General features: G+C 42.8%; 1 protein-coding gene across 1 annotated transcript; it reads left to right on the top strand.

Moving 5' to 3' along the window:
• Positions 1 to 24980: 24980 nt before the first annotated feature.
• MED30 (mediator complex subunit 30) lies at positions 24981 to 68397 on the top strand. The gene is made up of 4 exons (XM_078686857.1): positions 24981 to 25233; positions 34961 to 35119; positions 56324 to 56434; positions 68082 to 68397. Exons 1-4 carry the CDS (start codon positions 25054 to 25056, stop codon positions 68175 to 68177), a joined length of 546 nt encoding a protein of 181 aa, XP_078542983.1. The 5' UTR covers positions 24981 to 25053; the 3' UTR covers positions 68178 to 68397.
• Positions 68398 to 72089: the final 3692 nt, after the last annotated feature.

Genomic DNA, 72089 nt, shown 5'->3' with positions numbered 1-72089 from the left:
TTGTTCCCACGACCTTGCCCAACTCATTCATTCTGAAAATAGAGCTCCATACATGTTTCCGTAAATTTTTTCCATAAAATACGATTAAAGTTTTTTTTCAACAAGGTACCCACATCTCCTGTCTCTTCATACACGGGCTTGAGGGGTCAATCAACTTTTACTCCTCCAGCTCACTTCATGCCCCACAAGATAATTGCATACGAACAAGTTGTTCACAGAGATGTAATGAATTTGGCTACTCAGAAGAAATACGAAAATTACAATATTTCTAAAGCAGAACGTATGGCACTTGCATCTCTGAAGGGCAATAGAGATATTGTCATCAAACCAGTGGATAAGGGCGGCGCGATTGTTATTCAGAATATCACTGATTATAAAAGGGAAATTGACACTCCGCTTACAGATGGGGATAGCTATACTAAGCTGACTGTGGACCCCACACATTAGATCTGTAAACTCATTAAGGCCACAACAGACAAAGTGAGGGATATCTCACTGAATCTGAACATGCCTTTTTATATCAAAGACATCCTTTTATGCCCCCTATAAACACCCTTCCGAAGATCCATAAAAATTTTACACATATCCTTCGGGATGCCCCATTGTCTCGGGATGTGGGTCCATATTGGAACCCTTTTGCAAATATGTTGATTATTTTTTTAAACCTTGTGCGGAAGCTACCAAAACTTCTTTACGAGATACAATGGTGACAATTTATTTGGTTGACAAAGCTGCCTTTAATGCCATACAACAACTACTGGTCACCAGGGATATCACATCTTTATATACATGTATCTCCCAGAGACCAGCTTTGGAAGCCATAAGGACAGTCCTTAGCAATAGATCTCAAGCTGTTCAAGTTCCTACAGAATTTCTTTTGAAATTGTTGGAAATTGCCATGATGAAAAACCTTTTCATTGTCCAAGGAGATTTCTACCTGCAAACCAAAGGTGTTGCCATGGGAGCTAGCTTTGTGCCTAATTTATCAATACTATACATAGATCATTATGAAAACAGCTTCATTTTCACCAATGATAATGCATACTTTGACAATATATCCCATTGGAAACCTTACATTGACGATGCCCTTTTCATCTGGACTGGGAGTTATACTGACCTCCAAGCCTTCCATAATTGGCAGAATGAAAGGTCACAAGAAATTAAGTTCATGATTCAATATAGTCACTTTAGCATTGATTTCCTGGATATTACTATCAGAGCAGAGGAAGGGCAACTGCACGCCAGCTTTTCAGAAAAAGCAGTGAAAGGAACACAATTTTGTGCTATACAAGCCATTACCTGAGAAATATCAGAGATAACTTGCCTTATGGGCTATTCCTGAGGATACACAGGAATTGTTCACACAAAACAGATTATTTGAAGGATTCTGGGGTTTTACAACAGAGATTAGCTGAAAGAGAGTATTCCAAGAGTTTGCTTGAGAAGGGCCGGAAGAGGGCATGGGTTAATCTCAGGGAATCATTACTAGAACCCAAACTCCATACGGGTGAGTTCCTGAACAGAATGATTTGTGTCCCCACATATTGTACACATAGCAATTACATAAGACGCACTATTAACAAGCATTGGAATTTGATATCAGACAACATCGAAATGTGTGAGCTACTGTTGCTTTCTTTCAGGAGGGGAAAGAACGTTAGAGACCATGTCATTTTTTCCTTGTTATGGGCTCTTCTGTAGCCCTCAATACGATCAATGTAGAATCTACCCCAAATCATTGGGCATTTCCAATGCGGACATTGTAAAGCATGTTACCTGACTTCAGAGATAAAAAAAAATCAGTTCAAGGGGATGCGATCTTGAACTCAAGAATCACACAAATTGAAATAGCACAGATGTGATCTATGCCATCCTTTGCCTTTGTGGTTTAGTTTATATTGGCCAGACCCGTCAGAAAGTAAAAACATGCATATTACAACATTGCAGTCGGGTAAGAAGCAAGATACAAGGTGCACCCCTAGTGGAACCCTTCCACACCCTAAACCAGCCAGTGAAGTTTTTCAAATGGTTTGTCATTGAAAAGGTAACCCTTGGCCCTAGAGGCGGCAACTTCTGGGATAAGGTCAATCAAGGGCTCAATGAACATGAGGAAAACACTAGACAGTTGTCGCTTTTGAACACAGGATAATACTCAGCCTTTTATGAAGCACATGAGTTCGGCCCTTACACTGACTGATGCGGCTATACATTAGTCAGTATCATTATGTACCCACAGTCCCTCTGGATACAAGATGATTTGGTTTCTGCCATGGGGTGAGGTTGCCCGATTGATGTTGCAACACTTGTCAATTTACATGATAATTCCATTTGCAACGATTAATATATTCATGCATTCTCATGTCTTCTGACTGTGTATAATATTTTTAACTGCATGGAGTTTCAATTATAATTTGAACATTTATTCACAAACATTTTAGTGATTTTGTCATCCATCCCGGTATGACCGTAAATGTTCCTCTTTTCAGTTGATCATTGTCCTTGAATTATATACTATACGGTTTCTCGCAATCAAATGGTCTGTACCACAATAAATGTTTACAGATCTCAAATGTGGTTTGTAATGCCATTATCATGCTTTGTGAAAACATCCTCTGTTTAGTCAATTGGACTATGGCATGACTCAAATCCACTGACCGCATTCAGTGAATGTGCTCCTGCATGCACGTTGACCACTGACACGTCTATTTCTAGTCCCAGTCCTCAGAAGCTGCATAGAGACGCAACACGTTTTCAGAAGAACATACAGCAAAGCAAGAGGTAACTTATGCTCGCGCCGTAATGCTCTTTCTGTAATTGCACACAAAGGACATTTTCTTATATTGGTTGTTCCTTTTTATGCATTAGGTGAATTCAATGGAAGAATTCTGATTAATTCGGAGATTTGAGGTAAATAGACTGTTGGAAAGTCAACATCCCTGTTGGGTTTGAAATTCCATGAGCACTGCCACCCATTGGGGTAAAATTCTATTAGTACTGCCGCTCACTGGGCTGAGTACTTAGGATTACACTTGTTTTCCCTCTTGATTTTTATTCTGACTTTTTAGCCACATAGTAACTGGACGTTACGGTATTTAATTTTAGCACGAAGTCCATTAGGACCCTACCAGGACCAATGAAAAGGACCCTGTCTGTCATCTATTTAGGAGCTGACCAGGCCCACGTTGAATGCCCCCCTGATAATTAAATGGTGGCTGCATTATAAGGTGAGATTGTCCACCTTTAACTATTGTACCCACACTATTGACACCGTTAAGCAATACATATTTGATTAACCACTAACTATTTTTGTAGATTGCTCCCCTGTCCTGATGAACACCGTGTCCTGAGGGACAATTGTCCCTTTCGCTATCCTGGGGACAAAAAATCAACCCTCCCTTTTACATCAACCTGTACTGATATACTGATCCATGTTTGAAAGATATTTAAAAGATTTACTGCATCTGTAATTGGTGGATTGCTTACATGTATATAATCATTTCAGACAGGTTGTACATGAAACTAATTGTAAATATTGTACATATTGTCACCTCAATTTTCTACCTTTCCTTATCTATCCACGAGCATTCTATTTAACTTTTACCTTTATTCACTTTTGAGCAACTGCATTATATTGATACTTGTACATATCATGTAATCAATACTGGAATTAGTTTAAATCTACTATTGAATTCATGTATTCAATGGGATAATTAATTTAGATTAATAAAGTTGGTGAATTACTTCATTTTAGTGTGTGTGTCACTTCTTGGGTATTTTATGTTCAATCTATTGTCTTACAAGAATAATTCCCATTGGGACCAGTTTGTAATTAGTTATACCCAGGTCCTACAGTTTACTGGGTTCCCTCATTGTTGTGTAATTAATTTTAGAAAGTTGGCATTTTCCTGTTTAACTCAAATGTGCAAAGGCTTAGTGTCCAGGGTTAAATAACTGTGAATGTCTCTCTTGTGGTGTGGTGTGTATTCTTTCCAGGCACAGGGACAAAAGGTCACTGGGTGTAGAGGGAGTGGGTCTTCTTGACGGGATGTCTGGTGAGGCATTGTGCCCTGCTCTAATTCCACTTCAAAAGACCCTGCCCCCAGCACACAAAAAGGAAATTGCCACCAGGTCTGCCCTTGTTTTGTCCCCTAGACAGTCTGAAGCGAAACCAAGGGGAACAACTGACCAGACCCAGTTTGGGAGGAGGCCAGGGATTGCTTCCGCACAAATGCTGGCACTGAGTATAAATGTGGCACCTTTAGAACCTCTCACCAGAACTCTCCTGGATATGTGCAAGATTCAGAGGAAGGACTGCCCTGCTGCCTGATGAAGGATAACTGGACCTGCTTACCTTGAACCCAGTATGTCCAGAAGTAACTCAAAGGCTCAGTTGGTTGACCTTCTGGTTGAGCTACAGTGACAGAACAGGCGTCCAGAGCCCTCCAAGCAACTGCACAGCTGGATAGCATCACCTGGACCTGCCTAAGACCTGCTGCTGGCCTCTGCTGGAGTGAGTCCTGATCCCCAAGGTGTGCCCACAGGTCCTGGACCCTTGGCTGACATAGGAGTGCACTCCTCCTGCCTAAAGTCTACACCATTTGCACTCCTGAAATAACCCCAGAGGTTTTGGGTCACTTCACCACCGCAAGTGGACTCCTCGTATCAGTAATGATTACTCCATCGACCGCTAGCTTGAAGTTCCAACGGTGAGCTACTCTTCTTGCCCATAGCAACTGCCTGCATGCCCCACCAACTTGAAGTTCCAGCAATGACTACTACTTGTGGCAACTACAAACTCCTCGTGGCTAATGCAAACCTCCAGCTGAGGTTCCTCATATGGACACAGAATCAAAGAAGGTAAACTCTTCACTGGGATAAACCTGCACTTTGTGGTGCTATTTTATTATTTTATTTTTCAACTCATTTTTATTACATTTTCAAGAAAAGAACAAATAATAATCACACAGTAATAATCTGAAATTTAGATTGCAAAAATTAGAATCCGATAGTTAGATTGCTGACAAATCATATGAAATACAAAGTAAGTGGAAAGCAGCAAACAAAAATAGAGAACAACAAGAAAAGAAAACAAGTTACTCAAGTGCCTTGCCACATTAAACACAGTGAAGCTGTAGATCTCCAGACATAGTCATCACCTCGATAGTAATCAGACTACTATACAGTCAAGGTATATCAAGCAAGTACAGATTTCATAGTTGCAGTAGAGGAAAATACAATACATTACAGTCCAGTCCAGATTAGATGGTTGCGTTTAGGGGGCAATACAATACAGTACAGGTGTGTCATTACGAATGTAGCCTTCTACAAGTAAAACCTTGTGAGGAATTGAGTCTAGTCTCACGGATGGTCATATGAGGAAGAAGGAGCATCCAGGGCCTTCCATAGTTTCCGGTGTGATTTATGCCAGGGAGAGGCGTGGAGTGCGATGTTGTCTGCTCCTCTAAGGAAGGATAACCACTCGTGCCACATCATAAATGAGACTTCTTTGGAGTTTTTTTCACTTTTTAGGAACAATTTTACAGGCTAACGAAGCATAAGATGTCCATCCAGACTGGTTTGTATTCAGCCTGAGGGATTAGCCAGTTAGATCCCTGTTTTACTAATATATGCAATTTGATAGTTCCTAAAGTTCGGAAGGCCCAGACCACCTTTTCTTTCTTTGGGTAATTGGAGTTTTTTCATAGATATTCTGGGTTTCTTACTTTGCCAACGGAACGTATTAAAAAGCTTATAGATCCTGTTCAAGAAGTTGTTTGAAAACGTCATCGGTAGCATGCTGGCTAGATAATTGCCAAGAGGAGTAATCCTCATTTTCAATGTTTCAGCTCTTCCCAACCAAGAGAAAAATGTAGGCGACCAGCTAGCTAACAGCGAGGAGATTTTCTTAAGGAGAGCATTTTCATTGGTCTGAAGGGTGGTGATCAGATCTCTTGTGAAGTCTAGGCCTAGGTATTTAATGCATTTAGGTTGCCACAATAGGCCCGAGTTATCAATAAGTTCCTTCCCTCAAGGTTATTTAGGAGTTTCACCTCCGTCTTGTCTTTATTCAACGTATATTCAGATACTGCAGCAAAGTCATCGATTGAGGACATAAGTGCAGGAATAGCTGCTTCCGCATGTTCGGAGACAACGAACACGTCATCAGCATGTGCTATTGTTGAAACGTATCCTTTTGATCTGTTGATGCTATAGGAAAGGTTCAAATGTAAGGAGGAATAGAGAGGGTGAAAGGCGACAGCCCTGCCTAGTTCCGTATTCTTATTTAAAAGAAGATGAGAGGCAAGCCGATGGGTTAAAGTATAGTGCCGTACCATCCGCTTAAAGTTCTCACCAGATTACATTTATCAAGTGTTGCTTCCAAGTATGCCCAATCAACTTTGTCGAAAGCCTTTTCGGCATCCTAAGTGATAACAACTGTTGGCGAGTCGATAAGCGCTGTTGGTAAGTCGTTAAGCGTATTATTTTTTTACCAAAACTCATTCACCCTTACCAGGTTGGTTTTTTTAAGAACAGACTATCCAGCGACAATACTCGTATCCTAGATCATGTCTTAGAGAAAGCCAAACTTACCGACTCGCCAACAGTCGCTATCACTTTGTCGTGCTATTTTTACCTAAAACTTTATAACTCTGGTTCTACTAATTAGACCGTTGTCATTTTTGTGTCGTTTTATTTATTACATTTTACTTTTCTTGTGCTGTGTATTAAATTTGTTGGTGTTTGAGTGCTACAATATAACTTTCCACGTTACCTCTAGGGTACGCCAGACTGATTTTGTGCCATGATACCAGATAGTTAACCACAGGTTTATTTGTTGACTTTTGTGGTTTACCCTGACATGGATTGTGTTTATTTTTTGAGTGCAGGTTCCACACCTCTCAACTAATAATCCAGTTTCGTACAAAAATATAGACTTATGTACCTGTCAATATGTGTTTTTCGATATGTTTTTTTCCTTTTATTTTTTTATTTTATTGTATTATTTGATTTGTAATGCGCAGCAGCTACCCAAAAAGGGTTTCCCGGCGCAGAAGCAGATGCGAGACAGAGAAGAAGAAGCTAGCAAAGTATTTGTTATAAAGCCATGTCTTCTCGGATTTGCAAAAATGGACATAGTCAGTGTCGTTACGAAGAACTGTAGGCAGAGTGAGGGGCCCAGATAAGAGAAGGACCTTCCGCCCATTCGAGATAGTTTGATTTTGGGAATTGGGAATTTCCTCTGAGTGGAGGAGCGGAGGTTATGAGAGGGAAAGTAAGGACGGACCAAAGATTGAAGATAACGGGGGGCATTTACTGGTTTGGTTTGGTGCATATAGCTCAGGGCTTTGAACCTGACTCGGTTCTTCACTATGAGACAGTGCAAGTTCCGTAAGTGACCTGAGATAGATGTTGCTCTCGGGACTCGGCATAGAAGCCCAGCTGCAGATTTATGCACCATTTGTAGCCTATGGGTTACGTCCTTATTTGAGCCTAAATGAAGCACATTTCCGTAGTCCAGCCTCGACGTAATCAAGGCGTTGACCAGTTTTCTGGGTGGATTCAGGTAACATCCAGCATATTTTTTTAACCATTTTAGTATGGTAAAGCATGTTACTGCTACTTTGACTGCTCGGAGTGCAGATTTAGTGAATCGTCAATAGTGAAACCCAGATTGCGAGCTTGGCGAGAGGGTGTGGGAAGAGTGCCTATTTCGCAAGGCCAATGTTGAGGGCCCCAGAGTTCCTTGTTTTTCCCGAAGACAAGGACCTTGGTTTTCTCACCGTTTAATTTGAGGTCGTTTTGTTGCATCCATGATGCTATTTTGCTCAGACCCAGCTGAAGGGGAGAAGAATTTCCAGTGTTCTTCATGGAGAGAGAGAAAATAATTTGAGTCGTCTGCATAGAAGAATAAGGACAGCCCTGACTCCTCTGCCACGTCAGCTAAGGGTCTTAAATACAAATTAAAAAGGAAAAGTGGGGGTGATAAATCAAAGAGTCAAAATTGCAAATTTGTAAAAAAAAAAACAGGTGGATCCTTGTATTTTGATAAAGACTTTGTTTGCTACAGATGTGGTAGTAAATCACATTTGGGATATTTCAAAGATTGTCCAGCTTTAAATCAAACTTGCTTCAAATGTGGCAGAAGGGGTAATTTTTCTCGTATGTGTAGAGCAAGTAATCTAAGGAAGCAAGCTTAAGTGCGGTGTGCAAAGATGATGATGATACTGGAAGAGTAAGTGGTGAAGGTTATCTCTTAATGATTAGTGAGGAAGAGTCAGATCAGGTAGATGATAATTGTGTAGACATCAAACAAGTTGGGAAGAGAAAACCTCCATTTTGTAACCTCTAAGTTAACGGCCAAAGTGTCAACATTATGGCGGATGCTGGTTCTCCTGTTACTCTATTAGGTGAGAGTGAATTCGCCAAATTCCATGATGTTGTGCTAGAATCCACTGACATTAAGTTGTTTGCTTATGGTGGGAAAAGAGTGGAGGTTGTTGGCAAGTTTAGGGCTGATTTAAAGTTTAGTGACAATTGCATCAACACTGATGTATTTGTAGTAAAAAATGTATCGAATTTGTTGCGTTGGGACGAGCAGGGTGATCTCAACATAATTTGGATCCCAGCCATCCTGAGTTAGTGATAACTAAGGATCGATTAATTAATCCAAGTTGAAATGCTGTTGCAGGGGAGCAGGATGTTGAAGGCTCAAAATGGATTAATGAATTCAAGGAGGTATTTTGTGACCGTTTGGGAAAGCTGTGATGTTTTAAACATCGCATAGTATTAAAAAGCATTGGTATTTCTGTGGTTCACAAATCTAGGAAGGTACTTTTGTGTCTCAGACAGGAATTGAAAGAGGAGCTTGATAAACTGTGTGTGATGTCGATTATTGAACCCATCAAAGGTTCTGAATGGTTATCCCCAATTGTTTTGGCGCACAAGGCAGACAAATCTCTGCGTTTATGTGTGGACCTCCGCGATCTCAATCACAACATTTGGGGTCGCCAACCTTTGCCAAATATCAATGAAATGTTAGCCACTTTAGACCATGCTGTTGTATTTACATCTCAAGACATATCAGCAGCATATCACCAAGTGGAGCTGGACCACGATTCTAAACATTTAACCACTTTCGTGACACCACAAGGTGCTTTCCGCTATGTCCGTATGCCCTTCGGTTTGGCATCTGCATCTTCTGTGTTTCAAAGGGTCATGGACATTTTGTTTAAAGGCATGAAAGGGGTAATGTGTTCCCAAGACGACATCATGACATATAGTAAAGATAACGAAGAGCATGATGCAAGGGTGAGAATGGTTTTGGAAATTTTGATGAAAAGTGGCATGATGTTGATGAAAGATAAGTGCAAATTTGCTCAGTCTGGTGTTGACTATTTAGGGTGTCGTGTGTCAGGCGAAGTGGCCAAACCCAAATTGAAGGTTTTGAAGGTCATTGAGGATGCACTATCACCCAGAGATAAGGATCAACTTAGGTCCTTTTTAGGACTAGTTGAATTTTATGCCAAATATGTACTTTTAGTTGGTAGCAAGACTGTGGTGTTACGTAACCTTCTCAAAAAGAATGCAAGATATGAATGGACAAGTGAGTGTGAAAGTGTTTTTAATTAAATTAAAAGAAGTATAGTTTCTGCACATCCCTTGAAGTCCTTCAACACAGAGGATTTAAGTATTCTGATGACAGATGCCAGCAGTTTGGGTTTGGCAGCAGTATTGCTACAGAAGCGCTCGAATGTGAGTGAGGAGATCATAGCATTTGCGTCCCAGACTCTACGTGGGCCTGAAGCCACCTATTCAACCATTGAGAGGGAGGCGCCGGCCATAAGTTGGGGAACTGCATATTTTAAAACTTATTTGTGGGGGAGAGAATTTCTTCTACGAACGGACCACAAAACCTTTGTGGATTTACTTTGTACTTGTGGTGGGTTGGAAGAGCCACTCCCCGCATTGCCAAGTGGCATGCAAGAGTTTCAGTACAAGTTAGAACATGTGACAGGCAAAAGGAACTTTACGGCTGAATGTTTGTCTAGGTTACCTATATAGGACGATTGTGGCAGGGACAATTGTGGAGATGAAGATTTGGTTATGAAATGTATGATGAGTTCCCTGGACACAGCTTTGGAAGGGGCGTTGTGTGAAAAGGAGTGGATGGATGTGTTGGACAAAGATGATGGTTTGGCCAGTGTTAAAAGGTATATGTTTCAGGGGTCCCCCAAAGTTAAGGACTTACATGAAAGTGTTGTTGTTTTTGAGAGAGTAAGTAATGAATTATCTTTGGTCAATGGTATTTTGCCTGGAGGGGTTTACTGGTTGCCCCGGTAGGTCCGCGAAGGAAAATGTTACACCTTGCACATAATGGCCAAGGTGGTATTTGGACGCTTAAACATAGAATCAGGGAAGATTTCTAGTGGCCGGGAGTTGACAGAATGGCGAAACATGTTGTCAAAGATTGTAATGCTAGTGTCATTAGTGACAAGTCTCAGGTAACTGAACTGTCTCCCATTGTTTCTGTGGAGCCACTCTCCATGCCTTGGAACAAACTGGCCTTGGATATTTCTGGACCATTTGCAGTGTTAGGGAGCACACCCAAATTTGCTTTAGTACTCATTAATTATTTGTCTAGGTGGCCTGAAATAAAGATTATTAAATGTATTTCCACTTCTGTTGTGTTGGACTTCCTTAGCGATGTTTTTGCCAGAGAAGGGTATCCCGTGGAACTGGTAACTGACAACGGTACCCAGTTAGTGTCTGTGGAAATAAGTGCATTTCTGCAAAAGAATGGTATTTGCCACATTACGATGTCACTTTACCACCCCAGAAGTAATGGTTTGGTGGAGAGGTTCAATCTTGTGGTAAAAGATCAGTTGCAGTTAGCCTTGGTGAATAACTCAAATTGGAAGACGGTCTTGAAAGACATGTTGTGGTCATACAGAACAACCCCAAATAGTGTAACTGGGGTGTCCTATTTCACCCTTATGAGAGGAAGAGTAGCTAGAACTAATCACCATCAGAAGATGGTGAACAGTGATGTTTTGGGAAAAGTGTTGGTTGTGGGAAAGGCATTGTCTGTTAAAGCGGGTGTGAAAGCTACTGGGAGGACCGGGTCGGGCAAGGTCAGTGATTGGGTTTGCATCAAGAAGCCTGGTTTTGTGAGGAAGGTTTGCTCCAAATTTTAATTGATTGCGGTGGCGGGAGGAAAAGTCTGGATTAAGAGTATGGCTCCTGTGATTCCTGTTAATAAAATCTCTGTGGTGCGTGACAGTTTGGGTGGTTGCCTTGATGCTATGTTCAAGGATGGTGATTTTTAGCTGGATGGTGGTTTTGACAATGATGCCACTGCAGCTAGAGAAAATTGCAGTGGTACCTTGGCTGAAGGTTCCGTCAAGAACAGGAAACCTCCTACACGTTATAGTGATTATGTCAAGCATTGATTTTGTTGTGCAATTTTGGTCTTAACCTTGGCATCCGGCCAATCTTTTGAGGTCCTTGATTGCAATGTTTCTTGTTTCATTATGGTCCTTGTTCGTTGTTATATTCTTTTCCATTGTCCTTCAATGTTTCTTTTATTGATAAGAGGGGATATGTGTGGGGTATAGAATGGAATGGGAATGTTGGGGACAGGGGATTCTGTGGGCAGCAGTTGCTGCCTGAGGTGGATGGCTGACGGTCAATAAAGATATGTCCTAACTGCACATCAGACTCCGGACATCTTTTCACCCACTTTTCTTTAAGGTAGCCATCAATCTTTCCATTCTTGCATTTGCTTGTGGCCAGAGTGGAGTAATTTGTCTGTGTCTCACACCCATGTAGTCAAGAAATTTGGTAAATGTGTTCCATTGAAAGGCAGACCTTTATCTGTTTTTAAAACTTTGGGTATACCCAAGCTGAACAAAATGTCATCAAGAACAGGTAATATCATGGATGACACTGATTTTACAACTGGGAACCTTGAATATTCATCAATAAGTACAAATACTGTAGCAAATCTAGGGGGCTCATAGAAAACACACACTAGTTCGGACCATACAGCATCTTGCAGCTTAGATATGTGCGGCTCTTCAACAGTTCTTTCTCTTGTGGTACACTGACAGAAATGGCAAGATTGTATGACTTCTCCTTTTTGTGCCAAGCTTTGGAATCCACACTTTTTCTCTTGAAAGAGTTTTTGTCACTGATATCCTTCTGTGACTTTCATGTGCAAGATTAATGGCACACATTTGTAAATTGCTTGAAATTACTATTCTGTTTCCTCTTATAAGAATGCCAGAAGTGGCTATTGTTAGCTCTGCTTGAATATTTTGAATGCAAGCACATCTCGTTTGCATATTCTTGGTTGAAATTTCATTAATGCATTGACATGATTCCATCTATTTAAGCCTATTATTCTTTTCACTTCTGCTTGAGTATTATCTTTATTGGATTCATGAATCAATTCTTGTTCAGTGATTACTTCAGGAACTGTCGACTTAATTATGAAATGTATATGATCTTCTGTATCATCTATTTTGTTTTTGTCTGCATCTATTGGGTGTCTGGACAAATAGTCAGCTAGATTGTACTCTTTTCCAGGCTAATGAATTATTTTAAAATCATAGTCCATCAACCTAATACCCCACTTTTCAATCCAAAGAGGTTTTTCCACTTTCGGATTTCCAAAAATGGTTGTCAGTGCTTGGTGGTCTGCTACTATCATAAATGGTTTTCCAAACAAGAAATCGTGATAATGCTCACATGCCCAGACCACCGCCAAACTTTCCTTTTCCGGTGGAGAGTAATTTTTCTCTACATCCGTTAAAGTTTGGCTGGCATGTGACACCACGAATCTTGGGGTGTCTTTCCCAAACTTATGCTGGAGAAGGATAGCACCTAGTCCCACCGGACTTGCATCCACCACGATCTGTGTGCATACATTTGGGTCAAAGTACTTTAAATTGATGCTGTCACTATGTCACCTTTTATCTTCTGAAATGCACTCTTACATTCCTTACTCCTGAAGAAATTCATCTCCTTCTTCGTTAGCTCTCTAAAGGGTGCATTGAAAGTAGCATAATCCTTGATATAACGGGAACAATAGCTAGCCATTACCAAGAAGGAGCGTAACTCCGTTATATCCTTTGGATAAGACATTACTGTTCGTGACAATACCATTTTTGGATCGGTCTCATTCCCTTGCTTGATGATATATGGCCATAAAATGTTAGTTCTGGTTTAGCACTTTCACACTTTTCAGAGTTTAATGTTAATCCAGCTTTCATAAGTTCTTGGCATACTGCTCTTAACGCTTGGTTATGTTCATCTTCTGTGTTCTCAAGAAATAAGAATATCATCACTATAATTCATTGAATTCTTTACTGGTCGAATGAAATTTTTTATGATCGCTTGAAAAATCTCTGCGGCGAGCATATTCCAAAATTAAGCCTTTTTTAGCAGAATTGCTCCATATGCGTTGAAAAAGTTGTAATATATCTTGATTTTTCATCAATTTCCAATTGATGATACCCCTGCAGAGGTCTAGCTTTGAGAAAACTGTTGCCCCATTCAAAATACTAGTCATATCGTTCAAATGGGGCCCAGGATGCCTCTCTCTCATTTGCAGTATTCGGTATCCTCACATCAACACAAATCCGAATCTGGTTTGTGTCCTTCTTCGGCACCACGACAATTGGAGACACCCAAGGTGTTTGACCCGTGGCAGACTCAATTATGTCTTGCTTAAGCAAAGAATCAATTTCCTCTTCAACTTTACCCTGCATATGAATTGGAACTCTCCTGTGCATTTGTGCAACAGGTCCCACTTTATCATTTATGTGCAACAAAATAGTTTTTCCCTTTAATTTTCCAAGACCTTTTGATAAAACGGGAAACTCTTTTATTATATGCTGTTCCAATGTCACATGAAATGTCATGGCCAATACTCCCATTAATTAAGCTGTGACATTACTTAGCAAGCAAGGCCCAGCAGTTTCTCCTTTTAATACATGTATTTCTTCTTTGAGAGACACCTTTACATAAGATGAGCTTTCTTCGAACTTCCCTAAGCAAGGAGTACAGGACGTTTTGCTCCCCATTGGAAAACCTTGACAACACTTGATGAGACAAGGGGAGGTTTATCCACCATTTTGTCATATTCAGTTGTACACATATTACATGTTGATCCACTGTCTAACACAAATGGGACTTTCTGAGATCCTATTAATATGGCACAGAAGCAGTTTTTTTCAATTTCTTCCTTTTCTAATAAATTAATCTTTTCATCTTCACCTCCTTCTCACATTAAATATAATCGTTCTTGTTCAAATTCATCAGTGAAAGAATCATCAACACTTTCCATCTATCTGATATACTTTGCATTTCCTTGTACTTAACATTTAAGTCTTTCCTTTGTCCCTTCTTTTGAATCTGCATACAGTGGAAAAACGGTTTATTCTTCCACATTCCTTGCACTGTTGTCTCATGGCTGGACATACATTTATATGTGGAAATGATTGTCCACATCTATAATATGATCTTTTCTCCTTTTTAAAGCTCGTTGACTTTTCTATTCTACTACCAGTTTTTTCATTCTTTTTGTTACCTTTTCCTTAATTTTAGCTATCTTTCTTAGTCATTTGGCCAACTTGTCTAACCTTTTAACTCTACCTTGCTCCATGTTATTTGCATGTTTTTTTGCTTGAGTATCAGTACGTGCCATGCGTAGAATTGTTTTCAAGTCATAGGTTTTCTCCAGAAGTTTTCCTGAACTCTACTGAATTACGTCCTTGAATGATCCCTAACCTGACAGCTTCCTCATTGTTAAACTTGTCGAAATCACAAAACATGACTAATTTTTTTTACTTAGTCACAAATTCATCAATGGTCTGATTATCTTGTAGACATGTCATGCTAAAAGTATACCTTTCAAAATCTGAGTTTCTTAGCAGGTCAAATCTTTTATTCAAACATGATGCCTTCATATGTATTTTTATATGCATCAGAAAACGTAACAATAATGTCTTCCACTTTGTCACCCACTAAGTCAAGCAGTAGATCCTTTCCTTGTTCATCAGCATACTTTTTGCATGTGGCCTTTAAAAAATGTTCAAATCTTCTTGTCCACTTTTCCCACCTTTGAGCAATTGTTTTCTCATCTGTAATATCAAATGGTATGGGTCTTCTATAAATCATGCTGGACACATGTTCCTCTTCTTGAAGATCCATGTGTGTGTGTGTGTGTGTGTGTGTGCTGACAGACTTGTTGAGCTTCCACCTTCTTCCAGTAATATATCATCCATTTTGTATTGTTTAGCCTTTTTTTTCTTTTTGTTCTCTAGGCTTTAAATTGATTTTGCCTGAGCTTAATATGGAATCCTATGTTATTCAACTGTAATGTCCCGAACGTTGCCTGATTCCAAGATGACCGCCGTTTTGAGATAAATCAGGTGAGCTCACGCGAGGTTTGCCGTGCGTATGCGTTAGTTTCATATGAAACGAGCTGCTCAGCGGTAGGCGTTTTTCTATATTTTTAGCAAAAATAGTTTAATGAGAAGTTGCGCAGGACACAGCAGTCGCACTAATTTGACTATGCTGGTATTTAATTTGATCATGCCAGTTTTAGGTAATTCTTTTGAGAAATTTCAAGCACACGCAGCAAGCGCTTGTACCGGGATCAGCAGACCAGGCTGAGGCGGTCGTAGGTTTGCATCGGCGCTCGTCGCCAATCTATAATGATGTGTTATGTTATGTTAACAAAAAGTTCTAGAGCGCACGGTCACCAGGAGGTTTCATGGCGCTAATTATGGGTAGTGTCGCCGCAGGTCAATCTATGCGTAAGCTTGCTCGAACAACCAGGTGTTAAGAGCTTTTCTGAAACCCAGGACGTTGTCGAAGCTCCTGAGTGCCAGGGGTAAGGAGTTCCAGAATTTAGGGGCAAGGCAAGAGAATCGGCACCCTCCCTGCCGTTTGCGTTTGATAGTCGGGGTGGTTAACAGATGGAGGTCAGCCGATCGTAAGCTTCAACGTGGAACGTGCTTTATGATAATGCTGTTAATGAATTTGGGGCTTAAAGGCTAAGCATCCTGTCTTAAAAGCTGCCCGTTGGGCCATCGGTAGCCAGTGGTGTTTACGCAGCCCAGGTCTGGCAGATTGCCATTTAGGCTGTTTGTGGATTAATCTTGCAGCCTGGTTCTGCACAATTTGTAGGTGTTTGAGTAAAAACAAAGGCAGACCGAGGTAGAAAGAATTTGAGAAGCTCGAGAAGATGTGGAGCCTCGTTATTGGACACAGAGCAGTCCGTTTGCTTTCCAGTTTCTAACCTGTGTATAACTGTCAAATTAGAATTCCTACACTCTATGTGGCCACATTTCTATATATGTAACATCACTACATCTTTTAATCTTCTATTATCTATTAAAATTAAATCGATTTAAAATGTGAGTCCTGAAAAGAGCTGATAGTCTCACTTGTACTAAAGCAAATGCGCCTTAAGCTAAATTAATACAAACAGCAGGTTATCCTTTGATCAAGTACAGCACTCTCCTTACTTCCAGTTAGGTTTTTGTTATACAACTGAGACATACATACGCAAGATCTTTACACGGAGCAGGTTACCCTTGTAGAGGGAAAGAGTGGTGAATTGCCATATTTGTTGTCTAAGAGCCAGACCCACTCAGGGGCATTAACATGTATCAAGAACATGGTAAAGGCCTGGCTGCCCTAATATAAAAAGCGTAATAGGTTGTATTGCATGTAGGTTATTTGCTGCAGAATACGTTTTAATTACGGAAAGTGTGGTGTTTTCAAAAGCTATTATATGGTGTATGCTAATTAGAAGATTTATACATGGGCTGTTGCTGGAATATTTTATTTTAATGAAATCGTTTTACCTACTAGTATGCCCAGTTACTGTCGATATTCCTCACTTGTGATGCTCTCATGTGCTGTTGGAGTGTTTCTCTTTTAGCCACAGATGACGATCTTGAGTCTTTTGTCATTAAAAACAATTTGCAAATGCGTTTAAATGTTTTCCTTTCGGTAACAAAAAGTTTAAATCTAGTGCAGCTACTGAGGTCAAAGCAACAATTGGAGCCAAGGGCATCTGGACAGTTTCTTGATTTCAGGTTCCCTGTAAAAGAACACCAGCAGCACACAGTTTCGAGTCCCACAGCTACCAGTTTCAGGTCCCGCTGTAGTAAAGTTGTGGAGATATAGCAGTGCTTATGTCATGACTAAGAGTCCATCTAGCTGGCGTTTAAATACTCCAAGATGCCTATGACCTGGATTTGGTGACCCTGAATACCTTATGGCTGTAGATTAGAGGCGCAGAGACTCTACCAGTCACAGGAGTCTCTACTAGACAACAATCTGATCTCGGTTCCTCAGCCTTTGGTCACAAGCAGGATATTGCATCTCATCTCTGATGGCCTTTTAAGTAAATGCCAAACCATCTGTACGACTGCGAGTGGCGTGGAAGGTTTTTTATTGGGGCTGAGGAGGTACAGTGTGGAACAGCTGGATGCTCTGTCACTCACCTGGAAGTAATGAAATCTTTACTGTCAGAGCTTTGAAAAATTCTAAGGGTAGCATACATGCTATATGCCTAATTTATAACAAAGCTTTGCCCTTCAATACATGCAAAGAGAACAAAGGTCCCATATCACACTTTTGGAAAGGTTTCTTACAATTAAAACTATGGACAGATTTTATGAGGTTTCAAGCAGAAATATCCAAAAATCAAGAATTTTAAACATTTGGCCTATCTACCTGTATGCAACACAGCAAAGATACTGAAATAACTGGGGACAAAATGAGCTGGTCAGAGATCTGCTGAATTGACAGAATAATTACAAACATTATGTTTCCCTTAACAATGCGCTTGTGCAGCTACAATGACATTTTTTAAGAGGCGATTATAGGCGAAGGAAGCTAGTGGGCGTGATAGGAGAAACAGAGAGTACTACAAATGGAAGTGATGTAATTAGGACGGCACATACAGATGCCCACTACACAGCTTCCTGTATAAAACAGCAAGCCCATATAATTATATGGAGCAAGTGAAGCAAAAATGCAGATCCAGGCATCTACTATTGCAATACAAAATCCAAAGGTCAGATCCTAAGTTATTTCAGAAGTACAGGAGAAAGACTATGAATCATATTCTCGATCTTCACAGCTTCAATGTCATATGCAATGAGCTTTTTCTCTAGGTCTTCTTAAGTATCAACATGTGCATGCAACTAACAGACATTAATGAACCTCATAGCATAAATTACGCAAGCAGATGTGCAGAGAGTAACATGCTATTATTACTACTGTTGAGAGAGGGGAGGATCACCGTGACCTACTTCAGTGCTAGCCTGCCATAGCATATTAGTCTGTAAATGTATACATGTATATTTAACCTTTTAAACCTAACCCTTACTTCAGTGCAAATTGTTTTGAAAATAACATTTAATACATCCTCAGCAGTTTCCGAATGTTTTGAAAATGGGCTGCCAGATGACAGAGCTGAAAGTTTGACAGATCGAGGAGCAAGCACACAACCAGTTGAGGTTTGTTTATATGCATTCTAGTACTTGCACTAATGAATTTACAACAAGACTACAAACATGAACTTGCTAAAAAAAAAAACAGGTGAATGGGCTACTAGTGCATGGTATACTTCAGAGCTTTGAAAATATTATGCAGGCGGTCAGCCTACCTGATGAGAACTTTGTTTCAGTTTATCTATATTGTTTGTTTTGAGCCAAAAAAAAGGCGCACAAACATTTCAAATACACACACATGAACAGAAAAGAGAAAATACTTCACACCCCCCTAACCAACTGTCAGTTAATATCCTCCATAAAACTCCCTATCATCCTGCTTCATCTATTAAATGGGGTGATAGTTGAACTTTAGCTTAAGACCATCGAATGCCTAACTTCACGGTAATGCCTGTGCCCCACCGGGCATAAAATTTGATCAGGTCTTCTTTCAAATAATACATTTAAACCCCTCAAGAACCCTGTTAATAATTCACTTTAACAATAATTTCATTATAAAACACAATTCCCTTCCCATTTGTTACTCCAAATAAATACTGATAACTTACTCTCATTTAAAGTGATCTTGTGCATGCGTTATAAGTATATTGAATATATACATAACAGAACAATTTATCTCCAGAAATAGTAAAATCTTGAACGAATATAATCAGCTCAGTGTACCTTTATATTTCGGATCTCCTTTCAGAATCATGGTTAGGTATTATGAATAATGAATTAACCTTATTAATTCATTAACCGTATAACAATTAATAAAGTGTCCATGTGCATTATATCAAGTAGAAAAGTAAAGTATTGTAGTGCAGGTAATATAAAGTATGCACTTAATTTATTTGATTATACAGTCAAACATAGAGTAAATCTTTGTTTTATCGCCACCAAAATATTTACCTATTGGAAATATAAATCACCATATTAGCTCAGGCTATTGGTTTCTATTTCCACAAATTTACCAACCCTGTAACATAGCCTGCTGTTACTGTATGCCAATACAGCAGACAATACATTCCGAAGATGCCGTATCTGGAGCTCTCTAAAAACAGGCATGACATAAAGAAAGGAGGCATTGTGTACAGCACTGGCAAACAAAACTCACATTGGGACTCTTTTTTTAATATGTTAAAATTTTACATTTCCACTTTATAAATGCCAGCATTGGGCCAAGTCTCAACTTTGGCATCCGTCGTCCTAGATTTTTTGCCTTTATGTCTTTTAAGTACTGCTGCAAAGTGCCTTTATAATCAGTACATAACAAATGGGCCCAATGAGGTCTTTTCCTGCAATCACTTATGTCACATTGTAGAGCATACATTCTTAACATATTTTTTATCTTTCTTTCGCCTAACAAAATGTTGAGGGTCATTAAAAATCATGGCAGGAGATCAAGTCAAAGCCTCCAAATGTTTCCTAAGTTCTTCATCCATTGGACTGATGTGACCAATGCTTTTTACACTGTTGTGAGTGATTTATGATATCCTGGGGAGTATCTAGCTTTTTATAAATTTGACATCCAAGAAGATGGTTTGGAGGTCACTCTGAGAATTTTAGCAGCACTGCTCCTTTTGTTTGTGTCTTCTTGGCATGTGTGTCAATCAGAAAGTTTGAACGACTGGGCTTATAAATTTGGTAGCTGTAGATTATCAACTGACTCTCAGGAGAATACCTAGTTCTGGTTTCTTGAAATTTTAATTTATCAACAGGAAAATATATAGTACACAACCATTTCAGAAATAGTGTTAGACAAAATATTTTGTAAAATTAAGATTGTTAAATATGAGCAGAATATAAACTTTCACATTTCAAACCAAAGGGGATTCAGTCGACAGCATGTAGAGAATACAAAGGCAAAGCCAATCTCGAATGACACGGTATGTAGGAAAGAATGAAGCAAGGCTGCACTGTGGAGAACCAGTGAAAGAAGGGAAAGAACATGGAGTGAACAAACATCAGTAAAAGTATGAACAAAAGGAGTACTCAACTAGGTATTGAGATGATAAATCACTACCCCTTACTATCTGTAGACGTTCTTACACAGTATTCTCTCTCCCAGAAATTTTTGGGAATGTTAGCTTTTTCCAGGGCCAGCCAGAATGCTAGAAAATCAAATGAAGTGGGAACAGAGATTATCTGCCAGTGAAGTGCGATATTGTGGCAAGGGCTGGAAAGAGCACTGTTGGTAAATGTAGGACTTTATGTACATGATGTTTCACATACTGCCTTCTTCAAAAACAAAACAAAATAAAGCAAATGTATTTTTAATAAGTTATGAATTGCAAGGGCTGGAGCCAGGTCTCCATATTCGCATACAAAATAGTAACACTGCTGCACATGACTCTGCATTGTCTCTGAAAACAGGCACATCCAGAAAAGAATATATTAATAGGGATTGGTGATGGAAGATCGGACTGGCTTACTGGAAACCATATGTAAATCTCTCTGCAGATAACAATAGCAAATACTTGAAAATCATTCTTCATGGATTTGTACTGCTAAAATGCAAAAGAGACACCCAAACCTTTACTTATAGCTCTCTATGGATGCATTTGAAAATAGAATCCCTGAGCTGGGTTGAGATTAAATGGTGATAATGTCCCTCTCCCTCTAAACTGGCTTGAATAAGGTTAACCAAAAGTAGCTATAAAAATGTAATTGACTTGTCAGATTTTACTATAGTGGATCACCTTAATCAACACATCTTTATCACAAGGAGCACTGCCAGATTGTCCTAAAAATTGCTATGTTTCACATCTCTTTAGTCAGTCATCTGATGCTAGTGATCCTAACAATGTCCATCTTGTACTGGGTCTGCCTTTCTTTGGGAAGGCTATGGAAAATTGTTTACCTGAACCACTGCCTTAACACATTTGTGCGAATGTGCTTCTCAATGATATTCAATCTGGCTTTATACAGGGTTGTAGCAATGAGGCTGCTCTTCAACAAGTCACAGAAGATGCATTTTTGCATCCTTGAGCAGGTAATTTTTGACCTATCTGTAGTCTTCTACACTAAACTATGCTATGCCAATTAACATAAAGGGAAACACAATGGCATAGGAGGTGTAGCCTTAAATTGCTTTATCTCATAATTGTCAAATAAGTCACTGCTGGTTAAAATTGTGAATTCCTCATCGCCCATTTTAACTTGGAGCAATGTGTTCCTCAATGTACCATGCTAGCTATCCCTAGTCCTTTTCAGTTTTTTATGGAACATCTTAGGGCCTGATTACAAGTGCTCCAGTGTGCTGTGCGATAATGATCGCCCATAGTAACATTTGACGCCAAGATGTTCAGATGTTATCGTGTGCATGCAAAATGAGGCATAACAGGAATTTTTGGTCTTACCACATCAACATTTGCACATTTCTGTATTTTTCTGCATATACTTTTTTTTTTAAAGATTTATTTATTAGCAGTTCAAAAGGTACAACATACAACGTATATCCTTGGGTCAGATTCATATCTCGATCAGTACACATCTGAATATATCATTAGGATAGAAACACTCCAGCAACATATCACCATGGATTTTTCTGCATATACTTCATCCAGTAAATATGGGCAGGTTTCATTGCAGATATTATCTCACTGTTCGTAATGAGGCACTTCGTGAAATCCTTGGGAAATCAGGCCTATTACACCATCAACATACTAAGGGGACACAGCTATAACTCAAGATCTGTCCCCCAAACCATAATTCTCACCTCTCTCAAACTCCGTAGACTGTTCAAGAATGGATGACAACCCACCACCTACCAGCTCCCCTGCATCTCCTGCTTTAGCATCAGGGACAGCCAGACCAATTCTGAACCTGGGTCCTACGAGCCAGGTAAAATTCAACTAACTGTCGTGTCCTGGACCTGCATCACCTTACCCACCTCATCCCCAGTGGGTTCCATGCACCTCGACCTGCAAGGGACCGATTACCACTAGTGCTTGTTACCATTGATCGAAATGTTAATGTTTTGCAGTATTGATCTGCACTGATTTCTTTTTCCTTCTAAAATCCACAACTCCAGTTATATTTATCAGATTGTCTTCGTTTTGGTGTCTAAATTATATATACAAATCTGTTTTAGTTGTATAAATTGGTGTCAGGTTTCTTTCGAGTTGTGTCAGTTACTTATCATCCATGTTGATACTCAGAAATATTTAACACATGATCCTCTAGAAAAGCCTGGCTGCTCTTTGCCAAACTACCTGGACTGAGCTAAGGATTTATTATTGTGAATCCAAGGACCATCTTTGGGGTATTGTGAGAGTGCTACAGTGAAACCAAACCAGCATCATTGCAAAATACTCCACTTTCCTACATATGGTCAAAATGTTTTAGATCCCACATCAAAATTCAAGATGATTTCAGTGACCCATAAATCTTACATTTACCTGGCAGGAAAGCTGAAAACTTATAGAGGTAAACAATGTGCGTGTAGGACAGAAACACTTCTCCTTTACCCTCTGGCTTTTTCAAAAAGAGACAAATATGCCTCAATTTCCAGGGAGTTTGTGGGGACTCTGGAAGTCACTCCCAAAGGCTCTATGTACCCCTCACTCTCTTGTAACATTTAAAGAGTTGAAGCTTTTTCTTCTCCTAAGACACTTCAAATCTGGTTCTCAAGTAATCTTTTTTTTTTTTAAATCGTAATTCTTTTGTGCCACATTTCATGTCACAATTCCGCTTTAAGGTTCCCTGCATTGCCCTGCTCTATCTTACTCTTTTAATTCTATACCCTATACTTAGTCCTTATGACATGCCCTTTTGGAAGCCCTCTATCTCTTCTCTTGCCTTGAGCATCCCTACTCTCTCTTTACTCCTCCCTTTTTCGAATGAATGTTTTTTTTTGCCTTTATCCCACCCACAAAATCACTGAAATTCGTGTCCTTTGCTTTTGCAGCCCCCTACAGATCACATGCCTGTTTTCGACATTTATGTCTAGAAGTAGTTTATACCATAGTTCTATTCAATCTTATTACCCCAGCTGGGTGAATTGTATTGTTTCAGCATCTCCACTTTGGCTCTTTTACTCGCTAATATTAGCACTAACCACTGCTATAAATGTTGCGCTTATGTAGCTTATTTTAACAATACATTATATTTTTTTATTCACCTAAGTAAGAATGCTCCACAATAAAGCAATCTAACACCTTTGGACCGTTCGACTAACATAAAACAGCAGAAATTAATTATATATAAATAAGTATCCTTTATGCCATCCTCATCGCCAAAAATGATGTAACGAGGACATGCAGGATAACTTGCAAGGTAGGTTTATTAAGTCAATAGTCCCCCAACAGCGGAGCAGCGTATAATGAGCAATGACCAGTGACCAACTTCCAGACACACAAAACGTTCTTAACAGCATCCTAATGACTTTGGCTGGCTCAAGGAACAGATTGTGCACAGCGCCCGTCAATACAGCAAATACAAAAGTATACACATTACTACACATCATACAGCTTCTCTGCTATTTTTACGAAGCATTGGTCTCCTTTTCAACCAAAAGTAACTTTTCTTCATTTGTTGTAAAGTTTCTTGTACATAACAGACTAAAATGTAATCAAGTATGGTAATTAGATCTCACTTATGAATTCTCAAAACTTGAGCGTTACTGTTAGGGTAGTCACTGTTGTTACTTTTCTTGGTTACTATGCATCTCCTCCCCAGAGTTCCATGACCCTGCTGCTTAGCCAGCGTGTGAGGTCATAGAGAATGTTGAGAGTGTTTGCGTTTGGATAGACGGTCATTTGAAGGAATCGGCTGAGCAGCAAGGAGGATGCTCCTGGTGGGTCTTCACCTGAATACAAGTTAAATAAACATATACTCATAACCTACAAGGACCCATCTTCGTTATAACAGTCACCTGTCCAGGAAAAATAAAAACAGCCTGTTGTTCGAAAAGTCTGCAGAGGCCCGAGCTCGATACGAAATAGGACTTTAAACACAATCGTTAAATATTCATTGGTAACGTCTTTTCTGCCTTCTTTGATTATTAGTCATGTACCGGCCGTCATTTGTTCCGGCCGGTATATCAAGCCTAGTGCGGGTGAAATCCGGTATGGCTATCAAATAGATTGTTTAAGCCTAAAGGACAGGTCCGCCCACAACGGAATACTTCGGATGTGCGAAAGAGCACAGCTAATCTTTGAGGTCGTTTGCAGCCAAACACAGTTACATTGATGAAACTGCTAAGTAAGAATTGGAGCGAAAGGAAACAAACACGCTCCTTGCCATCTACAAGTTCCGGGTGGAGAACTACGTTGAATGGAAAATATTCTGTAACAGTGTCGCTGGTTGGTTCAGCGTGCCTCAGCTTCGTCCCGCCTTCCACCTTTCCTTTCCAACCACCGCAATGGGCCCGCCCTTTGTCATCAGTGGACTAATCGGGAAAAGGGATTGCAAAAAGACTTCCACCATTCAGAGGCGAGGGTTACTGAGATAGTCCTGTAATTGCGCTTGACACGTGATTCGCTCACAGCGGGTCTTTTCGTGTTGTAATGGCCACTAGTTACTAGTCCTGATGGCAACACCTCCGTTAGCTGGTGCCGGCATGGCATCGGGGCCGTTCCCTGGTGCACAGCAGGCCGCGGCAGCCGCCCGAGAAGTCAACACAGCGTCCCTGTGCCGCATAGGGCAAGAGGCGGTACAGGACATTGTGTGTCGCACCATGGAGATCTTCCAGCTGCTGCGGAATATGCAGGTGACACACGGGGGTAAGAGGTGTGTTATAGGCAGAGGATAGCGCCCTGGGCGGAAAGAGATCTGGCACCCTCCCTGCTGCTGATGAATAAAACGAGACAGAAGGGCAGGGAGCTCCTTTCGTGTTCAGAGCTATTCTGGATGATTACATTACAGTTCTGGCTAGCCTCTAAACGTATATACTCTGCACCTCCTCAGATTACCTCCACACGCTGGTGTCCAGTTGTTTGTGGGAGCGGAATAGTGTGTAACAGCAGGGTGTGAAAGGGAGAAGTGAGAGCGAGAAAGCAGATTAATAGGGTGTTTAAAACCGCGCTATCAGCACGTTAATAAAGCATTGGCAATCAATCAATCAATCAGGAGTTTGTTAAAGCGCGACTACTCACCCGTAAGGGTCTCAAGGCGCTAGGGGTGGGGGGAGTTGGGGGGGGGGGGGGGGTGCAGGTTCCATTCCATCAAGGAGGGGGTCTGTCGAAGAGCCAGGTTTTGAGGTTTCTTGCGAAGATGGGGAGCAATGTTGTCTGTCTGAGGTGGAGCGAAAGGGCGTTCCATGCTTTGGCCGCGAGGAAGGAGAAGGAGAGGCCTCCCGATCTGGTCTTTCTGGTGCGGGGGTCCACAGCGTAGGAAAGCTGGGCTGATCGTAGGGTCCTTTGGGGTGCGTGGAATTTGAGTCGGCTGTTCAGGTATGCTGGTCCGGTGCCGTGGAGGGCCTTGTGTGCGTGGGTGAGCATCTTAAAGGTGATTCTTGCCTCGACGGGGAGCCAGTGGAGTGTGCGCAGGTGCTGGGAGATGTGGCAGTGTTTTGGCAGGTTGAGGACCAGTCTTGCGGCGGCGTTCTGGATGTTCTGTAGCTTGCGGATGAGGTTTTTGTTTATTCCGGCGTAGAGTGCGTTGCCGTAGTCGAGTCTGCTGGTGACCAGGGCGTGAGTGACTGTCTTTCGGTGTTCGAGGGGGATCCATTTGAAGGTCTTACGAAGGAGGCGGAGGGTGTGGAAGCAGGAAGATGAGACAGAGTTGATCTGGCGGTCCATTTTGAGCTCGGAGTCCAGGATGATTCCCAGGTTGCGTGCGTGGTCTGTGGGGGTTGGCGGGTTTCCGAGGGCGGTGGGCCACCAGGTGTCACTCCAGGCGTCGGGGTTTGGGCCCATGATGAGTACTTCTGTTTTGTTGGTGTTTAGTTGTAGGCAGCTGTTTTTCATCCATTTGGCGACGGCTTCCATGCCTTCTCGAAAGTTGCGTCTGGCGGTGTTGGGCTCGTTGGATAGGGAGAGAGGATGAGCTGGGTGTCGTCTGCATATGACACGATGTTGAGTCCGTAGGTTCTGACGATGGGGGCAAGTGGAGCCATGTAGACGTTGAAGAGTGTCGGGCTGAGGGAGGAGCCCTGGGGGACTCCGCAGGTGATAGGTGTGGGGTCCGAGAGGAAAGGGGGAGTCTGACCCGCTGCGTCCTGCCGGAGAGGAAGGAGCAGATCCAGTCGAGGGCCTTGTCCTGGATTCCTGCATCGTAGAGTCTGCGTATTAGGGTGCGGTGGGAGACTGTGTCGAACGCCGCTGATAGGTCGAGGAGGATGAGGGCTACTGTTTCTCCTTCGTCCAGTAAGGTGCGGATGTCGTCTGTTGCGGCGAGGAGGGCGGTTTCCGTACTGTGGTTTTTTCTGAAGCCGGATTGGGAGGAGTCGAGGATGTTGTGTTCTTTAATGAATGTGGCGAGTTGGCTGTTGATGGCTTTCTCGATGACTTTCGCTGGGAACGGGAGCAGGGAGATGGGTCTGTAGTTTTTGAGGTCGGTGGGGTCCGCTGAGGGTTTCTTTAGGAGGGGGTTGACCTCGGCGTGTTTCCAGTCGTCGGGGAATGAGGCGGTCGCCAGGGAGCGGTTGATGGTTTGGCGGAGCATGGGTGCTATGGTGTTGGCGGCTCTGTTGAAGATGTGGTGGGGGCAGGGGTCCGTGGGGGCCCCTGAGTGGATTGACTTCATTGTCTTCAGTGTGTCTTCGGTGGTGAGGGCTGTCCAGTCATCAATCGCTGGTTTCCGGGTGTCGGGGGTGGTTGGTGAGGGTTCAGTGTGTTGGTTGTCTTCGTCGAAGTTGTCGTAGATGCTCTTGATTTTGTGGTGGAAAAAGATGCTGAGTTTGTCGCAGAGGTCTTGTGAGGGAGGGATGTCGGTAGACTCGCTGGTGGGTTGGGCGAACTCCTTGATGATGCTGAAGAGTTCCTTGCTGTTGTGTGCGTGGGTGGAGATTCTGTCTTCAATCGCTTTTTTCCTCGTTTCTCTGATGAGTTGATGGTGGGCGTAGCCAATAAGTCTAGCTTTTGGGACCTTATATGTATTTAGTTATGCAGCACAATATCCTTTGTGCAACAACATCAGCTGTTGCATGGCTAAACACTTATAAGGTCCCAAAGGCGAGACCTATTGGCTATGCCAATACTTGTTTTAAGTCTGATTACAGCCACGTGCAATTTTTTGTATGTACTTTTATGACGTATTGTTTTTAGACCGAATAAAGTTATATTGAATTGAGGTAGACAAATGTGAAATAGAGCGAGCTGAAAGAGAAGTTCAAGGTACATAAAGTAGTAAAGATAGAGAGGTCATGAGAGCGTGTTAAAGTAGAAGGTGTGAGGTGAAATACGGAGTCAAAAAAGGCACAGAAAGCTTACATTTAATGAAATTTCCACCAACTGCCCTATAGTGCGAGTGTTGAGACTGGACGAATCATTAGCGCACACTGGGGGGTAGATTAGAAAAAAAGTAGTTTTTTCTGAGCAACGTTATTATGGCTGCTAGTTTAACTCTTCCATTCACTTTAGATGGGGCCCTTGGAAGGTGGGGGCCCTGGGCAACTGCCCACTTTGCCCATGCATTAAAACTACTTGGAACTTTATTTACGAGTTAAGGCCTATATTTACCAAGGGTCGTACTACACCGCAGGGCTATTTTTAATGAGGAATACTTTTTTCCAATTTTTATTTTTTATGTTATGAGAGCGCTCATGCTAAATATTAGTATATAACTCCCGAATTACTCTGACATCCTCCACCCTGATGTTATGACTCATGTAACCTACTATGTGGATTGCCTTTGCAGTAGTATTATTATTTGTCATTTACATACCGCACAAGAATTTCTGTATCGTATTATTTGAAGATTATGCTTGCCTTATATAATGTTATAGTTAACGAATAAATATGCCTTTCGATGCTGTGCAATGCTTAGACACCCTGTCTTTTGGAAAGGTATATGCTACAGAACCGCAAATGCATGAAATAACCGGTCTTGAGATTTCTCTGGAGAAAATGGGCAGAGATTTCAGGAGTCTTTTTTGGGCAAGTAAAGGCTTCCTGGGTCTGGAGCATTTGTTTTCTTACTAGAAGCACCCTACCAGGGCCTTTCCCAGCCCTACCTGAATGTTGTGTATTGGGGCTATCAGTTAAGATCACAGCACCATTGATTTGAGGCCTGTCAGGCCGGCTTCAAACAAGGCATCAATGGCGACCAGGCCTCAAAGCTGCCCGTGATCGAGGGCGGCGACACATAACGAGATTCATTTGATGTTGTTGCTCCTTTTCCCGAGATGGCGAGTTGTTTTAACAAAGCCTGCAAATGACACTCTAGTGGCTTGTTACTTATAGTGCTGCTGGGTGTGAAGTGGGCCCTGAATGTGTAAGCCAGGCCAGCCTGTTTGATCAGCGCTGCCCTCTAGGGCAGACAGGCCTTTGTTATCTGCGCCCTCCTGTCACACGGATGTGGATTGGGAGCCGGCCCGGTCTGCGGGATAGGACGCCCAGGGAGGCGGCATGGAGCAGGGCACTGGCAGCTTTGATGGGAATAGGTACCAGGGTGGGTAGGAGGTACTTCCAGGATGGCAAGAGTCCACTGGACATACCAGCCCGGGATTGGCAGCAGGGCTAGGGGAGCACGCAAGGCGTGAACAGTTACAGGCGGTCCTGCAGGAGAGGAGCGCGGGACATGGCATTAGGGAAAGTGGGCACATGTGGCATGGAGTACCGAGCCACCGTGGCCAAAGGGGCACTGGTAGATGCACCTTAAAACAGGAGGGGTGACGCAAGCAGCAGGTAGTATAGCAGCTATTTACGTTGTTGGGACGGGAAGTCTCCTGCATGTCTCTGGAGAGAGTGCTTCCCCTGCCTTATGCTAATCTCCAGGCAAGTCACTCAAAAAGCTACTGTATAGTTTCTAGATCCCTACCTCAGTGAGCATGACAATCATACATGTCCACTGAGGGGTCTCCCTGTTTACCTGGATTGAGACCCTAGAGCTTGGCTCTGAGGTCGAGGGGGCATGCCTAGTGCACCCCTATTTTTCAGAGAGTGGCTACTGCCCTCTCTATTAAGGCTGTGGTAGACTGACAGTGGTGGCAGCAATAAATCTATAGTCAGGAGGGGTGAGTCCCTAGGTACCCTCCTGACCAAGTCTGTGCAGTTTTCCATGCCTGTGGGCCTGTTGCCTTTGTCTGACTGATGTGTGTTTGAGAGCCCGTGGGTGTACAGGGGAAGAATGGGGATTTGAGCCAGTGTGAGGAATGCGAGCTGTCCTGCTGGACATCCCAGCTCCCCCGTCCCCCTCCCTATTTCCTTGGAAAGGCCTGGTGGGCTGGGGGAGACCCTCAGCTCTTATCTGGGTTTAGCTGCACTAACTGTGTGGATAGGACCCTCCCTCACTTGTCAGGGCCTCCTGGGCTGGAGTTAATTAAAATTCCTCTCTAGAGGGTTGCGCAGCCTCATACCGGAACACGACCTGCTACATGATTTACCCATGCATTGAACACGCGGTGAATGGTCTGTGATTGGAGGTGTAAAAAGTAGCAGACCCTCTGATTGGATGAGCCTATCAATCAGAGGTGATAAAAGTCTGGCCTGAGTGGTCAGCTGTTGTTCAAAGACTGGGCTATGACAGAGAAGATAGCCAGGCACGGACCCCGGCGGTGTGAAGGCAGAAGATAAGACTCTGTTCACTGCGGTCATTAAGGACCAGCTGTTTGTAAGCACATCACAGAGGCTGGTGGAAAGAAGCTTGCAGCACAGGACGAGAGCCAGAGAGAGGAGGATGCTTGATTCTAGTCTTTGAAGGTGAGATCAAATCCCCTCTAGGCTCCTCCCTTGCGCTGTGGGAGCCTGTACAAGCAGTAACTGGGAAGAGAGGCCTGTGAAGCAGACCCCCACCTTACTTTTTGTGAACTCTGAGGGTATCAGGGTCAACTGGCACTCTGTCCAGCCACTACCCTTCTTCAGCTAGCCAGTGGCTACTGGACTAGTGGGACTCCAGTAAACTGTGCCAAGACATCCAGCACCTTTGATCAGATCCCTGACACCACTAGAGCGGTGTCCTCACTCACAATGGGAGGGCACTTCTGTTGCTTTGGGTGGGGGGTTATGGGGCTGATCACGACCATTTGACTTCGCATCATATGCTCAAACTATATCCTTTCAATACAAAGTTTGGTATCAAGGCTCTAGTGAATGAGAACAGCCCTGTGTAACATGATCTGTAATATGCAATGCTTACTGTGTGTTTTCGTGTTAACTGTGTTTTTATAGTGCTTGGCGTCTAGGCGCTATAATACTGTTTGGGGTCAGAACTCTGCCCCAGAGGGTTGTAGAGACTTCTGGTTTTCACTGTTTATCCTAGCTTTATGTGTAGAATAATTATCTTATGTGTATTAAAGTACTTTTCTTTTATAAAAAGTAAAGCACTGACTGGACATTGAGTTTATCAGCTGGTGGTACGGTTTACACTGTATTCTGAATGTCTAAACCCACCTCACCTCCTTGAGTAAGCCTTGGACTGCTCTGTCTCGCTACCCTGAGAGAGTCAAGTGCTGGAGAGGAGTACTTGGTTATCCAGTTTTGGGTCCTTTAGTACTGAGGCCCCAGGACATCAGTGAGGGAACACTCCAGTTGATGCGATTGGAGCGCAGTTACCCCTGAGTGCCCTGGTGCCCAGGAAGCCGGGTCTAACATACGTGGATTGGGCAACAGAACAGGAAGGTCAAAGGCAGGGGTCACAGGCCCCGGAAATGGGTTCCTGTAGCAGGGCATAAGATTACAACAAGTGCGAGCATCTCGCGCTCCAAGTAAAAAAAAACTTGGTGCGAGGCGGCAGGGGAGAGAGGAGGGGTCCTGCGCCTGTTTCCCTTGCGGGAGCGAGCAAGGCACTATATATTTGCGAGTTAATTAGAAACATATGGTGTCAAAGCTCGCTCCCGCAAGGGAATCGTCAAACGTGGACACGTTGCCATTGAAAGAAATGCAACGCGTGCACGTTTTTAGGGAAAAAACTGAAGAGATTACAAAAGGTCTTTTTCCTATCAGCGCATGTGAGATGCGTAGGCGAGACTTAAAAAATGAGTGAAAGCACTTTAATTTGAATCACTGTAGTTCAGTGACAGAGACTCAGCGGTCTGCATGGTTCCTTAAGCCCCTCTTAAGGTTTGCGCCCTGGGTCGCTCGCCCATGCCTCAAGCCTGCTTTGAATAGGTGGGAGGAAAAGAGCAGAGAAGGGGCTTAAGAAGAGCTTCTACCCATTCACGGTTCTCCTGTCATTTTAATAGCTCTTCCAGCATGCCCACAAAAGGTTTAGTACAGTGCCTGGGCAGTTGCATAAAATTATGGGGCACTTAAATAAAAAAGAATGTTTACATTGTCCTTTCTGCGTGCACATTTTTGTTATAGTTCCCCAAGAGTGAGCAGGGGTACCACCACCGGCTTGATTGTGTTTCGGTGGGCTGCCAGATGTACTATTATTCTGCAAAGAAATCCTTTTAAGCAGCCTTATAATAGATTGAGAAGAAATAATAGGGTTCTAAACCCATGTCAATAAAGTATATAAGTGTGCAAATCAATGTACAGGATGTTACTTAACCCCTTGGACGCTCATGACGAGCTCAGCTCGTCATGGAGTGCCCATTCATTTCAATGGAAATTACACTGAAATCGTTGGACATACCTTAGCATCCAAGTGGTTAAAGCAATGTGAGTTTCCTGGTGTGGTAGTCTCACATCAGCGTTAAATGGTAGACCTTGTATGTTAAGAGTTAATGGAGGAGGAAGCACAACGTCAGGATTTATAACTTAACGCAGTGTTTAGGGTGTCTGTACTAATGAGATTATTCCACAAAGAAACCCTATTTATATATAATAACAGGTTGAGGAGAAACAATAAAGTTATAAACCCATGTCTCATAGGTCGCTGTGCTGTATTAGAAGGATTGCAATTTGTGAACCGCATGTAATTAAAGGATCTGTCAAAAGCAGTAACCCACTTACCTATCTTCATAAATAAGAGTATGTCATCTGCATGTTACACAATGTGCTTTGCAGGAGGCACATTAACCCTCTATGCTACTTTGAGTCAAAACTGTGACTCAACAAAACGGATTCCTCCAGCAAGTACATTAACCACCGGAGTTATCTTGCCATTATTAGTTTTACTATTGTTATTCCCTGAGCCTTACTGGGCACACAGAGCTCTCTGTAGCACATGCCTTAACCCAAAAAGATATTTTAAAATCCAGCCTTTGCAAATAGTTAAGCTGGAACGGATTTAGGGGCATATGTAAGAAGCCTTTGCGATTCCTTATTTTGCTCAAGCATTTAAGGAATCGCATTTTTGCGATTCCTTAAATGCTATGTAGGGGTGCCTTGCAAATTGCGATTTTGGCTTAAGGAATTGCAAAATACCGCCTACTCCAAGTAGATGGTATTTTTCGATTTCCTGTTAAAATGCATTTTTTTAAAAATTTCAGTGCCATGTGGCGCACAGACATGCCCTTACGTGCACATTCCAGGGGTGCAACAGGTGTCCTTTGGACACCCTGGCACACTTGGAATTGTGTTTCTCAAATTACAATTTAGTGCGAGGCAGCAGGGCAGAGGAGAAATTCGCAATTTGAGAATGTATCCCCATTCATTCCTATGGGCCTCTTGGCCCATAGGAATGATTGGGACACTCCTTCCTTAATTGAGATTCGCAATTTGCAAATCGCAATTACGGAATTCTAGAGATTCGCAAAAAAATAACGATTTATTACATACATTCCATTTTGCAATTCTCAAATAGCGATTCCTTAAAAATTGCTATTTGAGAATCGCAAAATGTAAATTACATACATATACCCCCAAGTGTTGTGTTTCTCCTTGCTGGTTGTTCTTTGTAGCAGATAACAAAAAAGTATATTTTGACTGTTGAGCGGATTCTTGCGATTCTACCCACCGTGACTCGACCCCCTTTTTGTTGCCACACCTTGACCCCCAATTTGTGGGTTCACGGAATAAAGTATTTCCAATTCCAGCACCGGCTTCTTGCCCTGGTTAGCTCTAAAGCTGCACAAGAAGCACAGTAGAAGTATAAATATGACCCTGGGACACCTTATTCAGTGCAATGCTTAATTGACAGTGTTGATGGTTGACAATGTTTGATTTGACTTTATAACGAATACTATTGATTGTTAGTACTATAGCCATGAACATCGTGGTGTTGTAATGCTTAACTATAACGCTTTCTGCTTTTAATATTGTGGTAACCCCTCACAAAAGCAATAGGCCTGTCTTAAGGATAAAGATACCTCCTTATAATCTGATATTGCATCTAGTAGAGGTGAAGGGGGTCGTGATGATGATGGTTCCAGGGCTACCTAATTGTATATGTTTATACTTATGCAAAGTATGTAAACTAGTGTGTATAGTAACGTACTTCTCTTTTTTATAAGAAAAAGCACTGAATGGACAATGATTTGAGTATTGTTGTTGTCTAGTAAAAAAATGCTAGGGGTACTAGCACACAGCACCTCCCCAGAGTAGTCCTTGGACTGCTCTGCTTAGCTACCCTGCTAGAGTTAAGTGCTACAATGGGGTACTTTGTTCCCAGAAAAAATAAAGTGGCAGACTTATTTTTGGTGACGGACTCCCACTGTTCACAACTAACTGTCAGACTTCTTACCATTGGATTATGGTACCTTAAAATTTATATTTGTGTTTGTAGTCTCTAAGTAAGATTCAGGTTTGGTCCTTTCACCTATGAAAAGTTGTTAAATTAATGAGTTTTTGATAAAAGTTGTAAAATATTTCCTAATCTGAGATAGAAAAATATGAGGATACATACCCTTTGCTTTCTTGTAACAATAATTCTTATTGTCAACCTTGTTTCTTAACTTGGAACGTAATTGCTGGTTTGTTCTTGAGTGAGTGTAGTACCAGCATAGGCCAATCATTAAATTCTGCTGTATGTGAAAACATCGCTTGAAACTAGCAAAATTGTACATTTCTTTATTTTCTTGTATTTATTTCCATACTTGACTATAGCTAGAATCGATTTGTAGCAGTTTTTTAGTAACAGTTTACATCAACTGAAATAACCATAAATGTTGTATTCCATCCACGTACGCCTTTACTGTCATCTTACCTTGACTCTCATGATATGTTCTTGAAGCAGCATAGTTTACCCTGTTCTCTCTGTTGACAGCTAGGATCGGTAGTGTTGTTGTGAGTCCAAGAAACAGTGCGTATCTTATAAAATTCTCACCCGTAAGTGAGTACTTCCAGTATACAAGAGCTATTCAATGAAAACATGCTTTATTATAATTTGTTAGTTTATGCTGTAAGTTTAATTATGTCTTCAACTTTTGTATCAAGCTGTTTGCTTTGACTTTAATTGCTTTGGCTTTATGATTGTTTCTCATGCGCTGTCTTGTTACTTTGGAATTCAAGCTGCCAAATGGTGTCACTTATCACACGGGGACATACCAGGACAGGCTGGGAAAGCTGCAAGAACATCTCCGCCAGTTGTCGGTACTCTTCAGGAAGCTAAGACTAGTCTATGACAAATGCATTGAGAACTGTGCTGGACTAGATCCTATTCCAATAGAGGTATGAATCTCTTTTTTAAAAAAAAACTTTTTTTATGTGGTAGAAGTCCAGAAATGGATAGTTTGCTATTCATATTCGAGTCACATAAATTCAATTATTTCGTTACATTCAATCTGGTCTAATCCTTCAAGAAAGCCTCCAGATTTAGTGTACTAACACATGCATTCGTTTGCATGTGTTAGTACACCAAATCTGGATCTTTAGGCTAATTAAAAGAGCAACAATGTGGAAGAATGAACTCTTTCACACCTTTGAACTGTATTTCTGTAGAATATAGTTTGTCTGTTTACATTTAAATTCTGTCTTTACGCATGACCATTTGCCTATTTATCTGTGTTGTCACTTTTGTACGGATTACAATTGAAAGTGCAGAATACTATTTAACACACTGGTGGTGTGTGCTTCTGTGAAAGGGCTTGCAGATGTCAAGGTTTGGCTCACCATTCATGGGAGTTTAAGCAGGTTCAGTGTACACAATTAGTGTACTCTTCTCCAATAAGCATTCTTTCTACCGGTGCCCCAAGCTTTAGAAAGTGCTGCATCCCAAACAGTAAATGTACCATGTGTGCCTCCATTTGATGATGTCTGCTTTGCTAATACGAGGCTGATGAGTTGTGATTCCTCTTTCGGCTGATGAGTTGTGATGCCTCTTTTCCAGTGGCTTTCCCCTAGCAGGCAGACATACCTTAATAAAATACACACCGGCTCCGCTACATGCATTTCAGGAGTAGAGCACTGACACTACTAAGCATGTGAAACAACAGTGTTTGAGACTCTGTTACATGCATGAAGTGTTACTGAGAAAGCTAATTCTACACAAGATTATTACATTTGTCAAATCATGCTGTAGTGTGTGTAGTATTTCACGGCACAAGTCATTAGCAAAGTGAGGTGACGAGAAGCCCCTGAGATCTCATCCTGCGTCCTCCCTACACTCATTGTAACTGCTAACACTGAGCACTTAATCAAGCCGTCTCACAGAAACCTCTATTTGTGCAGCACCAGGATTTGCTTGATAGCAGCCCTTCTCCTTGAGATCCACACACAGCTTCTGTTTTCAATTTAGGTAAACCGTGAAACCCACCAAAGCGCTCTAAAAGAGATGACGATCTTTTGGAAATGTTTCTTATCTGGCCCTTCTTGCTGGAGATATGTTTCACTCATGATAATGATTTACGTGGTTAATAGTACATAAACAACGCAGACTAACAAACACTCGTTTTTTCTGGCACACAGTAACAGTGAACAAAAAGAGCAGCAGCCTGGAACATAGTTCCTCAAAATCCATGTGCACTGTTTATCGATCAGTGTCAGTGGGTTTGTGTTTAAATCACACTTCTGAGTAACAATATGCCACACAGATGCTTCAGTACTACATCATCCGTGTTGCTGCTTGAGCTTCAGCAGTCTCTTCCAAAGCCCAATGTCACCAAATGTCAGGTGACTAAATGGGAACTACACAGCCTCTCACTGTGAGCGGTGGGGCTACAGAATTCTTCCAGATGTTTGTTTGACAAAGATGTTTGATCATGGCCTAATAGCTTCATGTTCCAGTGCACTAGAAAATGTAGCAGGTACTGATTTGATTTTTATCTGTTGTCCGTTCTCTCAAATTCCATGCCTATCTAGTTCTTTTCATTGCATTTTCGGTTATTCTAGTACTGTTTATTCTAGCTTGAATTCAGGACTAAGCATACCAGAATGCAAAGAAAAACCTGGACTGAATGAGCAACTCGCACTGGGCAGCTTGACAGGGCTATTTTGTGGATGCGTAATATACGCTGTTAGGGGAAAGTGTGTCTTCAGCTGCTGACAGCTGTTTGCAGTGGTGCCTACTGGTGCATTGTTATGTAGATGTACTTAACTGCTTTAGAAGCCCTTTCACAACTGAAATGTATCCATGTCAGCGATTCAGTCTGTCGTACATCTCACATGTTTTACTTCACTTTTCTTTTTTTTACTGTAATCATTTTTGTTGTTTTCCAATTGTTATGATTCTGGTGACGCTATTTTTGCTCCTTACCTTCCCTACTAAGTTCAAGGCCGCTGGTATTTTATTGCCTGCTAAAAAGTGTGGAAGGGAGTAAAGCAATTCAAGATTATACTTTTAATTTAGACCTGCTTTAAAGGACCACAGACTCCGAATTCCAGTTTTGTGGATTTATTATGAGGCCAAAAATAATTGAATATAACACACCTCAATATTAGAGTATATAGATACATAAAAATCAATACATAGCCGAGTTCACGTATATAATTAATTCGGCATAAAAGGCATAATATGATGAACTCCAAAATCAAAATGCAACAAAGTATAGAAGCTGAGTCCAATTCTTTCATTTTAGAGTAAAACAATAGTATATTTCCCTACTTTGCTCTAAATGAGAGCCCTACCTATTTTCATAATATCTTATCCCAAAGGTGTCAGCACGTGTTGACTTCCTAAGAAGTATTCCTGTCAAAATAAATAAGCAGAAGTCTCCTGAATCTGTCCCTGCGCATCATACAAAAAGACAATGTTCAACCCACAATACATCACATGGTAAACTTTTCCATTTACACCATCTTTCAGTACGTTTCCACTGAAGCTTGAATTAATTTGACTCTAATTCCAGTGGCCTTGGTTCCCAGATACCCCAGACACGAAAGGCATCCTCCCTTCTCACCTTTCAGACTTCGTCAAAGACATTCTGGGTATCTCCTTAAATCTAAGAATAACAAGGTCGAATTCCTGCACCTCCAGTAGGATGAGAACACACTGTCTTCGAGCACAAAAAGGATTCATTTACTTATAATTCCTGAGCAACCAAGGAGAAACGAAACTCAAAACAACCTACAGTTTGGGCCTACAATTCAGTCAACTTAAACTAAATACGAATTACATTGCACGAGTATAATTTCATCCTGTACATTACACATACAGGAATGATACATTTCTTTAATGCATACAAAGGCCTCTTTAATGTGCACACTACATTTTTAAGCTAATATAACCTGAATAAATGCATCTTAATAATCATGAAACACAGCAAACGATAAAAATACATGTGACTGTGTTTAAACCCTGAGTATTGCGCACCCATACAATTTAGAGTGCTATAAGCGCTCTATCAATTCCATAGTTTTTCATGCAACATGTGTCTTGTATAAGTGCACAGTGCTAGAGCCACCAATTCCCTTTCACCCATCATGGAAAATTGACCCGCACTGATGGTTTATAGACACGTATTTGATTTATCCAATTTCTATATTTCACAGTAATAATAGATATTTAGACAAACTTCCCTCGCATAAGAATTTCAAAAAACGAGTTGATTGTAGATTTTTCAATTTTCTTTATTCAAGTTCTTAGTTAAAATTCACAACATTGCTTGTTGCCAACGCGTTTCGTCACATCCGTGACTTCTTCAGGGCTAAAAGCAATTTATATAAAAAAAACATACATATTACAATACAATACAAAATGCACACATTTTTTACAAATAGCAAAAGTTAAAAACATACACGTCACATCTTTTAAGTCATGTATTATTGTGAAAAACTGAGTAGGTTCTTATACTCTTGTCTCAGAACCTTAAAGTATTTATTTTGTAAAAGTGGAAAGGGAAGTCAAATTCACCATTCTTGATAAATGTATTACCATGTAGATTAAGGTGGTTTCAAGAGCAAAAACGGGAGGAGGCATACTAAAAGGACTACCTTCTTGTTAGCGAAGTTTGTAATGGGATCTACACAGATTATATGTGGAACTGTTGCCCCACGATACAATTAACTGTCAAATTGACAACTATTCTGTAGATACAAAAAACTCATTGCATTTACATAAAATAATACCTTATATCATACCTCAAAGTTAATGTTTCTGACAGAATTCCTAGTTAGCGTCAGCCACCATATAATCTCTACGTGTTCTGGTCTGATATCTAAAGGTGAGATAATACAGTTTTACCAAATCACAGTTCTTAGATTGAAATACACTATATGCCACAATTCAACAATGATGACTGTTTTTGTATATACAATATGGTACATTACATTGTGGTTGCATATGGTACTCGGGATGGCATAGATATGTTTAATGTAAGGTTGACATATTTGCAACCCGGGAAGCGGCTGTTACAGTAAAGATACATTCTCCCTTGATATAAAAGGAACGAAAAAGAACAGTCCTGTCTTATGTCAAAAAAGAAGAGAGAAGAACAGTTCTATTCTATTTATCCAATATGTGACCATTACAGACTAATAACAGTATGTGTTACATTCCCATATTAAAGAGACATAACCTCCATCTAGCATATAATGAAATTAAAAACTTACATTCACATTGATATATCCGGCGCGTAGGCCTCAAGACAATCAGTACAACATAGGGAAGGTACCTCCTGTTCTTTTATTTCCTGTTCTTTTATTCGCGGCTAAAAGATTAGTGTCTCGTGGCCAGCGCCTGCACATAATTATATATATAAAAAAGATTTAAAGAACAGTAAAAACAATGTGTGTGGCTCTATATATATGTATGGTTGTGGTAGTATAAAGTACAAGATACCACTAAGTGGAAGTGAGGATCCTATCAGTATGGATGAAATAATCTAATAGTCGAGTTATATTTGCATATCCTGATTTGTCCTCATAATCTAAAATACCCATTTGAATAGGTCACAACTTATCATGGGGAACATATTCTGTGCATTCCTAATTATTTTTAAAGACATGGGATTTGTAAAGTGCCTAAAGCCTTTCCGATATATTTGAAAGGCCGATAATAAGCCCCCAGTAAAGAGCCGCATTGACAAGATTCGTGCATAGGACATGATGCCTTTCACATATATTCATCGGCTCGAAGAATACACAAGTTCTGAGCCGCTACGTTTATTGCACAATGTGATGACATAAATAACGGCACAGACAGTTTAAATAGGTGCAATGTTTAGCGATCCTAAAGCCGGCTGTTGTTCACGGCAACTATATCTATTTTACAGCGTGTAACTTAAATAACAGCATAAACAATTTCATAAGGTGCATTATTTAACAAACCTGAAGCCGTCTCTTTATTTATGATATTAGAAAAAACATTGGAAATAATGTGACAGAAAAGTGAGCCGTTTGATGTCCCGTATGTCAGTCAAAACCGGGTCCACGATTAACTGTTAGCCCAAATGTATTATCGACTGTCTAATGCGAATACAAATGCAACCGCCCCTGTTTAAAGTGCAGTTGAATTAAGCCAGGCAATACAAAATTAAGTAAAAAAAACGAGCGTAAGTGGGCCTGCCATTACTTACTAGTATGAGTATAGGTGAGTCTCCAAACGTCCTGGACAATGTATGCGTCAACTGGTGAGCTACGGTTGCCCCTATTTAAATGCACACTAATTAGAATCATCTGCTAAATAGGCACTTACCAATAGTGAAAATCTGTGCTGGTCATTATAGTTCTGACCCTTGAGCGTTTTTGTGAAATTCCCTTTCACCCCACTGTGCCAGTCTGCAGACAGGACTTTCTGGCTCCCACTAGGAAACAACTGCCAGATCTCAGTAGAAAGGCGAGTGACTTCTAATCTGCTATTTCTTTTTGTTTTTTTTGCTTTACGATCAATTAGTTTCCACCCTCTCAAACAAATTCTAAAACTGAGGTGAGTCCGTATAGTCTGGCATTTGAGTTTCTGACATTAATTTACAAATACGCAAAAATGAGTTATCTTATCATTTTTAATATATTGTTGGACTATTCTCTCCTTAGGAACAAAACACAACGCCTAGCAGGTACTGGGCACACGTACAAATAACAGTATTGATACTGAGCAAGTTACAACAAAGTAAGTCGACACCGGTGGTGTGACAAACATGTTGTTTTATGTTGATCTTTTCTTCAGAACATACAACGCCAGTCGACATGTGGTTCGTCAAACAGGGTGATACCTGTGACTCATCAGGGCTGAAGTAGGCGTGAAGAGTAATGCTAATAACCGGTGATAATTCCAACCCGGTCGACGGGTTCTGACCCTACCACACACACCCTCTCACACTACACATAGTGGTTACATCAAGTAATCCCACGTATCCGTTGGTTAGCAGCATGCCGCACTCCGTAGAGGGGTGCGAAGATCCCTCTGATGAAGCATGACACCAAGGGCCCTTTTGGTGTGTGAGGGGTATTTAAAAAAAGCCATGTGCTTCCCACCAATGTAGGAAACACATCCCATCCAAGACCATATTTCTTGTTTCACCTATTCATTGTGGGTGGATTCAAAAGGAGCGAGATATTGTCCTTCAAAGGAATTTAATTTTAATCCGCAGGTCTCAGGTTGGACATTTTTGGAATTGCTCAGAAAGGTCACTTGGGAGAGACTGGACACTAAGAAATTAATCAGAGAAATGTATTGGTGGTCTGATATGGATGTCATGAAAAGCTATTTTGAGAAGAATTGCATTAATTGTGCTTACTCAGACTAATGCTTAAAGAGCTGCGGCTTGCTACTTGTTCCTGTTGTTTCTGAAGGTCCATGACCGCTTCTCTTGATGGATTTTCTTTGTGTACTTCACATTGGGTTCTAATTGTAAATATATTTTAATTCCAGTCGACTATTTTTCCATTTTAATAGTGTAAGTTCATCAAAGACACTAATACGGAAAAGGTTTTAGCATTCTTTGAAGGAACGTTTTTTTACAGAGTATAATGTGTTTAATTGACTTAATTTAAGATCACTGATTTTCTTCAAAGCTGAGGTACAGTACTAAAATCACACCTCTGTATTCACCTAATATAAATGACCTTGCTGAGAGACTCAGCTGTGTTTGTTGAAGAAATTCAAATGGCAATTGCTAAGTGTATGTCTGTTAAAAGTAAAAACAAGAAAAAGAGAAATAGTGGGCATATCATCGTGACCCACACTGAACAGGGCTTTCACCTTCTGGAATATTGAAGTAACATTACACAGTCTGATTTATCGTTAACGCAATAGATCAAATTGCATTGATCCCAAGATGTATGAAAAAGCTAAGATTTTTGTATATGGTAAACAAATGAAAGTAAATTAATGCACAAGTCTAAAAAATTATTAAGATGTATAATCTTGTCAAAAGTGATTGGGTTAAAATAAAAAATGCCATGTTTCCAATGCGTTATCAAAGGGCTCCTTTATTTGCAGAGTGATTTGCATAAGGAAATTGTTGTATGTTATGCCAGCTTCAAGTGAGGTCATCAATACTCCATGTGCCATCTTCTGGAATGCTGTTGACCTAGGGTTCTGTACTGAAGATTGTGACTTGTAGTATTCCACTTGAGGCGGTTGCTGAGGCAGGATGTTTGAGGCTTAACCGCAATATCCTTATTACAGAAATAAATAACTTTTTACCTGCGGTCTCCTGGAGTTACCCGCTTCTACATTTTGGCGACGATCCTGGACTCTACTCGTCCATCTGAAACGGCAACATTCTTCCTTCGACGGTGATTGACGACCTTGGTGGTGGCAGCGCTCTACAAAATTGGCTTCTTTCTCGTGGTGTACCTTTCAAACATTTTATTGGATTCAAGGTACTTAATTTTGTTTTGATATTGCTGTACCGTTGTCTAGCCGCGAGACGAACTAATACACACGCAAACAATAGAACGCGTCATCTCTCTTCGAGCCTTGCGTCATCACGTTCAACGTAAAGCGGCCATTTTACCAACAGTTTGCCAACCACGATATTGGCATTGGATTTAGCATACTTCTACCAAACACGTCATTGAAATTGTATTGCTTTTTAAACCAACTTTATGCCCACAAAAAATAAGTCGCGTATTCATTAATTTCTCGTTACAGAGCGTGTATCATCAACTATTTTTGCCAACCACGCTGTTCACATTATACATTACGGTGCTTCTGCCAACTACGTTAGAAACATTGTATTGTTTTATACGAAGGATTTTTTTTATAGTTACAGAACATTTGATCAACTTCAGGATTCCTGCCTCGGCCTAATCCCGCGAGTTTCTTCTAATACTTGTGATTTAGTAATATTAGTATTTACAAATGGCAACTACAGCCAATTACACTATTTCCCCTCCTCCTGCATTTCTCATTGAAGGTGAGATTCCAGCGATTGAATGGGAGGAGTGGTTAGGTTTTTTTGAAAATTATTTAGAGGCCATTGATGGTCTTAGATTTCCTGCTGCAAGAAGGAAAGCTATTCTTTTAAATTCTTTGGGTAAAGCAGGCCAACATATTTTAAAATTTTTACCAGAACTTATGGGTGCGGATGGCCAACCTCTGGATAATCCATATAATGAGGCGAAGTTAAGGTTGGAAAAATATTTTGGTAAACAAGTGAATATAGTGATGCAGAGACACATTCTATACAGTACCACAAAAGGAAAAAGAGACTGTGGACCAAATGATTGCTCGCTTGAGAGAACTTTCGTTAAAGTGTGACTTTGGGGCTATCAGAGATCAATTGATCGTTCAATGCAAAAAATAAGAGGATGCAACAAAAACTTTGAGCAGGGAAGAAACCAACTCTGGTGGAAGAATCTGACCAGTGTATGGATGAAATGCGCCTTCTAGAACTTAAGAAGGATGAGACAGTTAACATCGTCAATAAAACTGACAAAGATTGTCCTTCTACTGATGTTAAACATTCTGATGTCAAACTGAAAGTCATATCTACCAAACCATAGTTTATCAGTGGTGGATCTGGGGGTAGAAGTAGATTTGTAGGTTGTTTCCGATGTGGAAGCATGTCTCATGCTGCTGATTTTCAAGGTTGCTTTGCTCGTGATAAAACTTGTTGCAAGTGTGGGAAAGGAGGTCACATTAGCAAAGCCTGCAAATCACCTTTTTTCAATAGAGTGAATTTTGTGGAAGATGATATAGTTCCTCGAGACATGTCTCTCTGTGTTGATGACGATTCTCATACAATTTTACAAAGACCATAGGCGAGTTTTATTGTAAATGGAGTTTCAATAGTGCTTTTGGTTGATCCTGGATCCATGTTTATGATTGTTCTTTACAGTATATTCATTGAATGTTGGCCTCATTTTTCACTTGCACACAGTGACATAACGCCTAAGGGATATGGTGGTGAAGTTATTAACCTAAAGGGAGTCATGGATGCAACTTTTGAGTTTAAAGGCAGGTCTGCTGTTGGAAAAGTGTACATCTCTGATGATGGTCCAGCTATCTTAGGTTGGATACAACAATATGATTTGAACATTATCCTTGATCCGAGATGATAAGGTCTTAGTTATTGATGATTTTAATAATGTTGACTCTGTCTTATCTAAATTTAGTGACGTTTTTCGTTCTGGTTTAGGTAAGTTGGAGGGTTACATGCATGAAATTAAACTTAGTAAGGATGCCATTCCAGTTAGGCATTCTCTTAGGAGGATTCCAGTTGCTGTGCGTGAGGAGGTCAAGGAGATGCTTGTTGACCTGCAAAGTCAAGACATAATTGAGCCAGTGGAAGCCTCCGAGTGGCTTTCCCCAATAGTGGTCACGCAGAAGAAGGATGGCAAACTTCGTTTTTGTGTTGACCTTCTGTCACTGAACCAAAATATTATTGTAGATCAGTTTCCTTTACCGAACATATCAGAAATGGTACTCTTAATGGACAAAGTGAAGTTTTTTAGTAAGTTAAACTTAAGATCTGCTTACCATCAAGTAGTATTGAACCCAGATTCTAGGAAGTTAACTGCATTTTTGACTATTGAGGGTGTGTTCCAATTTAAGAGGTTACCATTCGGCCTGGCCTCTGCGGCCAGTGTATTTCAGCGGATGATGCATTCTTTACTTAAAGATCTGAAACATGTTCATTTTTTTCAAGACGATATTTTGGTTACTGGAGGAGATGAACTTGAACATAATTGCAATCTTTCTAAGGTCCTTCCAATTTTATCAAATGCAGGTCTCACTTTGAGGAGGGATAAATGCCAATTTCTTATGACTGAAATTGATTATTTGGGATACACCATTTCTCAATCTGGAGTTAAACCTAAAAAGGATTTACTGAAATCTATTAAATGTGCTCCAATTCCATCTAACAAAGATCAGTTAAAATCCTTTTTAGGGTTAGTGGAGTATTACTCCAAATTTGTATCAAACTTTGCACACAAAACAGAACCGTTAGATTTGTTACTTAGAAAGGGAGTATATTTTACTTGGGATGCTAAACAATCGGAAGCCTTTGAAAAAATTAAGAATGAGATTATTAATGCTGGAATTCTTACTACTTTTGAACCGGGTAAGAACACTTATGTCACGTTGATGCCAGTGCTTACGGTATAGGTGCTGTGTTGTCGCAAAAGAATGGTGGTGTAGAAAAAACGGTGGCTTTTGCTTCGCGTTCTCTCAGCTCTGCTGAACGCAATTATGCTGTAATTGAGCGTGAAGCTTTGGCTGCTGTGAGGTATTTCACATTTTCGCACTTACTTATGGCGTATGTGTTTTTCCCTGAGAACTGATCACAAACCTCTTATCAAGATCTTGTCACCGGGTGGGGCTAATAATGGTTCTCCTTGCTTAATGAAATTTGCTGCTAAGTTACAAGAGTACCGATATAAGGTGGAACATATTTCTGGGTGGAAGAATATTCAAGCAGACCGTCTGTCTTGTTTGCCTATTTCTTCTGAGAAGGCAGATGAGGATTTTGATGATGAATGTGTGTGTGTGATTGCTAGTTTTGAGAATGCATGTTCTGGTGAGTTTTCTTCTATCTCCAAGGATGAATGGCATCAAGCAGTGGTGGAGGATCCAGATTTTGTTGAACTAGTTGATGCCATACGTTTGGTTTGGATATGAGAGGGTGATGTGAAACCTTCTTTACAGAGTTTTGTGAAGTTACAGGAGGAGCTTAGTCTTGGTTCTTCTTGTGAAATGGTTTTACTTGGGGAAAGATTTGTTCCACCTAGGTCCCTTAGGAAAAAACTTTTTCTTCTTGCCCATGAGGGCCATTTAGGGCAAAGTTTAACTGTTAGACGTCTTAAAGGGAGTTTTTGGTGGCCTGGTGTAGATGATGATGTTCGGAGATGGGTTGAACAATGTGCCTTGTGTAAGGAGAGTGAGAAGAGTCTGAAGATTGTTAATCCTACTCAGGGTTCGATTGTTGGGGTGAGTGATTTACCTTGAGATAAGGTTTGCTTGGACTTTATTGGTACAATGGATTCTCTTTCTAATGATTGTCGTTTTGCTATGGTTTTGGTGGATGTGTCTTCACGTTGGATGTGTGTGGAGTTTATGAAAAATATTACTACAGAGGTTGTTCTTAAACAGCTTAGATCTATCTTTTTTTAAGGAAAGTTTTCCACGAATCCTATTAACTGACAATGGTACCCCCCACCCGCTCACATTTTAAAGCGTGCCGCCACGTATGGTATTTTAAAGCCTGAGTTTGGCCTTGCAAAAGACCACAAGCCCGCACTCTGGTCTGCCCCCTCATCCCCACATATGCCTCTGACTACCCTTAAATGTCTGTACCTAAACACCAGGTCCATGGTAAAACATTACCTGGACATCTTCCTCTTGCTTCAGGCCGAACAACCAGATTTTTTATGTCTATCCGAGACTTGGCTAAATGAGGCATCTCTACCTGACATCTTGGCGGCAGTCCCCGCTGAGTACTACATACTGCATGTTGACAGGCCACTTGGTAAAAGGGGCGGAGGGGTCGCTGCGATCATTCGCAAAAACCTCAAAGCCTCCCTCTTACCTTCCTGTGATCTGACTGGATCAGACAACTTAATTTTTAAAATGGATTTGGATACGGGATCACTTCTTGTAATCCTCATATATCGGCCTCCTCAAAACATGCCCACTTTGTTGCATCCCTAGCGGGACAACTTGCCCCCCTGATTATCACCTATGACAAAATTGTACTGTTGGGGGATTTTAATCTTTGGCTGGACTCTGTGGAATCTGACTCTCAGGCAGCCACACTGAAAGAATCTTTTTTGGACCTCAATCTCATTCAACACATTCACCTCCCTACCCATGAGAAAGGACATAGCCTTGACCAAATTTGGTCTCAAAACATCTCTCTGGCAGTGAACTCCATCTTGCCGTGCATTTGGTCGGATCATTTCCTGATCAACTTCAGCATTTCCATCGCAAAAAACAACAAACCTAAGTCACAACAAGGTGGGAAGGCAAGAATGTGGAAGAATGTAGCTATTCCGGCATTCCTTGATTCATTAACCTCCACCTGTCCATCACTCGATCAGGACATCGATGAATCAGAAGTAGCTTTTTCTGAGTGGCTGCTCTATGCAGCTGATGCTCATGCACCCTGTATCGACTTCTCCCGCTCTCGCCCCAATGACGCTCACAGATGGTATACACCTCATCTGAAAAGCCTTAAACTTAAGGCTCGTCAAATGGAGCGTACGTGGCGTGTAGCCTATTTAGAAGACGATAGGGTCAATTTTCGCAGAGCTCGTAGGGACTATCACAATCTCATTCTCAAATGCAAAACTGACTATTTTTCGGATAAAATTTCTAAAGCCCAAAATAAGTCAAAAGAGCTGTTCAATATTGTGGAGAATCTCAGCTCTAATGATAGAACCTCTCTTCCGATAGTCCCCACCCAAGAACTCTGTAACACACTGAACTCTTTTTTCCTAGATAAAATCTGTTCTATCAAGCAAAGTATCCCCATCACTCAGTGTCCTTTTGTGTTTGATGACACTTTGTACAACCCTACCACCTTAGACTCTTTTCCCCACATAGATCAGACTAAACTACTTAAACTTTTTACTAAAGTCAAAACAGGTTCCCCCGATGACATTTGTCCCCCTTACATCTTGAAAGAAGTGGGCACCAATCTTCCTGGGTGTCTACTTTCTTTAATGAATGGGTCTCTTTCACAGGGCAAAGTTCCATGTGGTCTGAAAAAAGCTCTTCTTGTTCCCCTCATAAAAAAGGCAGGAGCTAACCCATTAGATCCTATTAACTACAGACCTATATCGCTGCTGCCATACTGTGCTAAACTTTTGGAGTCACATGTTTGTGAAAGCATCTCCAGCTTTTTGGAAAAAACCGAGTACTTGGCACCTAATCAAGCAGGATTCCGACCTTGCCATTCCACCGAGGCGGTCATCCTCTCGGTGCTAAACACTCTAAGGCGGAATGCAGATGCAGGAATCCATCAGGCGCTTGTGCTTCTGGACCTCTCTGCTGCATTCGACACGGTCGACCACACCATCTTGGTCGACCGTGTCGAACAGGCAGGTCTCAGGGGTCCTGCGCTTAGCTGGATCCGCTCTTTCCTCACGGGCCGCACTCAATCGGTCAGATTGGGCTCGTTCTCTGCTCCCACCTTATCTACCACCTGCGGGGTACCACAAGGTTCCTCATTGTCCCCCCTGCTCTTTAATGTTTACCTACGCCCTCTTTTGCACTCGCTCCGGAATGCAAACGTAACCATCTTCAACTATGCGGATGACTTGCAGCTCATCTTTCCTCTTAACACCCAGGACTCAGTGGCTGAATTCCAAAGAACTATGTCCCACATACTGAGTTGGATGAGCTGCAGTCATCTGAAGCTCAATCCGGGCAAGACCGAGCTGGTCTTGCCCGGACAGAGCTCGCTTAGTTGGAACTCCAGCTTCTGGCCCATTAGCATGGGAGTCCCCCCATCTAAATCAACCGTGGTCAAGAGCCTAGGTATCCTTATTAGCGAGGATCTCTCGCTAAAAAGACAGGTTGGAGCGGTGGTATCCTCCAGTATCTTCCAACTGAAGAAAATAAAAAAAATCGCTCGTTTTTTTTCCTCAGCAGCCCTCGCACAGATTGTCATCTCCTTGGTTCTGTCCAGGCTTGACTTTTCTAACAGCCTCTATCTTGGCCTACAAATTGGAGAGCTCAAACGTCTCCAGCTTGTTCAGAACCAAGCCGCCAGGCTTCTTTTGAATATACCTAGGAGGCAATCTATTAGACCTGGCCTTAAACAGCTTCACTGGTTGCCAGTTGAGCAGCGTGTGGCCTTCAAGGCCGGGTGCATACTGTTCAGGTCTCTGAATGACTCTGGCCCTTTATTCATCAGAGATCTATTAAAAAAATACTGCCCTTCCCGGCATCTCCGTTCGACCTATAAATCACTTCTGATCGTACCCCCATTTAAAAGGAAACGCCTTGGAGGCAGTTGTTTCGACCACCTTGCTGCAGGTCTTTGGAACTCTCTCCCCCTCCATATAAAACTCAACGATAACATCCTCAGTTTCAGACACTCTCTGAAAACCTGGCTCTTCACTCAAGCTCATTATTGATAGCACAGTTCCTTCTACTGTCTGCCTGCTTGGTTCATTCTCTATAGCGCCATGAAGCCTCCGGGCGTACGAGCGCTCAATAAATTTCCAATTAACATTAACATTAACTGACTTCATTTGCTATGCGAACCTTTCTTGCCAAACATGGGATTAAACATATGTGTACGTCTTTGTACAACCGGCAGGGCAATGGCATTGTGGAGCGGATGAATCGGTTGGTGAAGGGTACGATACAGATGTCAGTTCAGGGTCAACGTGATGTGGGCAGAGCAGTAGAAGAGTTGGTGTGGTCTTACAACACTACCGTTCATAGCGTCACCAATGCTGCTCCGTTTGAATGTATACGTGGTAGACTTCCAAAAACTAAACTGCTTCCGCATTGGATGTTGTAAAGTAGTAGTTCTGTTTCCAACAGTGTGATTTCTGGTAAAACAGGAAGGGTTGAAGTTGGTGATTTGATCAAGTTGGGTCGAAGGGAGCATGGTGTAAATAAATTTTCTGAACCTCTTACGGTTGGGGAGGTTCATAAGTGGCATGTGGTGTTGGAAAATGGGCAGTGTTGGAATTTTCGTAGAATTGCGTTGTATTGTAAAGGTACACCTACTGAGAATACAGGGAACTTGGAGTTGGAGAAAGTGCATCCACGAGGATCTTCACAAAATGTTTCCATGAGTTTTAAACGGGAGAGTTCTTCTCGTCAATGTCATGTTCCAAAGAAATGTTATGATTTTTCTTGTGCATTAGTCTTCTTTTAGGAAATGTACTATTTTCATGACTTTCTCATGTATTAGTTTTCTTTTAGGAAATGTAATGTTTTTTTGTTATAAGGAAAGGAGATATGTTGCATGTTATGCCAGCTTCAAGTGAGGTCATCAGTACTCCATGTGCCATCTTCTGGAATGCTGTTGACCTAGTACTGAAGATTGTGACTTGTAGTATTCCACTTGAGGCGGTTGCTGAGGCAGGATGTTTGAGGCTTAACCGCAATATCCTTACTACTGAAATAAAGAACTTTAACTTGCCTGCGGTCTCCTGGAGTTACCCTCTTCTACAGAAATCCTCTGTTATGTTGGATGTTGGGAATTGATTGACAGTTAACATAGTTGTGTCAATGAGTAAGAACAAGTGATGACATTGATTCCACGGATGTTCATGATATGAATGTAGATATCGATCTTAGCTTGACAGAGTATACGAATGGAAGAAACCAGTGTTTTTGGATATTTGACCCGGTTCTTCTCTAGATGTAAGATGCTCCTCTGAAACTGTTGATATTAGAGTAGTTAGTGGCAGATAAACTCAAGACAGGAAATAAAGAAAATTATGCAACCCACCATAATGTATTAAAACATGTCCAGTATCATCATGCAGGACCCATTTTGTTGTCCCTCTCTTTTCACTTTAAAAAAAATCATTTGGTGATATCAAGCTCTGCATATTATCAGGTAGTTCAGTATTAAAGATTTTGAGACTTTAGACTATGGCGAATGGAGTACTTCGTCTCAATCTTGGTGGAATACATTGTCAACCAAAGTCATGGTTCCCCCCACTTTTTTGTAGGGGAAACCGCTATGCTTATGCTGGCAGAAACCTTTGACTGACAGGCTGTTTGTTTAATGGACGTCAGACCATCTTCTCTATTGAGAACATTAGTTCAGATGGAATTTTTCTTATTTGGGACCTCCAAGGAAAGCCTGTTGTTCCAGAACAGGAAATGACATTAATGACCCCTACACAGTGGGTGAAAAAATCTTCTAGGGCATGATGGCCATTTTTTTTGTTTTTTTTCTCAACAAAAAACTCTTGCGTTTGGAGTCTGATTTTGATAAAATACTTTGCTATGTGAGCACGTTGATCATCTCTCCCAAACAGCAAAGCTTAAGTTCCTAGTCATGTGCAGGTAGAAAATGTAAATGGGGCCTGGCTGTAGACCCATGGCATGGACAGAGGATCACATCCTTCTGCTGGCGTTACTGAATCAAGTACAGCCCACCTAACTCAAAAAAGCCTCTTAAGTCTGCCCTTTGTTGAGTTTGGATTGTTGATGCGTGTATTACAGTCGGAACTCCCTCTTGTGCTTCTGAAGGTTACCCTTCTGATAAAAAAGTATTTGTGCAAGTTGTTTTTCCCTTTTCTCATATTAAGTTTATTATAAATTTAGCCTATTCTAACCTATACTGTGTTCACAATGGTGACCGCTCAGCCCTCCACAGGGCTTGGTCGCCCCACGCACTGCTGCCGCTCCTGCCTGCCTTTGCCGCCTCCTGCCTGCAGATTCCTTCGCTCGCTGCCCGCTGCTCCTGGGAATTTCCCGCTGCTTCTTGGAATTTCCCGCCGCTGCCTCCCTGCGGCCCCGCCCCCCTGTGATTCCATTCGCCGCCCCGCTCCCGCCACCCAGCTGCTCCTCCCTCCCGGCTCCTTACTTATGACGCCCCCAGAGCGACCGCGCAGCGGACACGTGCAGCGGGAGCGCTGATTGAGCGCCGAAGGTGCGCCAAAGGTAAGCCCGTCTGCGCCCGCGCCCAGCGCCAGGACCCCTGGCCCTCCCCGCCGAGGCAAGACGACCCGACTAACCTACGACGCCGCCACTCTCAACGCACTCCATGCCGGCCGGACCCACGCCTGCTGCCGAGCCACCCCGAGACGCACCCACGGACCCTTCACCTGCTGCACCTGCAAGTTCACCTGCCTCCGAACCTGCCCCGCACCCGCCAAGCCAAACAACAGCAGATACCACCTCAAGTGCATCCTGATCAACACCCGCTCCGTCCACAGACACGCCGTGGAACTCTGGAACCTCCTCGACGCTACATCACCGGACGTCGCCTTCCTCACGGAAACCTGGATGAACGCCTCCTCTGCACCCGACATCGCCATCCCGGACGGGTACAAGATCATCACGAGGGACTGCATCAACCAGACCGGAGGTGGCATCGCCATCGTCCACAGGAACACCATCCGCATCACGACCGACGCCAACGACTCCTTCGCCGCAGTTGAACATCTCCACTTCCAGATTCACACCGACCCTAAGACGACCCTCAGAGGCACCCTCGTCTACAGACCCCCGGGACCACGCACACAATTCAGCGAAGACATCACAGACTTCATCAGCCCGCATGCCCTCCCCTCCACTGACTACATCCTCCTCGGGGACCTCAACTTCCACCTGGAGAACAACAAGGACCGCAACACCACCGCCCTGCTGGAAAACCTCGCCAACCTCGGACTCAAGCAACTGGTCAACACCCCCACCCACTACGCCGGCCACACGCTTGATCCCGTCTTCTCTTCCAGCAAGTACATCACCTTCAGCCACGCCACCGGACTCCACTGGACCGACCACAGCTGCGTCCACTTCAGCTACAAAAGATCCACGACCCACCACCACCCGCAACAGGTACCTCACAGGAATTGGAGCAAGATCACCGCAGACCAGCTCACCACCTCCCTCAGCCAGAGCCCACCCGCCAACACAACGGACCCCAACGAAGCAGCCAACACAGTGGCTGACCGCCTGCGCCTGCCGCACCCTCGAGAAAGCCTGGCTCCTCGACCGGACCACCGACAACATGACCGCCCTCAAACACGCTACCCGCAAGCACCACCAGCTCATCCGCACCACCAAGAAGAAGTCCCTGAAGGAACGACTGGACAACAACGCCCACGACAGCAAAGAGCTCTTCACTATCATCAAGGAGTTCTCCAACCCCAGCACCGGCACCAACAACATCACTCCGTCACAAGACCTCTGCGACTCCCTCGCCTCGTTCTTCCACCGCAAGATCGCCGACATCCACAACAGCTTCGGCGCCCCACCCACGCACCCAACCGTCGAACCAATGCCCCCCACCGCCACCCTTCGCACCTGGACCACGGTGACCACCGAAGACACAGCCCGCACGATGAACACCATCCACTCCGGATCACCGACCGACCCCTGCCCACACCACGTCTTCAACAAGGCCGACTCCACCATCGCACCCCAACTCCGGAACATCAACGCCTCCTTCAACACCGCCACCTTCCCGGAGAGCTGGAAGCACGCCCAGATCAGCGCCCTCTGAAGAAACCTACAGCGGACCCCACCGATCTCAAAAACTTCTGCCCCATCTCGCTCCTCCCTTTTCCTGCTAAAGTCATCGAGAAGATCGTCAACAGACAGCTGACCGCCTTCCTCGAGACGAATGGATCCCTCGACCCCTCGCAGTCCGGCTTCAGAGCCAACCACAGCACCGAGACCGCCCTCATCGCAGCCACCGACGACATCCGGACCCTGCTCGACAAGGGGGAAACAGTGGCCCTCATCCTCCTGGACCTCTCCGCTGCGTTCGACACGGTCTGCCACCGCACCCTAGTCCAGCGCCTCAGCAACATCGGTATCCAAGAGAAGGCACTGGAGTGGATCATCTCGTTCCTCGCCGGAAGAACACAAAGAGTCCGCCTCCCCCCGTTTCGCTCCGAGGCCACCGAAGTCATCTGCGGCGTCCCGCAAGGATCTTCACTCAGCCCCACCCTCTTCAACATCTACATGAAACCTATCGCAGCCATCGCACGCCAGCACAACCTCAACATCATCTCTTACGCCGACGACACCCAGCTGATCCTCTCCCTCACCAGAGACCCCGACACCGCCAGAACCTGCCTACACGAAGGGATGAAAGACGTCGCCGAGTGGATGAAGGACAGCCGCCTGAAACTGAACTCTGACAAGACGGAAGTCCTCATCCTGGGATCTTCGCCCTCCGCCTGGGACGACTCCTGGTGGCCCCCAGCCCTGGGCACCGCACCCAAGCCAAACAACCACGCACGCAACCTGGGCTTCATCCTGGACCCCTCCCTCTCGATGACCAGACAAGTCAACGCCGTCTCCTCATCGTGCTTCAACACCCTGCATATGCTTCGTAAGATCTTCCGCTGGATCCCGACCGAGACCAGAAAGACTTTCACCCAGGCACTCGTCACCAGCCGACTGGACTACGGAAACGCCCTCTACGCCGGAACCACAGCCAAGCTACAGAAAAGACTCCAGCGCATCCAGAACGCCTCCGCCCGACTCATCCTGAATGTCCCCCGACGCAGCCACATCTCCAGCCACCTGAGGAACCTGCTCTGGCTCCCCGTCGACAAGAGGATCACGTTCCGGCTCCTCACCCACGCACACAAGTCTCTCCACGACCTGGGCCCCAAGTACCTCAACGACCGCCTGACCTTCTACACGCCCACCCGCCAGCTACGGTCCACCAGCCTCGCCCTCGCAGCCGTACCACGCATCCGAAGAGCCACCGCCGGAGGAAGATCCTTCTCTTACCTGGCTGCCAAGACTTGGAACTCCCTCCCCATCCACCTTCGGCTGACCCAGGACCATCTCGCCTTCAGGAAACAACTCAAGACCTGGCTGTTCGAGCAGTAGCATACCCCTCCCCCCAAGCGCCTTGAGACCCTCCCGGGTGAGTAGTGCGGTATACAAATGGCATGATTGATTGATTGATTGACAATGTCCTCCATCTTGCATCAATGTCATGGTATATCATATAACTACTACTAGATTCTTATTCTAAATAAAGAATTTCAAGTTTAACGCTAATAAACATAGAGCATTCCTAGAGACATTTCCCGCACAGTACCCAACCAAGGATGACAACTGTTTCAAGCTATTGACGTACAATGTGTCAACTAGCATGTCTGAATAAACTGAGAATTACTGAAATCCAATGTAATGCTACCATGGGAAAATCTCCCCAATGTATTCTGTAGCAAATTGTTTCTTCTTGCTCGTTTCGTATTTGTGCATATCCTGAAAACCATGTACTTGTTTAGAATGTATGAAACTCTTTGTCTAAATCCCTATAGAAGGACGTGTAATTTTCTGTACCCTTGAATCCCGTAATCCCACCTTTAGAAGGCTGATCTGTGCTGGACTTCAGATAGAACTGTACTGAGTTCTTTTTACTTATGACTTCGCTGCTAAAGTTACTGATGGCGTATTTTATGTACATGGCATAATAATTCTGTATATAAAATTTCAAATGACAACTCGTCTGTCATATTTGAATGTTTCAGTGTGGATTATTGACCATGATTAAATTGGCATTCGTGACGGGACGGATCGAATCGGGAAGCACGAATGTTTGTATTGGACTACACCAATCCCGATCCTAGCCGTTGACACGCCTTTTGGGGTATGACCATTTAGGATAAGTTTGTGCGCCAACAGATCCATGAGTGTGATCTCTGTTTTAAGACTTAAGGATTTCTCAAGCTGCCATTTGCATTTGTGATAGTGGTTTTAGCCACAAAACGTAATGCATTACAAATTCAATTTATTAGTACTCGTTATCTGGCTTAAAAGAAACCAAACACTCAGGACCACTATAATGTTTAGTCCCCCCAAACGTCTGAATTCAAATTAAATGCACCATCTACTTGTCCCCCACAGGTTGTTTCAAGTAATTACTTGTAGTTGTCTTACCTACACTCTTTAAATGTAGTCAGTCTAAAATCTTTTAGTTTTTATCATTTTTGTTGCTGATTTACAGTTCAGGCTCTACAATTAACACTTTGTAATTGGTGTTCTCAATCATGTATGCTATGTATGGCTTCCATAGGAGGCATCTGTCCTTTACACCAGATTCTAAACCTTGAAATTCCCGGCTATGACCTAGCAATATTTGATAACAGAATATGTTACTCTTGCATCATCATAAAGGCTTTCCAGGCCAGTCTCAGAGGTTTCTCTGAGAGCCTTAGAGCAGCACTGCTTTCCTACTGTGAGTAAAGCAGAAAGCACAGCTGCCAGAGTGGAAACTGTTTCAAACTGATTGTCACTCAGAACTCTTCTGTGAAAAATATCCATGTACTCAGTTATCCATCTATAATCCAATGTTATTGATTTGTTTGTAATTCAGGAATTAAATTATGGTTCATTCTTCCTTTGAACAACATATATTTTTCGTTGTTTTGTAGCAACTGGTGCCATATGTTGAAGAAGATAGCTCAAAACACGAGGATCGTGGAGCCACCAGCCAGCTTCGTTTTGCAACTGAAGAGCGAAAAGAAATCGTAGAAGTTAATAAGGTATTCTTTGACATTTTTTCTTGGACATGAAGATTTTTTGAGGAGTGTCTGCCTAATTAATTACCCAATAGCCACTTCCAGGTGAACAACAGAATCTTTTCCATTATCTGTAACATAGTCACATTTTCAGACGTCTTCAGGATGCAAAGGAGACCTGCTCATTTTTTTAACAGAGCTGGTACATTGTCCGCATGGCTTTCTATCGTGGTGGTGTAAAGGACAGCATAGACACCTATTGATAGAGTAGAAGCCCTTGTCTCCAACATTGCTGCTCGCATAAGCATTCTTGTATTGCACTGAATGCATGAATGATGGTGTCTGACAACTTGCAATCATTCTAGATGCCATTATACAATGTCCTCCTTTGCATCAAGGTCTGCTGCTCCCTCTGCTATTGCCACTAATAATTAGCATCTGTGGGGTATACTGTTGTCACTAGGCCCCCATAAATATTGTCTTTGTAAAATACAAAGTAATATTGAGGGATACACTTCTCTCTATTTACCATGGAACCCCAGTATTTGCAGAAGCAAACAAATGGAAGGTGGAATACAATAGACCTGCATGTAGACCAGAGCATGACATAGTCTGCTATTGCATTGCTTTCAATAAAACGACCGTTCAAGAGATGACACACATAGCATCTCGCGTACATTCAACCTTGCACAAATATGCAGCATGGTATATAACCTACTTCTCAGCATCTTTGTCACCAAAATGTTCACTGGGAACATGAGAGAACATGCTTAAACTTTCATACTCAGTCAAAACAATAAACAGAATGCCCATTGACTGTTTTAATGCAGTACCCACACATAAATATAAGTCATAGACAAATACTGGTTCAGTACAACTCCAACATGCAACGTAGATTGGAGCATCAAACAGAATAACAGTGCTGCAGGTAAAGCCACAAGAGTAGAGCCGAGTCTCTTCTGTGTTAAAATCATACACTGCGTTTCAATTATAATCTTGCTACCTAACCATCAAAATATGACCACTTAAGGTCGTCCTCCTTTCATAAACCATGCTCAGCATTCATTTGCTGCTGTGGTACATCTGTTGGCCATGGGTGGGATGACGAGACAGGCAGTTGACTGGCTGACAATTGACTGGAGGTCTCCTATCATAAGGAGGAAATACCCACACATGCTCTACTCGCTGCATGTTTCCTGAAATGTGGATATTGGCAGAGACTTTACTGTCAAGGCAGTCTGCTAGCAATCAGCAGACAGAAATATTCCTCCACTTATTTTTTGTCTGTGTATTATTTGGATGTTTGTATGTGTAGGTGAGCTGGCTACCACACCTTTTGTACATTAGTGCCCCACCAATACTTTTGTAAAAACGTATGTCAAAATTGTGGTTCGTTGAAAGTACATTTGCCCTTCCTGCCCCTTGTCACATTGAGATCATCACATCAAATGTTGTGATTTCCCCTGCAAAACTAAAACATCCTTAAAGGTCTCATCTTTAACTTGTGGCGCTCCGTCTATAATCCGTACTTTGAGCTTTGAGACCCCCTTTCAGCCATTGCTATTATACTTTGATCCTCCTTGCTTTCACTGCTTATATGCATGATGCATGTGTTAATTGTGTAATTATTTAATCCCAGTTCCAGACTTCCAAAACATATGCTTGAAATATTGAGTAAAATTGTGATTTAACCCAAATTTATGAGTGTTCTGTTCTACGCAAATATATTTAATTCTCATAAAAATCTGTAAAATTAAGTGTACTAGTTCAGTCTTGGAGCCAAAGATATCTTATTAGATTTCTGATAAACGTGATTATGTTTGTTACTTCACGCACAACATGATGTTAGAAGTGAACAGTAAGAGCTGTGCTTTTTTATTCGAATGTCCCTCTGTATGTTGTGATGTGTATTAAGTGCCAAACTGATTTATTTCTACACCGAAGCGCAATACTTTGTTGCAGTTCTGGAGTAACATAAGGACACTTGAAAGTATATGTGGGTGTCCCAGGTGTTAAACAGCGAATCCACATTTACAGCCGCAATCTTTCTCTTCTTTCTTTCTGTATCAGTATACCAAGAACAACCTTAAAGAAGCTCTGAGACCATTTATTAGATAACCGCTTCACATGTCAAAGGAAGATCTACAAGATACTGTGTAACTAGAACCTGTACCTCACAATAACACGAAATTTGGTGTTATATTATAATGAAGTATTGTTCTGTGTAGTTTAAGAAACTTTGAAGGGAAATGGTACCCGTTTTCATGCCGTTGATAACCTGTATGGCGTGGGCAACATTTCAATACTAGATTTGCAACTTCATTGGTGGAAACATTGCTAAATGTTTCTATTATTCTCTATTTCATAGGTGTGAGTAAATTACTTGTTGCAGGTTCACTTCCATGTTCATCCCCACGTTTTGACGAATAGATACTAGTGTAATGACTGTGATGCACTGGACCCTGCTCACCAGCCCTACGTGCATGTGCTCTGTCCCTTAAAGTGTATGTGTAATAGGGTCATACCTATTGGGATATTTTAACTTGCTTATAGGCCCCTAGTATATGATACCAGGGGTACCCAGGGCCTGTAAATTAAAGTGCCCCTCTTGGACTTCAGCGGTGGGGGCTACACCAAGAGTGTGACAATGTAAAGCATACCACCCAGCCTACCGCTGCAGACCGATAGATCAGTTTTAAACTCCTAAGTTGACTTTACCATCTAAACTAATGACACAGTGCAGACCTTCTTTTTTTGCATATATATATATATATATATATATATATATATATATATATATATATATATATCAAAGCTCAATCTCTCCCCGATCCCGGGAAGAAATAAGGACTGCACACTCGGGATCAATTTTCCAGATAGCAACTTTACTTAGCACAGACGCGTTTCGGAAGCTGCGCTTCCTTCTTCAATGTAGTTACAACGTCCCGCGCGGGACGTTGTAACTACATTGAAGAAGGAAGCGCAGCTTCCGAAACGCGTCTGTGCTAAGTAAAGTTGCTATCTGGAAAATTGATCCCGAGTGTGCAGTCCTTATTTCTTCCCGGGATCGGGGAGAGATTGAGCTTTGATTTGTAAAGCGCGAGGCTCCGACGCGCTTGGACCGCACCCGCCCACTAGCAGTGCCGCGCCTTTGGAGCAGAGAGCGAATATTCAAATTGCCGCTGAGCACCGCCGCCACCCGTGTGAAAAAGTTCGGGGAGACATGCATAGCCTGAGGTTCCAGTAATCGGTTTTGGACGGAAGAAACGTGTGGCGCCCCTGATCAAAGCTGGGTAAGTCGCTACTAATCCGTTACATACCTACACGGACTGAACCTGCAATTGGGCTCCCACCTACACGGGCGGTTGGTTTGGACGAGGGAAAAGAAAATTGTTCCTGTTAAAATAGCAGCTTTGAAGGACATCTCATAAGCGGGGGGTCCACCAAACTTAAAACGAAGTTATGTTTAACATTTCACAACGTCGTGACTTGGCAACGGGGATGTTTAAAAATAAAAATCCTGATGTCACCACTCCAGCGGTAAAGAAACCTGCGGCTGCAGCTGTCTCGAGTCCCTTAGCCATACAATATGGCAAATTAGAGAAATTATATGAACGTGAGCTGCGGAAATGGTGGGAAGGTACATCACTCCAAGGGTACATAGAGGTCAACCGAGTACCAAGAGGATTGCGGATATTCACTATTCCTGCCTATGAGAATCCGGATCCTCTATTACTGGATACATGGGCTGCTCACATTGCCAAATCCTGTGAGGGTATGCTAGAAATTCTGGTCCAATTTGCTTGGAGCGACAGGGACAAGGTGCTCAAGGAAATTGAGATGATGGAAACCGAATTAGCTACCAATGAGGATAAAGAACAACAGGACCAACTAAGGGCTCAGATGAAAAAACGCTTGGAGAAATATGAGGTTAAAATACGTACTAGAAAGCAAGAAAAATTTGATAGGGACGAAAGGGACTACGCCATGGGGCGTGTCCTGACGTTCTCGAAAAAATATGACCAAACACGGAAGGATTTGATCAGTAAGAACAAAGTGGTTGGTGCCGCTGCACCAGTACAGGTTGAAACTTCTGAGTCAGAAGTAACTGGGGATGAACAATCTGATGAGGACGCAAGAGAAAACCCTAAGAAGACCAATGATAACCCTTTTCAACAGGAATTCCAAGTAATCAGAATGAATTGGTTACGCGGGGGGAAGAACAAGCCCCCAGAAGACGTCGGAAACCAAGGAGGGGTGGTCGGACGAGGAAGAGGAAGGGGCAAAATGGCTACAGCAGATGCCCCGGCTCGCAAGACAAGGGGCAGAAGAGGAGCGAAATGGTAGAGTCAGCTGAAATCTCTGATTCCCTTACTATCATCAACTTATCTGCCAGACATCTTACGCCTGAGGAAGAATCTGTCCTAAAATTAGGATTGACTTTTTGCCCGGACAACGGCTTAGAATACACCCAAACCAGGATCGACCTGTTTCAGTTTGTTCGTAGACTTCGTCTACATAAATACTTTAAAACCAAACCTACCTCGGAGGAGGCAAAACTAATCCGATCACGCTTCAAAGACACGGACCTCCTGAAAGTTAATGACTTAACATCTTTGGAACTTTTGGAGGAGTTAAGACACGAGGGGGCAGCCATCTCAATACCAGTCCCAATGGAAACCTTATCGCAAAGACTCAGGGTGGTAGACGTGGAACAAGAGGCTCCGAATAGTGGTTTGAAATTAAAATCCAAATTCGTGCCGCCAACACAAACGGACACGATCGACACATTCTCGGAGTTAGTGATCAAGGATCTGAGGCAACTGCGCATGAAAAACAACAGCAATATAAGGCACAGAAACCTAAGTGTAGAACAACACGCGGCATTACAAACTCTAGCTGCAGATTCCGCCATTATCCTGAAACCCTCGGATAAGGGTGGGAATGTTGTAATACTGGATCGCAAGGATTATGTGGAAGAAGCCATGCGCCAACTGACAGAAAAAACCTGCTACGAACCAACCACCAGACAAAGATATCAATCCAGTGTTAATGAGCTATATGACCTGTTAAAGAAATGGCATGATAAACAAATGTTGGAAACTGATGAATATTTCTTTCTAAAAACATTACATCCAATCATACCCACCTTTTATTACTTGCCCAAAGTACATAAGAGGATGGAGAAGCCACCGGGCCGCCCTATTATTTCATCCATGGGCAGCCTTACGGAAAATCTTTCAAAATTCCTGGATCACTTTCTCTTTGAAATGGTGTTAGATCTGAAATCATATATACGTGACACCACAGATTTTATTGAGAAGATTGAATCCATTGACTGGCATCTGAGCTATTGCATAATAACACTTGACATCACAAGTCTCTATACGAGCATTGAACATGCGCAAGGACTGAAGGCAATTGCCTATTTTTTGGGCAAAAAATCCTTGAAATATGCCCTACATAACGACATGTTGATGGAGCTAATTGCATTTTGTTTAAATAATAACATCTTTTTGTTTCAGGATGCACTATTCAGACAGCTCTCGGGGACAGCCATGGGCTCCTGCTTCGCCCCCAGCTACGCGAATTTATTCGTGGGCTGGTGGGAGGAGCAGGAGGCGTGGTCACTTAAAAATTCAGAATGGTCCCAAAATATCGTCACATGGTATCGTTATATAGACGATTTGTGTATTATATGGAATGGTTCAGTGGAATCAGCACAGCAGTATATAGGGATACTGAATGACAATACTCACAACTTGATCTTCACGGGCCAGGTCAGCACTAGTGCAGCGATATATCTTGATCTGAGAATTGAAGTAACAAATAACCAAGTCAAAACTTCCCTATATAGGAAGCCGACAGCGGGAAACAGTACGCTTCACGCGTCCAGTAACCATCCCCGCAAACTCATTCAGTCAATACCCTATGGTGAGCTCTTGCGGTTGAAACGTAATTGCTCCACAAATGAAGATTTCGAGCTAGCCGCTGCTGAGAGCATTGAGAGATTCCAGGCAAGGGGGTATAACAAAACACTCCTTAATAAAACCCTGGATAGGGTTAGGATACCTCCAAGGAATACGCTGTTTTGTAAAAGAAATAAACCCAAGAGCGACAAAGAGAAATTCAGGATGATCACTCCCTACTCGCAGGATAGTCACAAACTCAGAATAATTCTGAAGAAACATTGGCATATCCTAAGATTAGATAATATCATAGGAGGGGACATACCTGAGAATCCACTCATTACCTTTAAAAGGGCGCGCTCTCTAAGAGATACGTTGGTACATAGCCATCTTTCACCAGTTCCACCAAAATCCGGTCAGCTGAAAGATGCTAAAGGCTTCTTTCCGTGTGGACGGTGCAAAGCATGTGCCAATAGTAAAAGGGTTTATTCGTATACCATCACAAAGCATAAACAAAAGAAGATTAACAAGTTTCTAACATGTAGCACGCCATTCGCGGTTTACTGTTTAAAATGCCCCTGTGGGCTAAAATACATAGGGAGCACTATTAACCCAGTAAAGCTGCGCATTCTGGAACATATGAGGGCCATAGTCAACAGGGACTTCTCATATCCAGTTGCCAGACATTTCTCCATCAAACACAATGGTGATCGGAATCTCCTACAGTATTTTTGCATAGATGCCATACCCGAGAACATCAGGGGGGGTGATAAATTACAAAAGCTACGAAGATTGGAGTCCCGACACATAATTGACAATCAAACAAAATATCCGGATGGATTAAATTGTGGGGAGGAATTGGCGGTGCACCTGGGTAGTTAATCCACATGAATTTGAGTAAATCAGCAAATTGGTCTATGACTCTTAAACACTGTAGTAATGTATAATGAACGATTTATGCTTATGTTTTCTGTGATTTTTTCTTGCTATGAATTGGACATATATCTGATATGTACGTAGATGGAAGGATTTTTATTAAGATAACAGAAAGTTTTTGGTAACACTGTAGAGAATCCCAATGATGAAATATTGAGTACTTGTGAGGGGGATGTATATATATTTTTTGCATAATGGGCACGGAAACTTTAATATTTGGCAACCTAATAAGGTTGCCATAAGCCGATCCACGGCAATATGTTTCGTTTCTAACCCATCATTCAAATTGTGGGAGGACAATGTGCCGATTCACGGCGTAATTTGAGATTGATTATTTTCTCTGTTTTCTTAAATCGCATGGTCTATTATAGACTTGCCATTTAGGTTTTTAATCGTGCTTAATACAACAGTACTCTTTGTAAATATTCACTGGTACTACCAATATGGCGTTCGCACGTTAGTCCTTTCTTTGTGACCCTTAATCTCAATTGTGTACTCATGGGTAATAAAATGGCGCTTGCAAGCGCGGGACGTTGTAACTACATTGAAGAAGGAAGCGCAGCTTCCGAAACGCGTCTGTGCTAAGTAAAGTTGCTATCTGGAAAATTGATCCCGAGTGTGCAGTCCTTATTTCTTCCCGGGATCGGGGAGAGATTGAGCTTTGATTTGTAAAGCGCGAGGCTCCGACGCGCTTGGACCGCACCCGCCCACTAGCAGTGCCGCGCCTTTGGAGCAGAGAGCGAATATATATATATATATATATATATATATATATATATATATATATATATATATATATATATATATATATATATATATGTATATATGTTACCCCTTAGGGAGGCCTATTGAACCCTAAGGCAGGGTGCTCCATATTAACAAGTGGAACATGTTTCTAATTTTCTGACAAATAATAATTGTCATTTATGCTGTAGAAAAGCTAGTATTCCCATTAGGAAGTCCAGGGCTACACGCTGACAACTTGGCTGTGCTAATTTCTGGATGGTTCTACTAAAGTTGGTACTTCAAGTTATCAAATGATTCGTTAAATTAAACCCAACTTGACGCCCAAGTCAAATTTAATGTAACATACGGGTAAATGGTAACTTAAGAAAGTTGCCACTCTGTTGCCCAAGTTTTCCAGTGTCCATTTACAGTTGCTGGCCACGAAACATCCTTCTGCCTGCCTGAGGGGAGTTGTGAATGACTCTCAGGAAGGAATACAAAGATGGGAGAGGTATTGTCTCTGCCTGGCCAATTTGGGTGTGAGCCGAAAAGGCGAGCATTAGAGGGGAAGCCGCCTTTGAAATGCAAATGGTGGACACTGCGCTTTTTTTATGGTAGATAAGTTGGCTTCGGGAACAGAGAAGGTAAAACAGTTGCCAAACCAGTTTTCCCATGGGCGTGTAGCCCTCAGGCAACTACACCTCTGTAGTGGGCTACTCAACTCCTCAGAGGGGTTCTGTCATGTTGGGAGTGGGCAGCTACATGCCACACTATGCAGGAAGTCCTCAGACAGGAGGAGACCTGATAGTCATTGGCTAGTATTCACAGCATCCCAGAGGGCAAGCCATCTGCTTAAAAGAGGCATCCAGAACTCTAATCAAGTCTCCACTGGAGAGAAAACTGTAGAAGGACTGCTCTGCTTTTCCCTGAACCTGGCAAGGGAGGCTGCACCAAAGAATGCACTACACCTGCTGATCCATAGGTTAGCAAAAAGAGGAGCGTGTGTGTGGTGCCTTGCTTGAGAAAAATGTGTCCCTGAACCCCGACAGAAGTGACTCCAAGAGTCAGTTGGCTTACTTTTTGTTACAGCTCCAGAGCCACAGAAGTTGAAAAAACCTTCCTCGGTGAGTTGGTAGCCACAATCACTTGGCCGCCCCCGATTTCTAGAGTGTAGCCTGGGAGGCAAAGTGTTGGCCTAAAACAGGATCCTTCAGCAGAAGCGCCTGTTCCCCATGGGCGAAGAGAGCGCCCCCTCCTTTCCCAGAAATATAGCCTCTCCAGTGCTAAAGTAGCTTACACTAGAGGAAACTAATATCCCCTAAAAATGAAGGGACCAAGAAGGACCACCAGAGAAGTCCCAAAACAGCCAACAGGAAGAAGGTCCATTCCAATGAAACTCAAAATTCTATAGTGGAAGCAACAACAATAACCAATATCAGTGCTTACAACAATTCTATCTGAAGCAACACTATATACTAAATGCAAATAATAGAAATGGTGCACTCCTCCACACTTACTTGAGTGAATGGCTGGTAGATCTCTAACCGGATGGTCTCTTGAAAATAAGCAAAGGCTGATGAGAGAATTCTTGTCATCCAGTGTTAAAAATTAAAGAACAATATCCAGAGAGCATACGTCTGCTCTTTAACTAATTATAGGTCCGGTAGAACTGTCTGAGGCTCCAGGAATTGGGGTCACACCGTATCCGACTCTTGAAAATATGACGTGCTCCAGCGCATATGTAGCTTTCAAAGTTATATTAATAAAACAGGCTCGAAAACCTGAGAACAAGGTTCAGGAAACATGCTAATGCAATAAAACGGTAGCGCGTTTTATATTGACAGCCTCAGTTGAAAAGTAAACAGCACCCTTCTCTGGGCAGACACAAAAATAAGGCGGAAGGAATCTGGGCCGTATCCTGAGCCTAAATTAAAAAGGCGGGGCTTCCCCCGCAGGCGTTATCTGCGTGTGAGGAGTCAATACGTATTCGCGTTGTTTACCAAGAAATGATGCTAGATTAAAAATCCGGGGCAGCTGTGACGGCAAAAGAACAAAAAAAAAAGGTAAGCACCCGATCACAGCAAATAAGGAAAGCAGTCCGACATTAAATAAAAGAGCCTTAATGTGGGGAGGCTTAGCGTGAACAACGCGTTAAAACAAACAGCACCGAGGATGCTTACTTGAACACGGGAATTATTGCCGTAGGGGGTAGCAGCGCGTCCTCGCGCTGCAGGAAGCTAGAAAATAGGAAGTCCAAGTCTTAGAGATAGTAGCTTTGGCAGGTCGCAAAAGTACAACAGGAATCCGAGATGAAACAATCCAACACGGGAGCAGGGCAAAACACCAAAATGAGGAAAGCCAAATCCTGGGGTACTGCAGCTGATGACTTTTAACCTCACGATCACCTGACCAGTCCCACAGCAGTATGGGAGAGTGCCGAACATGAATCCTGACTTCTAACACAAAGTTCTGACTCTCAGAAATCGGCTGGACCAAGGAGAGCCCTCAGAATGCAGTTTGGTTGTTCAAATGGACAATGGCCTCAGTTAAAGGGAACTGCATGTTTCGCTATAGCCAGTATACCAGTGGCAACTGGTTTTTGGCTTGACTTAAACCGAACTTAGAGGGGCATCGACCTCTGTGGCCAAAGTCACCCCACCTAGTTGGTGAACTGAGGGTAGCCTCAGGAAGACCGCTGCCAACCGGGTCCGCATCCACAGCTTTTTTCAACTTAAGCATCATGTATCCCTTGCACCAGGACCACTCCATTGAGGTCTATGGTGTTTTGCCCATAGAGCCTGGAAATAGACTGGAGACTGCTTTGAGTGCCCTGGGCCTTATTGTCCCCTGTGACTTACTCTCTGTCGGGATTGGTTGCCCAAAGCGGGCCTGAGTGACCGAACACAACTTTAAAAATGTAAAAGTAAACGCTAACTGTGGTAGTTACCATTGCTTGTTTGCGATTTGAATGAAAAGCAGTAATTTATTATTTGCTTAATAATTTATATCTCTGGAAACCTCTGGTGGATTGTGTTCATTTTAGTGTCTACAAATTCTTACAAATAGGAGCTATTCTTATAAATTGGTGTTGGATTTACTTTGTCTCGTTTCTATCTTATTCAACTGATTTGGTACTTCTAAATGCTCTACACTTGTTCCTTTGACAAAGCTTGACTGCTGCTACCCACAGCTACTCGGGGTTGAGCTATGGTCTTGCAAATGAACCTGACTGGACCCAAGACATGTTTGTGAGTTTATTACATGGTGAGGTTGAACAACCTCACCATATGATAACCCACGTTCTCACATTTGGGAAAGTCTTTATTTAAAAGGACTTCTCCAAAACCTCTGCTTGTGCAGTAGCTATTATTCACAACAAGACGTCTATTCTTTGAAAGATGCCCAAATCGAGGAGGTCAAATAGAATGGTCTGTAAGTGGACTGTGGGTTACCCTTTTCCTGGCACAAGGACTCCCTAAAATAATTTACACAATTGACAAAATGCTTATGGTTGCTAGTGCATTGGTTAAACACTTTGGTTGATTGGGGGACTACTAATCATAATTTGACTATTTGAGCGAGTACTTCACAGTACCCAGCTAACACTTGATTCTTACAATATTAAGTCATTGTAAATTCTTATTGCCAGAATTTTTATTATTTACCGTAGCATCACTTTGCTTGTTTCCCAGTTGGTCAATGCCTGCAAGATTCAGGTCACTTTCAGTTAATGTTTCTAATGAACTGCCTAGTACATTCTGCATTGAGACAACTGATGACAATACAGTGCTACCTGCTCAGCGAAGTGTCAGTTGCGTAAAAGGACAAAATATTTCTTGGTTTTGTTTAAAAGTGCTGCTTTGGAGTATAACAGCTAAATGCATGGCTCTGATAATACCACACTGGTGACAGATTATCCATCCATAGAAAACAAGGTCATTTCCAACCTGATCCCATTGTAGCTTGGAGGGGGCCAAATGAATGTGTAGGAAGTTGAACTAACAAAGTCTTGATTGTTATAGTAGTTATTTTTGATTACCATTCATGCAGTGCTTTAGTCAACAATTTAACACGTTGTTTTTGTTGTTTTTTTGTTGTAGAAATTAAAACAGAAGAATCAACAGTTAAAGCAAATTATGGATCAATTGAGGAATCTCATCTGGGATGTAAATGCCATGCTTGCCATGAGAAACTGATTTTCAATACTGCAACTATTTTATTCCTGTTCTTTTGGGATTGTTTTGTCCTCAGCAGAATGGATCTACATTGTATTCATTTCTGGACGTGTGGAAGACTGTTTTATTGCCAGAGTTCCAACTGATGTAAATTATTTAGATTTAGGTTCCTGTATGTAGATTATTAAATCTGAAGTTTTTATATTTCCACTACTAAAAAATAAACAGTATACATACCCAACTATTGAGCATTTCTAATTATTTGTTATAGTCCATACATCTCATTATGCATTGTGATCTTAAGAGTTTTAATAATGAAGATTTCCCTAACCTTATTGACCAGCAAATTTATATTTTGTTAAAGGCATGAAGGTCACTTGACAAGCTTCAACAAGACTGACTAAGAAGAACTCGTTTGTGCAGCAGCCTGATACTGCTTTCTAGCACTGTATTGCTAGCGCGTAGCGTCTTTTTAATATTCCCTTTTCTGGCTATTTTATTTTATTTACGTTCCCTTAGTCCCTGTTTTTAACTTGGATTACTGGCCCTTACCTGCACCTTAGAGGAAATTGCACCGCTCTTTTAGCGGGTCTGGGTCTGGGGGTGCATCTTCGTGCTTCGAGCGTGGGCGCCATTTTGGTAGGGGCTCTTGACGCTTTCTGGGCGCCATCTTGGGTGTCCTAGTGGTGGCGGCTCACGTGCGAGGGCCCTATTTAAACATTCTCTAACCGCGCAGCGGTACGCGCAGTAGGTTCGCCTGACTCGCGCCTGACTCGCGCCTGAGTCGAGCCAGAGTCCTGCCCGTCTGCGCCCCGGAGGCTGTCGGGGTGGCGGGTGGGCTCTGGTACCAGGCATGAGTATTCCCGGGTTACCCATGCTGCGATATACTTCTGAGGAGCTTCGCTCTTTATACAATCTAAAGAGTGGCTGTTGCACTGTCTTTCCTGGCCGCTACAGAGGGAAGTCATGCTGCCCTTGCTGCGGCTGGCGCCCCAATCGCGCTTTATTATCATCTCCCAACAATAACATCATCTGTGCTGGATATCCCTGCATGCTGTTAAATACTAGATCTGCGTGCAGACACGCACAAGATATTTTCGAGCTTCTCGATACGGAGAAGCCACTATGTCTCATGCTCACTGAGACGTGGTGGGGAGAATTCTCTAACCCGGACGTCACCATGGCTATTCCGCCTGATTATAATATCTTCAGGAAGGATAGAGCTAAGGGAAGGGGCGGTGGAGTGGCACTGGTGGTGAAAAAGGGCACAGCATGCGCTATTTTGCCAGTGGACGATATCAGCGGCTCTGAGACCCTTGCGTTTGCGATCCCTCTGGCTCCGCACCAATCAGTTAAAGGACTACTAGTATATCGACCACCTGGCCCTTTTGGAACTTTTTTTGAGGACCTTGATTCGGTTTTGCTGGGACTGGCCCTGAAAGCCGAGCACTGCATAGTAGCCGGAGATTTCAACTTCCGGTTGGATGATCCGTCGGACCCGGCCGCTACTAAGTTATTAGAGGCTATGGCCCCGCTGGGCCTTATTCCTTACCTTCAAGGGCCCACGCATGATAAGGGACATACCCTTGACCAGGTCTTCTCAACATCCCCGCTTGAGGTGAAAGAGATTCTTCCGGTGCTATGGTCGGACCACTGGCTCGCTAAATTCTCGATTAGGGGCACAGCTAAATCATCTACTTTTGTGCCACTGCAGCGGGGCCGAGAGCCTAGGGCTTACCATTGAGTGACACCTGCGATGCTGGCCCAGGCCGCCCTGGATCATCCCTGCCCTCTCACAGGTGACCTGGAGAAGGATTTGGAGTCCCTGCAAGCATGGCTCTTAGACAGGCTTAACGATCTCGCTCCGGTGTTGGCCCCCCGTTTGACATCGAAACGGGTTTCGGCTCCTTGGTTCACCGCAGCACTGTGGGCTATGCGGCAGCAGTGTAAGGTGACCGAAAGAGCCTGGCGGGCACAATACGACGATGCGGATAGGCTGACCTATAAGTCAGTGGTTAAGGCCTATCACCGGGACATTCGTCTTGGAAAAAGAGCCTACCTTGAAGGGAGGATAGAAGCCGCCTCCAACTCCTGTAAGGAGATTTTCACCATAGTGAGAGAATTCATGGCCCCTCGGTCCACTACATCTGAAGAGAGGCCCTCTGAATCCTGGGCTTCGGATCTTGCTGATTTTTTCACTAGCAAGATCAGACTTATACAAGACTCTTTTCCACCGGGAGCATCGGCGGGGCCGATCAACTCTGAGGATGCTATGTTCCCTCTGGCCCCCCCAGATGTGACGTTGGCTGTTTCCACCTATTTCAGCCCCTGCTTCCTTAGTGCTTATGGGCAATCTTAAATCTGGGTCGCCTTTGGACCCGTGCCCTGCCAAATTCTTGGCGAAAATTGCAGAAGTGATCAGTCCGCTGGCGAACCCTCTCCTGAATCTCTCGTTGAGCCAGGGAGTGGTTCCGCCGGCCTGGAAGCAGGCAATGGTCATCCCTCTGCTTAAGAAGCCCGGTCTTGACCCGAAGGCCCCAGTTAACTTTAGGCCTATTTCTCTGTTGCCAGCCCTCACGAAGATTCTGGAGAAGCACGTCCAGACGGTGCTCTCCAGTTTTTTAGAGACACACGAGATTCTGCACGCTACCCAGTCTGGTTTCCGTCCAAATCTCAGCACAGAGACCGCACTCCTAGAGGTTTCAGAAACCATTAAAGGGGTTCTGGACACTGGGGGCAAAGCCATGCTGGTGATGTTGGACTTGTCGGCGGCTTTTGACACCGTCCCCCATGATGGCCTTCTCGCAAGACTCTATGAGATTGGCCTACGAGGGACGGTGCTCAGCTGGTTTTCTTCCTTTCTTGCCGGCCGTCGGCAAACGGTCTGGGCCTCCCCAGATTCCTCCGTGATGCCGCCTTTGGGAGTCGGGGTCCCACAGGGCTCTCTATTGAGCCCGACCCTTTTCAACATCTTTATGGCCCCTTTGGCGGCGTTGGCGGAGTCATTTGGGGCCCAGATCGTATCCTATGCAGACGACACCCAGCTCCTCTTCTCTTGTAAGAGTGGAGGAGACTTTGATGGGGAGAGTATCCGGGACTGCGTTGGGGCTGTTTTTAACTGGTTCCATCTGAACAGCCTCAAGTGCAATTCCGATAAGTCCGAGGTACTCTTCTTTGGGTGTGATACGGAGCCAGACTGGCAGGCCTGGTGGCCCATTAATATGTTTCCCCCGTCTTGTTCCTCCCAAATTGCTAAGAACTTGGGGGTCAAGATAGACAAGGGGCTAACGTTGAAAGCCCAGATCCTCGGTGTGACGGGTACGTGCTTCGGCCTCCTAAAGATGCTGCGGAGGTTTCTGCCCTTTTTGTCGGAGGAGCACAGGAAGATGACTGTGCAGGCTTTGGTCGGCTCTAGGTTAGATTTTTCTAACGTTCTTTACCTGGGCCTACCAGAGTACCTGCTACAGCGGCTCCAAGTCGTGCAGAACGCTGCCGCTAGGGCGATTTTTGGATTGAACAGACGAGTAAGTGCTGCGGGTTTGCTGCAGACGTTGCACTGGCTTCCCATCCGCAAACGGATTGCCTTTAAGGCATTGACTTTGGCCTATAAAGCGCTCCATGCGGTGGGAGCGAAGTATCTCCAAAAGAGACTTGCCTTTTACCATCCGGCTCGTTCTCTGAGGTCAGAATCTCTGTTCCTGGCGGCTGTCCCGCGTGTGAAGAGAGCCCGCCTGGGAGGCCGCTCCTTTGGATTGCTGGCACCACAGATGTGGAATTCATTGCCGCTCACACTCCGGGGGGCCACCAGTTTACTTGCCTTTAGGAAAGGCCTCAAAACCTGGTTGTTTACTCAGTAGGCCGTTCCGTTGTTTTCTCTTTCTGTGCTTTTTTTCCTCTCCTTTTTTAATGTGTTATGTTATTGTGCTGCAGTTC

The sequence above is a fragment of the Lissotriton helveticus genome, chromosome 4_1 (assembly GCF_964261635.1).
Source record: "Lissotriton helveticus chromosome 4_1, aLisHel1.1, whole genome shotgun sequence".
Classification (NCBI taxonomy): Eukaryota; Metazoa; Chordata; class Amphibia; order Caudata; family Salamandridae; genus Lissotriton; species Lissotriton helveticus.
This window is presented reverse-complemented; position numbering and strand designations above follow the sequence as displayed.

Bases quoted from the DNA above. Each gene is read 5' to 3' on its own strand.
- MED30 (XM_078686857.1), top strand. From the start codon at position 25,054: ATGGCAACACCTCCGTTAGCTGGTGCCGGCATGGCATCGGGGCCGTTC. The intron at 25,234-34,960 runs GTGACACACGGG...TTGGAATTCAAG, and splicing joins AGCTGCTGCGGAATATGCAG to CTGCCAAATGGTGTCACTTA. The intron at 35,120-56,323 runs GTATGAATCTCT...GTTGTTTTGTAG, and splicing joins TAGATCCTATTCCAATAGAG to CAACTGGTGCCATATGTTGA.